General features: G+C 45.3%; 5 protein-coding genes across 7 annotated transcripts in view; 3 read left to right on the top strand and 2 right to left on the bottom strand.

Annotated features, from left to right (window-relative positions):
- LOC143007766 (vang-like protein 1) overlaps window positions 1–3,538 on the bottom strand; it is a 13,777-nt gene extending 10,239 nt beyond the window's left edge. The window contains exon 1 of one of the 3 annotated variants that reach the window (XM_076159218.1): window positions 3,246–3,538. The gene's annotated coding sequence lies outside the window, so the exon portion shown is untranslated. The other 2 variants (XM_076159219.1, XM_076159220.1) reach the window with 2 other exon arrangements.
- A 2,344-nt stretch (window positions 3,539–5,882) lies between these two features.
- LOC143007777 (helix-loop-helix protein 15-like) lies at window positions 5,883–6,257 on the bottom strand. Its single transcript, XM_076159235.1, has one exon. The coding sequence runs from the start codon at window positions 6,255–6,257 to the stop codon at window positions 5,883–5,885; it is 375 nt and encodes a 124-aa protein (XP_076015350.1).
- Window positions 6,258–11,903: 5,646 nt separating this feature from the next.
- Window positions 11,904–13,246, top strand: LOC143007741 (ribosyldihydronicotinamide dehydrogenase [quinone]-like). Its single transcript, XM_076159190.1, has 6 exons — window positions 11,904–11,965; window positions 12,038–12,205; window positions 12,289–12,419; window positions 12,530–12,643; window positions 12,712–12,813; window positions 12,903–13,246. The coding sequence occupies exons 1-6, from the start codon at window positions 11,962–11,964 to the stop codon at window positions 13,200–13,202; spliced, it is 819 nt and encodes a 272-aa protein (XP_076015305.1). The 5' UTR covers window positions 11,904–11,961; the 3' UTR covers window positions 13,203–13,246.
- A 10,841-nt stretch (window positions 13,247–24,087) lies between these two features.
- Window positions 24,088–29,186, top strand: ackr3a (atypical chemokine receptor 3a). Its single transcript, XM_076159229.1, has 2 exons — window positions 24,088–24,208; window positions 26,316–29,186. Exon 2 carries the CDS (start codon window positions 26,369–26,371, stop codon window positions 27,518–27,520), a length of 1,152 nt encoding a protein of 383 aa, XP_076015344.1. The 5' UTR covers window positions 24,088–24,208; window positions 26,316–26,368; the 3' UTR covers window positions 27,521–29,186.
- Window positions 29,187–47,445: 18,259 nt separating this feature from the next.
- Window positions 47,446–50,848, top strand: rpe (ribulose-5-phosphate-3-epimerase). Its single transcript, XM_076159223.1, has 6 exons — window positions 47,446–47,637; window positions 47,967–48,046; window positions 48,142–48,281; window positions 48,764–48,898; window positions 50,141–50,227; window positions 50,318–50,848. The coding sequence occupies exons 1-6, from the start codon at window positions 47,516–47,518 to the stop codon at window positions 50,438–50,440; spliced, it is 687 nt and encodes a 228-aa protein (XP_076015338.1). The 5' UTR covers window positions 47,446–47,515; the 3' UTR covers window positions 50,441–50,848.
- Window positions 50,849–60,000: the final 9,152 nt, after the last annotated feature.

Genomic DNA, 60,000 nt, shown 5'->3' with positions numbered 1-60,000 from the left:
ATACTACCTGTGTAACATCTCAGACATACCATGTAAACACACCGTGAGAAGACATTTTGTCCAGCACATCCATGTCCACTGAAGCAGCCATCCTTTCTATTTATAAGTAAACATGATGTTGAACACGCGGGGGATCTCAATAAGTAATGGCCATAGCATGAACACACCACTCACAGCATCAGAGCCCGTGTCACAGCATCAAAAATGGAACCATTAGCCAGATTTTAGATGGAGGAGCATCGTCTCTCTAACCCACATCTGGAGCGTCCACTGTTGCCTTGGCAACAACAGCGGCGGCGGAGGAGGCAGGAGGCCCTTACTCGTAGTGGTAATAATCAATCACCCCTACTGAGAGTAAATTTGTGTGATACTCTTAGGAGGGAGAGAGTGAGGGTGGGGGTGGCACGAGGAGAGAGAGAACACAAAGAGGAAAGAATGGCTTCTCATGGCACTGAGCACCCTTACGGTTAAATGTACGAGCCCGCGGTTTGAATAAAAGCTGTTAACCCCCTGAGTGCTGATCTGCGGACGCGTGGCGGTGCTATGTGGGCCAGGCCGACTCTTCAGAGAAGCCACTCATCCACGAGATGAGCAGGAAAGAGGCATAGCCAACCAGGCCATGTGGAAAATCGCAGCCACGGGGAAAGAAAAACTATCAGTTACAAACCGAGGGACGCGTATGAATAAGGCATGCAAGGAATAACAGCACGCGTCACAGAGCGGCTGCCTGAGTGAGGGGGGGTGTGTGTGTGTGTGTGTCCCAAAAACCCAGTCATTCCCTCTGAGTGACGATGCTGTGCATTGAATAAACTGGGCCCTGGTTGAAGAGCGAGTGCGTTTCTTCTGCGGACCGTTCCGCCTGGCTGCGCCTGGGAGACGAGCACGAGAGCAGAAAGTGACACTAATGTAAAACAAACACTCATTAATGTGTTTGTTTAGCTGACTGAAGCTGCAGGACAGTAGGGGGTAATTACACATGGTCAGGCACGGAGTCAGGAACATGCTGGCTGTTATAGATTGGTGTCAGGCTAAACATCATGTACTCACACATACATAGGTACTCATTAGTTACTCATATGAATCTGGGATCTGAGTGAAAACGAGCGTTTCTCCTGGTTGCAAAGACATTCGGCCCCACAGATGCGTAGAATTTGAGAGTTCGATTGCTCTTACAGTGCTGGCACCCTATGGCACAGATGAGCCTCATCCTTCATAAAGACGACAAGCTAAGGCCCTGGTTACCATGGTACCCGTGCCCTCCCTCACTCCCATTATCCGTCTTGGCTGTCTTTCTTTCTTTGCCCTGTCCGGGTGGCATTCTGCCATAATGTACCAGATGCAGCAGCTACGCTTCTGCTTTTAAGACAATTAAAGTCTGCAAAAAAGCAAGACATCCTGCTGGGTGAGACAGGAAATGAGTGAAATGTGAATGTAACTATTGCCTTTCAGCCCTCTGAGCTTAGTAATGGTGCTGTAAAATCTAATAAAGTGTGACAGATAAGAATCCCAGGTCTCTCTATGGATTTGGAATGGCCCTGAGGAACAGCTGCTGATTTCGCATAATATTACAAACACAGAGTCCATGATGCACACACATGGAAGTCTTAGCTCAGCAGACACGCAAGCAGACTTCTAATTAAGTGGAAGCACCACACAGGATACATTTGAGGCTCCGGGTCCTGTTTGTGTATGTGTATGTGTGTGTAAGACAGGATTTGAGTGGGTGCTCAGCGTTGTGACACCCCGGCATTACATTCTTCTACACAAAGATACCTGTGCGTTATTTGAACAAGAATGTGACCTTTGAGTGACTTGGATGGAGTCTCGGCCCCTCCCACTCCGCTGCTCTTTCACATAAGCACACACACACACACACACACACACACACACACACACACACACACACACACACACACAAACACACACATAGTAAAAAGAGGAAATTTAAGACCTGACACAGTTCTCTGGAATGCGAGCTTCGTCACTCCTGATCCTCTCATGTGGAACAGAATAAAAGGAAAGTAGAGGGAGAGAGAGCAAGGTGGAGCAGGTGGGAGGGGCGTGGGAGAGAGAGAGAGAGAGAGAGAGATACCTCAGGACATTCCTATCTGCACAACACGGCTCTTAACGCCGATAAATACACTACTTAAGCACTGCTGCATGTACAAAAAACATCCATCTTTATAAACACTTACGCCACCACAGCCACTTTAGCTCTGAGAACAACTGATGTTTTCCTGAGGATGACTCATGTTTATAAGGGTTCACATCAGTCACATCCTCCCTGAATGCTGAGGCCATTCATCAATATGTGGATGTGGATGCTGATAGAGGTGAAGCTTCACACACACACACACAGGCACACACACGCACTCACACACACACACACACACACACACACGCACACATTATATTTTCTGCTAAGCGTCTAAAGTGGAAATTCAAGATTTGATTCCAGAAAGTTGTGATTCTACCTATTTTTCAGGCCAAAAAAAGTTTGGGAAATAAAGTCTAGCCACAATTTTCTCATAAAGAATTGCAATGAAACGAAAAATTGCAAAAGAATCTTGACTCTAGAAGATTCAACCCCCAATTTTTAACATGGCAACTTCAATGAATAAGCAGGAATAGGCAGAAAGTGGCAGACATGGCAACATTTTCAAGTCCAGATTAGTCTAGTTAAGGCTTTTATATCGTGCAGATGAAACCGCAGCATGAGGGGGATGACAAAAATGTGCAAACTGACTTCAGTGTGCAGAGAATCCGCACCTGATCCAGCTGTGCGGCGGGACAGATGATGGTGATGATGGTGATGATGATGAAGCTTTATGGGCTCTATGGACTCACACATTAAACGCCATTTGGGGCTGTGAAGGCTCCGTCTGAGATCTAGAGATGTTACTTCTCCGTTACACACACACGCACACACACACAGCTGCAGTTTACGGTTACAATAGATCTGCTTACAGTCTCCCCCTGATCACCGTTAGCAACAAACCATCACCGCACACCACGCATTGATCCAGAGGCGACTATCCGCTGCGATCACCGAATCATAATCGAACAAAAAACGGTTCGCCACGCACAAGCAGCTCCATTTAAATAGGTCAGGAGGGCGAACAGGCTACATCTGTCTGAAGGAACCATTTTACCGCACGGCAGCGTTGAACTTGGCCGGTTTAATCGCTCCCGAGCCCCGGGCGCAAACACGGACACGCCGCCTGCGCCGCTAACCGTCCGCTTACCTTTATATTAGAAGTGCGTCATTCCTTCACCGGTGTGTGAACGAACTGCCGCCGCTGCCACCGAGGCTAAGGCTGGGTGACTACCGGAGGCTGCCCCTGCCCGAGAGCCATTATGGCTAAAAGAGCGCACACACACACTCACTCACACACACACTGAGCGAGAGAGAGAGAAGGGGAGAGGGAGGGAGAGAGAGAGAGAGAGAGAGAGAGAGAGAGAGAGAGAGAGAGAGAGAGAGAGAGAGAGAGAGAGAGAGAGAGAGAGAGAGAGAGAGAGACACCATAGAGTCCACTGAACGGAGGAGCAGTCTGTTCAGCCGAAGGCCGCAAGAGGGCGCTGCTGTTGCTTCAAAGCCGGTATGACAAGGCAGGACTTTGTACTCGTACGTAAGTGACATACGTAAGTTAATTAACCCCCTCAGTTCTTAGGTTTATATCTGTGTGTTTTCCTTTAATTCGCCACTTTAAAAAAAAGCCTAAATGTAAAAGGGACATTTTTTGGCGAAAATCTTTTGTTTACAAGTTTGTTTGTTGCTTATCATTAAATTTGGATCACATAGCAACCATATGGGGAGGAATTCATTAATGTGTACTGTAACATTTTGATTAGATCTTTGTAGTAGAATGATTATACATCAAGAATTAACCAGAATCATGGAGAAAACTCTACAGTGACCCACCTATTTTAGAATGATTTTTCTCATCAAATGTGGATCACATAGCAACCAAAAGTTGAGGTTTCTAAATTTAAGTGAATTATATTCTTGAATATTACAAAAATATATATATATAATTATATAAAATTATAATCATTCATATTATCATTAATTATCATATTATCATTATTATCATACATCACAATTATTATTATTATTATTATGCACATTTTCCTTCTAGAAAAAACTCTATAAACAAGAACTGACTTCTATTCCAACTCTATGTTTCATGCACTGAATCCCATCAATTGCCTATGTGCAGCCATCAGAGGGCAGCATTGCTCTTTCCCAACAGACACACTGACGTCTGAACCAATACTGTCAGTAAGTTTAGACAGGGAATGTGTGCAGAATATTTACTTTCCAAAACAGTCTACGTCGTCAAGACCAATCTGCTTAGACAGAATTATCCTGTCTCATTTTCAGACACTGTGACTCAGTTTGATGTAGTTTTAGTTTTTGACAATAATTGGTAAAAATCATAGAGAATACTGATAACGGTCTGGGCACTGCTTGGCATTTCTTTATCTGATTGTTGGGGTGCACCATTACCCATCTCTCTGGCCTAGTGTGTAGTTAAAGTGTGTATCGTGCAGTGTGTAGACAAAGGCCTGTCACTCTTGCTGGTGGAGTGGACATGAACAATACCCTGAGCCCCTTGGGCCACATTACACTGCAGCGGCGCACATAAAGGGACACCCAGGCGCAAACAGCCCCTGAGTCTAATGGAGAGGAAAAGTAATGGGACGTGCAGGGTTACAGCCAACACGCCACACACACGTTAGTCTGTTATTCCCTCTTTCTAACAACAACATTTGATGGGTTTGGAGGATTCTGCGTCAGTCTGATCTCACAGGACATTTGATATATATTTCGAAAAACAACAAATGCTGCTTTGTTGTCAGGAGCAGAACTGTGGACCACGTGAACTCATTCTGGGTGAAACCAAAACCAGTAGAGTCCAAACCATAAACCACAGAGACAAACTTTGCCTGAATCGGTATTTTTGTTTGTCAAAAACACAAATTGTGCATTTAAAAAAGGAGAATATAAGACATTTTACTGGAGGCAGCAGACAGTGATCTCATCATGCAGCAGATGGGCCTCATTTATCCCACTATGCTTCATACTGAGGATAACACTGCTGCTTATATTCACCATTGGTTTTGAGTGTTGTTTTGTTTAATGTTTTTTCAGTTTCACATTGCCTAGTTTTATCTGTGTGTGTGTGCTTGTGTGTGTGTGTCTAGACATGAAGCATAATGTGGTCATCTGTGCTCGTCTGGAGGAACACCTGCCCCGACAATGTCTGTCATTCATCTGCCAAACAAACAACAAGACCTCACCATGCTGCTTGGGCTTTATGAGAAACAGATGAAGAAGTGAAATTAGAGCAACAAAAATGCAGCTCAGTTTGCAAAAACAGTTTAAAAATCGTGTCTTTCATGAGAAGTATCTGTATCTGTTTTCTCCAAATCATCACATTTCCCTGCATATTGAACACATGTTGTAAAATCAATCAAGTATTGAAGCCCAGGATCAGATCATGTGGGATATGAACTGAAGAGGCGCTGAGATTTTCAGACTGCAGGTTTATTTTCAACATAACAATCTTTAACCATTTCCCACACTGGCAGTCAAAGCACAGAGGAACTGTATTGCTTCTCATCTGGCTGAATATTTCAGTACAGACAACACAAATTAAGTATCTACATGGTATTTCAGTTCGAAATTAGTCTGGGGCGGATAGAACCTTATAATAGCAGATAACAAGGCAATGGTCAGCTTTCAAAATGATAGAAAGCCTGTAGTCCTGCCTTCTGTTCCCCAGGAAGAAGTGACCAAACCCCAGGTCTGGTCACTGCTGTCATGATCCTGGTTGTAGTTGTGACATCATCCCGTCACCATAGCTACAGGTTGGTCCTCACACGTCGAGCACATGGTTGAGGTAGGAGATGTAGCAGATGGCCAGTTGCAGGATCTCTATCTTGGACAGCCTCTTGTCAGGGGGGAGCGTTGGAAGCAGCTTCCTCAGCTCAGTGAAGGCCACATTGAAGGCCACCACTCGGACCCTCTCCCTGGTGGCGTGTGCCGACCGGTACCTGGCCGTGGCTCGCCTCCTCCGCCTCCTCTCCTGCCTGCTGAGGGGGGTCGCGACCCCAGAGTGCGCCTCTCCCTGTACATCCACGGGTATGGCCGGCAAAGGTGCGCAACCTGCCTTGAGAGAGTCCAACAGGGCCTCGGAGTCCGTCTGTCCCCACTGCAGGTCCGGCTCAGGCTGGTCTGGACTGAGCATCATGTCCTACAAAACTCTGGAAAGTTTAGTTTTAGTTTCAGTTTAGGTAAATGATTATATTGTCTGAAGTTACTGAGCTCATAATAATCACAGCCATAATTTACAGCAGGTTCACCTCTTCACCACTAGTTGGCGCTCATGCACAGTCGATTTCGATTTCTGATCTCCTACAGCTATGTAAAACTTGACGTGTGGGACAAAGAAACGTTAAATGAGCGACCCGTGTGCGCCCCCAGGCGGCGCAGGCGCACATGACCGAAGGCGATAGGCGCTGTCCGTGGTGCTGAAACAACACAGGACTGAAAACAATGTATTCAACTTAATAATAGATTTAAAAAAAGAATTTATTTCTAAAAACATTTAAAACTGGGACCATACAGCTATTATAATGAGTAATACTTATTATTAGGAGAAGAAGAAGAGTGGAGGTGTTTCTTCATCTCTACCTACCTTCACATCCAAAGGAGATCCACTTGACTGATGAGTTTAAAATGAGCGATATCACATTTTCCTGTTGCATCTCATCTCCATAATGCAGTCAGAGGTGAAAGTCTCTTTTCTTCCCTTTGAGATCCATCACTTTCTTTGCCTTTACTTCAGCTGAGTCACTTTTAAACAGCCACCCGGGTCTTCCTCTCCTCTCCTCTCCTCTCTCACACTGACAGCTGCGGGTTGCATCCTTCAGTAAAAGTGGCAGCTCATTGATCTGTCAGTTCCCCTCCAGTCTCGCTTGATCGTGCGGCAGATAAGACGCCCCTCTCCCCATAAAGGATAGAGCCAAGTGACGACATGCGCGACACCATAAAGTGTGTGTGTGTGTGTGCGTGTGTGTGTGTGTTTGTTGTTAAAGCCTCTCCTCTCCTCGCACTTCTCATTCCCAGCACACTGAACACACACATCTGTACAGAAACTTTTGAGTAGAAGTTGGTGAAAAGCCAGTGAATTGATCTCAATCCTTTTGATCAATTGGATGAAGAATATTGCAAATCACGCAATCAGTCATGATCACTTGTGTTAAATAGAAAATAAATTATAATAAGATAATGAACATGATAATGAAGGAAAGGAATCTTCTGGAAACCATGAACTTAGAGAGATCACTTTTTAGATTGATATCAAACTGGAAAAGATGTACAAAAGTGTTTGTAAATCCGGACGTCATCTCTCCTCTCCTCCATGATTTAATCCCACAGGGCTTGTCTCTTTCCTAAGGTCAGACTGGATCATGTAGCTTGACACTGGACATTGTGTCTTTAAAGCCCAGTGGACCCGTAGATAACTGGGGATCTGTAAAACAAAAGACACGGCCGCCTCATAAGCTATAAAACGGCACCAGGGCTCCTGCTCTGCCAACCTCCATCACTTTAACAGGCCCAGAGCTGATAAAGGCGCCCGGTGTGGAGCTGGAGTGCGTGAGATGAGCGGGCTGCATGAGGAATGAGATCAGGTCTCTACAGTTAAACTGCTCCTTTATTCAAGCAAAGCAAATGGGTTGACACCGCGCTCAGGGAAGGTTACTGTATTCAGCGTCATGAAAGTGCGCTTTATTATAGTGGCGCTTGTCCTTGTGTATATGAGGCCATAAAAGAGCATCAAGTGTTTGTGTGGTTGGTGTGTGTCGGGGTATTTGTATTCATTGTTGTGTTTGAGTGAAATCACAGCTCTAACCTAACACCAAGGATGGAACATGATGCTTCAGCTGTTAGAGAATCTACTATAAACAATCAATGGAATTATGTTTGGTTATGATAAAAGCTTTAGGATGTGATGAGCATCATTAACACCTTTACTTATAATCATGAGGTGACAATTACTTTTGTTTCCTGTTAAATGTCGACAAGCGTCAAAATGTCAAAGCTGCCAGATATAGATTTGCACCAAGGGGCATAAAATCACAGAGAACGTCATTCACAATTATGCTCTTACTCTCTCTCTTACTAAAATACCTGGAAGCAGCATTTTTTGTTTCAGTCGTCAGAATTGTACTTTTATTTACTACAATGATATAATCTTTAATCCCAAACTACCACTGTGATTCCCAAAGAAAGATCGGTATAATGATTATTTTCGATGTGTTTGAGGTTCTCTGTGTGTGTGTGTGTGTGTGTCTCTCTCTCTCTCTCTCTCTCTCTCTCTCTCTCTCCCCCCCCCTTCTCCACCAAACTCTGGTGGGTGTTGCCCCTACGCCCGGTCACCATCTGTTCCATAATACAAATGAACCGAGCTGTGACTCTAACGATGTCCTCTCCTCTTCTTCATATGTAAACACTGTACATGTGTGTCAAGAAGTGGCTTGTGCCGACATCGAGCTTGTGTAGTACTGACAATACATTAGGTCTACATAAAATTACATATTTTACATCACAGCCAGGGCTACAGGATCATTTCAATGGAGAATAAGTTGCTATAGACCGTCTGCAAGTATTTCCTGTACATGTAAGGCTCTGATCTAGGCTTTATTTGTGACATCATCAATACTGAGGCTACACCAACATCAATACTGACAAATCACACATTATAGGTGCAGATGACTTGACATTGGTTTCAGATTCCCTCTTCCTTTCATTCCACTCCCTCTCTCTCTCTCTCCCTCTCTGCCTCTCTCTGTCCTCTCTCCTCCCTCTGTGTGCTCGCCATCTGCTGATTTGGAATCAGATGACATCTAATCGATCCATTTTGTAACCATGGCCACGGGTGTCTGGAGGGATTTGAGGAGGGAATGAGATGAGACATTACAGGAGTCTGGCAAGTCTTAGCCACATTTGGAAGAACATATTCAGTCGCAAATGTGGACTAGAGACTTTTATTCTCATTCTAACTGGAGAAAAATGATGATGACAGAACCTACATCACATAAAATCCAGAATTTCGTCTTTCATGATGATGTTATCGCTTCCACACAATTTGTAGATTCGCAGCAGCAAAATCTATCTTTATTGGATGTGTGACAGTATTATCTGTGAGTGATGTAAAGCTGAAATCGTCTAATTATGAAATTCTAGCACCTGAGCACCACTGGAAGGTCCCAGAATTACAAGGGCACAAAATCAATGTGTGTGGCCTCTAGGTGGCGTTAAGAAGGACATAAATCTCCTAATTGGTCGCTTGTTTTCGTTGTGAATTGCAGCTTTGACCAACCATTATGTAAGTTGATGCTGAAGAGGTGTAACGTCAGATATGCACGATTTCCCGGTAATATGGTAAAAGTATATAACACTCTGACATGAATGTAAAGTTTTCAGCAATCAAAATCTTATATTACATCCTTCAACTCCAAACTTTATGTGAATATCTGGTAATGATGCACCTGGTGCCACGTCAGATTCAAGAGAAATGATTAGAGGTGATTGGAATCCTGTTATCCCCCTCATGCAGATGGCACCATGTCTGCGCTATAATGCAAACTGGAGATGGAAGAAAGTCATAGCCATAGCCAGAGCTCATAATTTGGCTAGGGTTTAGTATAATTGTAGGGTTATTGCAGAAAAATAGGGTCTGTGTCAGGGTCATCAAAGTAAAACCGTAAATGGAACCATACAACAGAGTGTTCGATCTCTCAGCAGTGAACACAAGACAGCGACATCAACTTTTAATCATTGTACCTGCCAGACAGCCGGCTGTGATTGAGCCAAAGTGTCACAGTAAATCTGGCTGCAGTGTTTGCTTGTGGTCATCGCACTGATTAGATAGCGGCATTAATCTGTTAAAGGTTGCATGTGGCGTGTTGTACAGACGATCTCTCCTGCTAATATATACCCACAATTCATAGCTAAGCATCTGGATGGGCTGTTACTGTCTCTGGTCTTAACCTCCTCCACCTTGGCAGACTCTCACAAACTGTAATTAAATTATATACAGCGTCCAACAAGTCCACAAGCTATTTGTGATATTGTCGCCCTCTAGTGGAATATTGTAAACGTACATGTGTCATCAGGTTGTAACAACGAATATCGACTCTTTTTCAAGTCATTGGCAACATTCATTTTCCGATCATGTACATTTCTATAGAATTATTATAAAAATCAGACATCGTTCTATTTCACGTTTGTTAATTTATTAAATCGGCACTTTGCGTGTTTGTCAACTGACTTGACTTAAAAATAAAGGCCCATTTCAAATCGCTGTGTTCGGTATTATTAGGAATTAAGAAATAAATCAACAGAAGCAGAAAACATTGTTACATAGCTTAAGCTGTTGTCAGATCAGTTTGAAAGCTGTAGAAAGTTGAAATTACATCATCATTTTGAGTTTTGGAGGTAGGTTTACTCTTTGTTTACATTGGATCACACATTCTACCTTTAATTGCAGCATGTTTAGACGTGCAGCAACATTTCAGTGCAGCAAAACGGAATATACAGGCAGTGTTGTGATGTTTGTTTTACATACAGCAGAGATCATAATCCTGTAGTTCTTACATTGGCCACAAGATGGCAAAGTTGGCTACGTATTCACATCAGCATGCACCAACATATGAACTGAAACAAGAGGAGAACCCCTATGGTGTGTGTGCGTGTGAATGTGTGCGTGCGTGCGTGCGTGCGTGCGTGCCAAAGATGGCCTGCAGATGTTCCTTTTGTGCCGTATGTCAAAGTCTGGAGGCAACAATGAAACATGTGAAAACACCAAATACCTGCCACAGTGTGAAACCCACCTGCAAAAATCAACATGGGACACTCCAACAAATCATGTAGGTTGTAGCATGTCGGGATCATGTAGCTCAATACATCACACACCATGAAAACACACCTCGAAGCAAAACACATGTGATCCCCTCATGTCACAACAGAGAGGAAGTAGCCCAGGGGCTCGGAGTGGGGAAACCTATGGATGAGGCGATGGCGTACGTGACACTGGAGGTGGAGAGAGCCGCCCATATAGAATGACTTTAAAAAGAGAAGAATGGCTCAGCAATAGGAAGATAATAAGACACAAGGACACAGATATTATGAAGACAGATAGTTGACAAATCATACCCACATGTCTCAGTCATGTGGTGTGTCTGCATGCATGCGTGCTCATGTGCTAATATAGAGCAGTTGTTGATTAGCCCCCTGCCCCCCGGCCCCCCCGGGCCCCCTCCCCACAGTGGCAGGCTGGATGGGGACGTAGGAATGTTTTTCGTCCCAGATGTGTGCCAGCTCACGCTCGCCCTTTGATGCCGGTTTGCGTTTGGGAGGAGAGTCCGCTTGAGCAGGAACACGTCCGTGAGCGGGGCCCCGACCGCAGGCGACTGGAGGCTAACGTTAAAAAGGAAAACAGAGCTACAGCGCTGCGACGGTAGAACGATACAAGCGCACCACCGCAGCTGCTTCATGTGGTCGTTTAATGTCAGGAGTGGCACACAATTATTACAAATGTTGTAAGCAGACACACAGAGACGCGGACAGAAGACACGAAAACACTCTCTCTCTCTCTTAAACTACACACTTACCTCATTTTCCACACTGCATGGAAAACATACATTCCCCTCCCTTGACTGACTAACAGTTGCGTGAATTTGACGCACCAGAGACGAGCTCATGAGGCGAGAGAAAGCTGATTGACTGATGACCTTGATTGCTGATTGACTGCAGCTGTGGGAGAGGAACTCAATCAGGAAACCAGCTGTTTAAAAGCCGCCCAGGCCTTTACACAGAATGAGCTATTCCTCCATTGGGACACCAGGTAAAGGAGTAACTCATCAGCTGCGCTTGAAACAACTGTCAGAATGGGTAAGTTTCTGTTTTGTGAGTGTTTCTTGTCTTGTTTTATTTACTTGTTTAACTTTGTTGTCCTTGTTTCAGCTGGAACTAAAGTCTTGATCGTCTACGCTCACCAAAGCCCTGAATCCTTCAACGCTGCGGCCAAAAACGCTGCTGTGGATGTCCTGACTACCAGCGGCTGCACAGTGGAGGTGTCTGACCTGTACGTCCAGAAGTTCAAAGCCGCTGCTACTAGGGATGACATCGTCGGTATGTAAACAATCCCGCTCGCACGCAAACTCAATTTCGGTTGCTCTTCGGAAACTTGAGCCCTTTATTTTGTTTTTCTGCAGGAGAACTTAAGAACCCCAGCCGCTTCCAGTATGACCAGGAGACCAAAGTGGCCCTGGAGGAGGGACGACTGGTTGCTGACATCACTGAAGAGCAGCGCAAACTCAAGGAAGCGGACCTCATCATATTTCAGGTATAGCAAATGTGGGGTTATTGACTTCCTGTCTGGCACGAGTTGACCGAATGTGACTGTTGTAGCGCTTCCTGTCGGGATATCAAGTTCAACTTTGTTTCTCTCTTCAGTTCCCGATGTACTGGTTCAGTGTTCCTGCCATCATGAAGGGCTGGTTTGACCGAGTGCTCACACTGGGATATGCTTTCACACGGGAGAAGCGATACAACCAGGGATTGTTGAGTGTAAGGTTCATGGAAAGATGCACTTGTTGTGATTTGTATTGGTTTTTCTGACATAACTGTCTTTTCAGGGAAAGAAAGCCTTGCTGTCCTTCACAACCGGATCTCATGAGTCTGTCTTCAGTGTAACTGGCCTTAATGGAGACATGAATGTAACTCTGTGGCCCATTCAGGTAGTTTCCTGGACGAGTTCCTCAATCTAACATTCTAATGCTTGTTTGTGAAGATCCCCTTTTATAACGCTGCTCTTCCTCTTCTCCAGAACGGCGTCCTGCGTTATTGCGGTTTGGACGTTCTGGCCCCTCAGGTCTTCTGGGCTCCAACATGTGTTCCCCCTGAGGCCCGTGACACCATGCTGTCAGGCTGGCGAACACGGCTGCAGGGCATATTGGAGGAAACAACCCTCTCCTTTGCTCCGCTGGATAACTTTGACGGGGAGAAGGGCTACCAGCTGAAGACTGAGATCCATCAGAAACATGCCAACGAAGAATATGGCCTCACTGTGGGAACCCACCTGGGAAAACCACTCCCACCCAACAACCAGATGAGGGCTGGATGCTAAAAGATCAACCATGTGTCCTGAATGTGTCTCAGAAATAAACTTTGAAGAACATTAATATTTTTCTGCTTGGAATGATTTGATCGGTTCAAAACATTTAATCTTGGAAACTGGATTTAAATCAAAGCACTGTAGAAATTGGGATCTTAACATGAACACAGCTCCAGCCTGCTTTGGTTGTCTCTTTAGAGTTATGACTCTAATCAAATGTGCACGAAGGAGTCACACTTGAATGTCCAGCCAAGAGCAATCTGGCTTGGAACATCAAGAAGCTGTAAACAGCCCTGTTTTTAGTCAAAACAACATTGGAACAGTGTATTAAAGGGTGGACAACATCAACAGCAGCATTAAACACTACTCATCCCCTTTTCACTGTCGGGGCCAAAAGAGGTAATGTTTGCAGCTGTGGTATTTGGCAGATGTGCCAAGTCCTACACAAACTGATCAAAGGTGGCCTGAGGAGTTTGGTAAACACTTTTTTCCACATGACAAGGGTTCTCTCAAGTGAACAGTGTGAAATAGAGGTTTTGGTCTCAAAGCTGCAGCGCTCGTAGCCTTTGTTTTATATCTATTTTTGGTAAACTCTTGATAGATCAGCATTTTCTCCAATATCAATGTGCACTTCCATGTTCTGGCAGCTTGGATCATCTGGGCTCCATCTTTCATTCCCTGTCAGGCCGGCAGCACCACGCTGGAGGCCTGGTATTCAAGACTGTGAGGCCTCCTGGGAGAGAAACGCCCCTCTCCTCTTACTTCCTCAGACGGCTTTGATAGGTGGAAGTGTTTCCAGCCAAAGGACGGTCTGAAGGTGGGGGAGCCCCACTTGGGTCAAAATGCTTCATGGCTGTTAAGTTTTGGAGTGACATTCTTATTTTGAGTCAAACTCGCGTCGTTTGGTTTGATGCAGCTGAAATGTTTGTATAGCCACTTTACAGACATGCTGGCGACCTGAGAGTCTGCTGCTGCTGCGTTGGCTTCTACACACAATCACAAGTGGCCCAGCACTTTTCCCATGAAGCGGCTTTTGTTTGGGTATGGAGGAAATGAGGTGGAGGCGGGGGGCACACTTGAGGAAATGGCCTTCCACTCTGATCTCCAGACCGCAGCCTGTGACAGATAGAAACTCTGCTGAATGCCTGATTCACAGCTGGGGTTTCACAAGGTCACCATGTGTTTGTTTGAGTCCAGTCAGGTCTCGTTTCATAATCACCTGTCTCCCAAACGTGGCAAACTTACATCTAATGATCTGGGCTATCTAGCTGTTTGATAGACTTGAAGGGTTGAGATTGGCAGTGCAGCCTATCTGAGTTAATGTGTGTTAACTATTGGGAGTGGTAGATCCCAAAGTCCGGCCTGTGTGAACCAGAATGCACTGATTTGTATCAACCTTGTAATTATTATGAACAGATTTTGCTGAATGAACAGATCTACGCAGTAAGATGGACGATCGGGGGCTCAGTTTTCATTTTCCATTACGCTTTGGAACTTGTTTGTTTTATATGGATCATTGTCCAAGATAGTAATCCACAGTGCTGGAGACTGGAGCGCGGTGTGTTTATGTGCGTACGGAGATCACAGACTCTGATCCGCTGTCCGTCCGGCTCTCCCATTGTCTCATCTCGGGTTCTCCCAGACCGGCTGGTGAAAAAGCAATTTGCTACCAGTTCAATTGGAGGAAGTGGGCAACCAGGCACGGAAAACCCGGCTCCGCTTCACACAAAGCCCAGAGTCACACACTCATTCATTCACAAGAGTTTCAGCAGTTTGAATGTTTTTGCATAATCAAAGCGCAGTGATAGTGAATATTTAGAGAATTAACTAACCCGCCATGAAATTGCCTTAAAGTAATTCATGCTGTTTTCAAGATAATCTTCTTAAATTCTAAGAAAGCAATAGATCAAAGACTTGATTTCCCAAACGTGACATTAGATTTGGTGAAGTGTTCAGTCAAAGGAAGCTGAGGTGATTGATTATTCTCTGTTGACTCTCTGGTGTTTTGATCCGGCGGTAAATGGGTCTTTGTGTTTGCACCAGATGTGACAAGGTTAACAACAGGCCAGCCATTAAAAACCATGACCCACAACAGGGAAGAGGTGAAGAATGAGAGAGAGAGAAGAGAGAGAGCGAGAGAAGAGAGAGAGAGAGAGAGAGGGAGAAGGACATGGAGATTTGGCGAGAATGAGATTTATATCATCCATGTGTTATCCTTTCACTCTGTCAGGAGCTACATTAAAATCTAATCAGTTGGCCCCCTCGCAAGATGAAAACCATCTTTTCAAACTGTGCGCGCGTGTGTGATTGATTGTGTCCATGTGTGTGCGTGTGCGTGAGGAAAGTGAGACACGGCGACGGGTAGCTCTATTAAGTACGGCAGCAGGAAAGAACCACCGGTGTCTACCTGCTCCAATCCCTCTTGAGAAAAGGATCATGGTTTCCTGCCCTTTAATGAAGATCCAAATGCCCCCTCTGGCTTCCCCTTATAGTGCAGCCATTGTGTGTCCCCCCATCATTATGGAAGTGAGGAATTCAGTCTGACATCTGAGCACAATCCTCCAAACTAGACCAGTCACAGTAGGTTCACAGTTTGTCTTCAGGCTCACAGACAGCTCCCCACTGTCATCTTTAATGAGTTTAGTTTTGACCCCCATACTTAAAGAAGCGGACTTTTGGTCAAGATCCGGTCTGAAACAGGATTTAATCCGGACCGGAGATACTATTCCGTTCCGGCCGGTGGAAAAAGTTTCACCCCCACCCGACCCGGCCTGCGTACCAGCGACACATTGTTATCCTGTCCCTTTGTAATTGTGCTGTTTGGATTTTATTTTTGTATTTCCTGACACAACACAAACGTCTTATTGTGAAAGGGACGTGATCTGTGGTGGTTAACTGATTTTGATGGGAACAGAGAAAACCACAAGGCACCTACAGCTCTTTGTGGAAATCGTTTTAATCCGGTGTATGTATGTGTGTGTGTGTGTGTGTGTGTAATACTTCAGCTGCGGTCATTTTTTGAAGAAAACAAAAAGGATGTTGTGTGACTTTTAATCACAAATGACAAATAAAGGCCATCATCTTGATGAATGTGAGTATAATACGTATATGTCTGTGTTTCTTAATGATAGATCTGGTGTCCCTCAGGGTCACTGCCATTTCCACCACGCCGCATACACGAAAAAGTGAATACAGGAAGTTCTTTCAGGGCATTTTATGAGAGGTTACCATGGAAACTGCTGGGTCGCCATGGTAGAGCACATGGCAGCAGAATCATGTGAGTTCTTTGGAGGGAACATAAAAGAGAAAATGAGATATGGATTAAAAGGGGACGTCACACCTTTTTAATTAAAAAGTAAAAGTAATATAAACATGTTCTATTTTTTTACAAAAATGACATTATACCTTTTAATGCCTATATATGCATAATGTCATTTTAAAATATCCCTTTCCACCAAAAGAACCCCTTAAGTGCCAGAAAGGTGTTTTATTTTGAAAGGATGGTTTGAAGACTTTATTTGAAGGCGCCTTATTTTTCCCATGTAACTTTCAGTGGAAAATTAACTGAATTGCCAAAATATGCGATGAGTTTGCGTGTCTGCATGAAATCAACAGATCAGGTCCACCTCCCGGCTCAGGAGGATGGAGGCTCCTGCAGGCCCCAGACACACACACACAGGCACGCACACGCACACACACACACACACACACACACACACACACACACACACACGGACACAGTGTTTCCATTTTAGGCCACGCGAACTTATATGCTGGCTTGTTTATTCAGACTTTTCACTATTAATGTGTTTATTTTCTGGCACGCAGCCTCAACAGCTGCTTAGATAAATGATGAAAAGGTGGAGAACAACAGCTGTGTGGGAACACGACCACAAATAGAGCCTAAAGAGGGGTTTTTATTTTGCAAGGTCCAAAAGAAAGGAGGGAAAACACAGGCGAAAAAAATAATAACAAACACTGCCTTCCTTCCTTCCTCTTTTCCTGAACTTTTGCAGGATGTGTCTTTCATCCGTCACCCTCTCGTCCTCTTCTCCATCCTTCTTTTGTGTTTGTCCGCTGCGTTCTCAAGTGTGAACATAGAGGAAACCTTCAGGCTCTGACCTCAATACTTTCACACACCTTCATGCTCAGAGGAGATTTGATCGTTCACTCAAGTACTGTGCTTTAACCTGTATGTATGATTTACACACAGATACCTAACTTCAGTATTTCAATGTTTAAGAGGCATTCTACTTTTATTTTTACTACATTTCTTGAGTTAAGATCCTTTTTCACTTGCATCCTTTGCTTGAAAACCCCAAAAACTGGAGATATGAGGTTTCCATCCGACATCCACCATCTTCTTTCTTCATTATTAAGATTTAAACTTTTCTAAACAAGAAGTAACATACGTATTGTGTCATCAATAGTAAAAAATTGTGCAAAACGCTTCAACCGAATGGAGGACAAGACATCAGCCATCTTGTGTGTATTGTAAAGTATAAACCTGGCTTTAGAGCACTTCTCAGGCTCTGGTTCTGTTTACACACACACATGGATATGTTTTGCAGTATATCTGCTTGTCTCATGTGCCAGACCACATACAGCACTTACATCACATTGGACTTACAGGCCTCGTCTTCCTGACTCCACTCGCTCTCATTCATAAAGTTATTTGAATGGCTCCGCCCCCCCACCTTGGAACAGCATTGACAGCCCGTGCAGAAAACTTTGAGTGATTTTGGAAACGGGTGATCGTCCGTGGAGCTTGGATTGCATATCGGCCCACCAACTGAGATCCAATCCTAATGCGATGGCGCGAATGCAACTGCTGTCATCGTCCAAACATCATCTCCAGATACCCAGACTTCATTTCAGCACAATGGATCCATGTGTTTGCTTGTGCCACTGGCAAAAAGCAACCAGAGTCTCAGATTGCGTCCCTCACACACACACACACACACACACACACACACACACACACACACACACACACACACACTCCAGTCAGTAGGATTAGCTGTGATTCGTCCCAGGCGAACCTGCGCACTCTTCCGCTTTTGATGAATGGTCGGACATCAGACTACGCTTCCATTCTGGCTCTGATGAATACGGTGCCTGGCACGCCGAGGCCGATGGGAGGCGCCCGAAAGAAGAAGAAGAAGCTGTTTCGTATTTACGAGCAGAGGCAGAGAGTGTGACTGGGAGGCTCGGGGAAGGCTTTGGTGGTTTAGGGGCGTCAGAGCTGGCTTGAAGTGACGGGGTTAAGACTGCAGTCAGCCATTACGCTCCTCTGTAAATCCTTTCTATATTGTAATGAGAAGCAGATTTCTTCTATCTCCACCACAGCCTGTGATGGGAGGAACAGACACATGTGAGAGTGCAGCACATCCTGCCCCTCACTCTTGTTTGATCCTTTGCTCCGCTGTTGACTCCCTTCTCCCTCCCCTATCTCTGATTCAATCTCCTCCTCGCCTTTTGTTTTCCCCGCGTCTCCCTTGCCATTTTCCCCTCACCGTCAAGCCTCTGTATTTTAATGAGAGGCTACAAATGGCTCATATGTTTTTGTCTGTGAGTAATAGATGTAACCGGGGCCCGAGAATTATAGATGGGACCGTAGGGAAGAGCAGAGAGAATAGATAAATGAGAGAGCGAGTGTTAGTGCCCCTCACCAGGAGCTCCAGGCGCACACGGCTCAACTCCAGATGCTGCCTGGGTTGCCACATCCTGGCCGTAATCCCCCTTCAGTACTGTTTTCGCTGGTGTGTATGGGATCGGTGGGTAAGCCGTGAATAGAAACCACCTGGGACGGAGCGCAAATCGCTAGAGGTGATTTTCCATCACGTGTTGTGACTCAGATCAATCACGCCACAGTCATTTTAAAGGACCTTATATTTACAGTGCACAAACGTTTAGATCTTCCAGTCCATTTCTTTACCATGTTTTTCTGCGTTATTTATTCTACGGTGTTGTTTGAGCAGTGTGGAGTGTTTACAGCCAACAAAGACTGAGATGTTTAGTTTCCCCTCAGTGCTCCAGCTCTTAAACTGTGCATCTCTGTGTTTGTCATTGGAATGTCACTTTGTCTATGTTTATATCTGCTTGTTTACTGTGGATGCTACTTAGTAGTTTAAAACTGGAGGGGAAACCATGGCAACATTGAGCTTTTCACGCACGTATAACTCAAGAAACAAGCAAAATAATGTGATATATGTGTGCAAAAATAATAATTCATGGGTTAGAATGACCTGAAGGGTGGAGAGGTCAATCAATCAATAAATGGTCAATGGTTTGTTCTGTTGTCTCACAGCAGGAAGCTTCTCTCTCTGTGTGTCTGCATGTTCTCCTCCAGGTGCTCTTCCTCCCCACAGTCTGAAGTCAAGCACAAACTCTCAATTCCCCCGCAAGTGTGGATAAATTATTGCATCTGTGTGTGTGCATGTGCGTGCGTGTGTGCGTGTGTGCGTGTGTGCGTGTGTGCGTGTGTGCTTGTGTGTGTGTGTGTGTGTGTGTGTGTGTGTGTAAGCCCTGATACAGGTGGTACAAGCTCAAACCCCCAGTGATCCTGCACAGCATCATGAGCTATTGATGATGACATGATGATCTATAGCATAAAAACTATTGTAAAATTGTTTTTGTCATTTGGAAATGTATGGCTGATCCATGTCTGTTAATTCATTTTATTTCCGGCATTTTTCTTCCTTATTCCGTCAAAACAAGATTAAGTGGATTTTTTTGCATTTTTCCATTATAAAAAACCCATAAATTGACTTATTGGACTGAAAAGCCAACAAAGTGACTTCAAACTGCTCTTCAAACACACAAAGCTGCAGCCTGTCCTCATAATAGATGTTTTAGATGTCAGTCTATCAGCTATGAAGTTCCCTTTCCTGATTTGTTGCTCACCGTCCTTAGATGATAAATAGACTGGTAAGATAAAGCACCATAAGTTAAATTGGAACAAGCGTCACAATCTAGCGCACATGTTGTTTATTTCCCTCGGATGAGAAAAAACAGGTTTAAATCATCTGAAAACAAGATCCCCAGTCTGTCTTAGATTCGTCTTTTGGCAGGGCCCACAAACCGGAGAAACCTTTAGCTGCAGGCTTTCTCTAAATCCCGCTGAATTCCACAAGTGCTGATGGGCCATTTTTCATGATGTGTGACAGAACAATAGAGGTGAAAGTTAACCACCTTATCTATGGACTCAGCAAGGAAAAGCAGCGCATACAAACGCACACACCAGGATTGTCTGGATCAGATTACAGAACAGAGCTGGGAGCAGTGAGGTGGATGGAGGAGCCCCCTCACCCCACACATACACACACACACACACACTGCCCACCCCCTCCCTTTGAGAGATTCTGTCAGCATTCACTCACTTATCAATACTGGACACTCACTGTCCCCCCGAGCAAGGCAGTGATTACCCATCTTCTGCGTAAGCCTAATGGCCAGGCTCATGTTATTGAACATGGCGTATGTGTGTGTGTGTGTGTGAGTGGGTGTGTGGAGGGAGGGAGGGTGTAGCTGAGCAGAGAGCTTTGGGAGAAGGCAGAGCTCGCTTTTGTTCGAGTTCCTATGTGGCGATGATGGACAATGTCAATGGACTGTGTGAGCTACGACCGCTCAGTGACAGATTAGTGAGGTCAGAGCGAGAGAGAGAGAGAGAGAGAGAGAGAGAGAGAGAGAGAGAGAGAGAGGGAGAGAGAGAGAGAGAGAGAGAGAGAGAGAGAGAGAGAGAGAGAGAGAGAGAGAGAGAGAGAGAGAGGCGCATGAATTGATGTTTCCACAGCTACATACCTGTTCAGCACAAAGCCTGCACCCTGACTTCTCCTGCATGATTTAGACTGGAGCAGCTCTCACATTTCACCTGCATTCACGGGCCAGTGAGGGGCGTTCTCTGTTCAGCGTGAGGAATGCCGCGATGGCTTCATTTCTCCGCAGAGACACACTGTTTCTGCCAAAGTCAAGCACACCTGCACGAACACATCCCAGAGAGAGAGAGAGACACAAAGGATCGCCTCATCGGCAGCACGCAGAACATCGGCGGTAACACAACACTTTCTCTTAAAAATCCACCGTCCCAAGTCCACGAGGACAAACACGCTCGCACTCACTCCCTCCACCAGGCTCCCATGCACTCCTTTCAACTTCACTCTCCCTGAAAGACAATTGCAAATGAAATACAGATTACACAAGGGATGAGCGGGAAGAGGAGAGGGAACTGCAGGAGAGACCCTCAGAGCAGGAGAGAGGCCAAGTGTTTATGGTTACCATGTGGTCAGAGAGGGAGTCGGAGAGAGTGAATAGAGATTTGCACAAAAATAGAATGTATCTCTCAGACCCCCCACTGTGATGTACGTTACCATTAGGAAGAACTCATTCAATCTCTGTCTCTGCTTTCCCCGTCAGACTCCCCCACCTCCCCACCCCCAGACTCTTCGGTCGTCACCGCCGGCCCGGTTTCCCTGCAGCGGCCTCCAGCCCTTTTCCATCTCCTTATCTCCTGATCATTTTGTTTATTCAGTATGTGAAAACATCTGTGCCATGACCTTGGCCTGATATAAAAATGAGAGAGAGAGAGAGAGAGAGAAAGAGAGAGAGAGAGAGGGTGCTCCCCCTAAACATGACCACAGCAGCAAACATTATGGTCCTTAAATGGTCATTATCATCTCAGATAAAATGAAATCTATTTTCACTTATATAATTTTATTTTATTTTATTTTATTTTATTTTATTTTATTTTATTTTATTTTATTTTATTTTATTTTATTTTATTTTTTATTTTTTATTTTATCTTATTTCTTGGCACCATATGTGACATTTCTGTCTCATTGTTCTGTGGCCATTGATTCTGTTCTATTCATTTCTATTTTTATCAGACAATTTTTTGATAGAATGAACATGGGAGCTGGATGTGGTCTTTTCTCAGACAGCACTTCACACACTCTCTCTCACACACACACACACACACACACACAGAGACCCCTGCTGTTCTCAGAGGAACCTCTCTGTCCGGCCTCCCTGTGAATGAGACCTGCTGAACAGAGGTTGGCAGCAGTTTGCAGAGCGGCGGATGCTTATCAGAAAGGCTTACAAATCCCCCCTGATGCTCCTGATACGGAGGACAATGGCCGTGCGTGCGTAGCGGGAGCTCTCTTTAAAGCCTCATTGAAACTGACTTCACTTGTCTGCTCCTTAATGAGGTCAGAGATGTCTGCTCGCTGTGTTTCATCACTCCGTGCAGGTCCGTGCAATCATAATAAACCTCAGGCCCGTGACCTTTGACACTCTCCGATGTGTTTTCCCAAACCAAACGTCGTCGCTCTGCCGTATCTTTGTCAGTGCAAACACTACTTTTATTATTATCAGTCCCACAGTTTCTTCGTCTTCCTCTCCTCTCTGGACACGCCGTCCTCACAATGGACTCAGGGTTAATTGCCCCGGCGGGCGCAGCTGTGAGGCCACCAGAGTTGCAGGTGAGCTTTCAGTTAACGCATTAGCCTCCCACAATGCTTTGTGCCGCTTCCAAGAGGATGTGGCTGAAATGAGATGAATGCTGAGGCTCCATAATGAAAACAAAGCAACAAGGAGACTTCTCACAGCTGACAGCTCCTGTTTGCATTTTCCAAAACAAGCTGCGCATTATATTTAGTCATTTGGAAAAGAAATGAGATGTAACCCTTTTGCTGCTGGAACTGTGTGTGTGGATTATTAAAAAAATGCTTTAAATTGAGATTATTTGTTGGTTATTCCGTTGCGTGTGTGGGAGCAGATGTTAGGTTGAACCTGTTTGTTGGTGTTGGGCGGGAGAGAGGTAGCGTTGTTGTGGTTTACCTAATGTCTGCTCTGTAGTTTCATATTTATGTAACCCTGGGGCGAGGCGCAGGGTGCAGGAACTGATACACCCTGACTGTTGAGTGTGATAGTCTACTGTGGTTACTTTGCTCTTTACAGTACATTGTGTTAGAAAGGTTGGCTTTATCCACATTGTAACAGTGTTGTTTAAACTTTTGGAGCCATTTACCAACTAAAAGCGTCCACCTAAAGATATCACAGAAAACCCTTGTGTGTGTTGCACTGAACATGAGACGTTTACTGCATGATATTATTTATTATTATTGTAATTATTATATATTTTTATTTTTGTATATGCATGTTATTTTTACATTTTATATTTATAGTAGAATTTTTTAATTTTTCAAATGGATAGATTGAATACTTTAAAAGCTTGTTGGAGTAGTAAAACATTCTGCACCCTGCACCTGAAATGGGACAGACAGACACGAGCAGATTATCAATGAAGAATCTGATTCCTTAATAAAAAGCAACAATGATTTTACATATAAATCATTAAAGAAACACATTTTAGTTATGGAAAAATGACACAGTAACAGAATTTTACTGAGTTTACAGTTTTAATTGTTTCGATCCTCAGCAGACATTTCCAGAGTCACCTGCAGGGGGCGCTGTAGTGCCACTACTGGTACACTTAATGCTGTTTGAGAACCACTGACCTCTACCACTTAAGTCTTGACACTAAAAACGCATCAAGATGTTATATAGGTATTCTTATAATCACTTTGTATAGATTCTACACGATAAATAAATAAAGATAAAGGACATATAGAGTAATAGGAGCTCAATGGATCACTGTCTGCAATACACAATTGCATGAAACTTTCTAGAAACAGGGGTTGTGAATCCGGTCTAACTTGGGGTTGTCGTTGGTCGAAACCCGCCTGTGCGTGTGTGTGGGTGGGTGTGTGCATGTGTGTGTGGCTATAGTGATGCTACGTATGTTAATTATATGCACGGAGCTGCGGGGGCTCAACCTCGGAGGCGTAACTTCGCACAGGACCAGCAAGTGCAGCAGGAGAAGAAGAAGCAGAAGAGAAGAAGCGACGGAGGAGCGAGCAAGTCAAACCTTTGCTCCTTCATCGGCAACGCTGAGCGGAGTCTTCATCCCGCACAAAAAAGGACATTTATAACAGGAAGAAGGGAATAAAAAACAGGTAAGACGCACAAATCAACATTTAGAAAGAGGATACAGATGTAAGAATATTAATTAGAGATTTCGCGTGCTTATTCTTGCATATATCAGCGGTATAACTACACGGTTAAACCTAATTGTTAATATTCTGATGTAACAGAGTGTATTTGTCTCCTTTTTGGCTCAGCGCGTCGAGCTACTGTGTCCCGGGCTGATAAGAAAAGTTTGCTTCCAGCCTGATAGAAATCAACAGTGAAAACAATGTCATTGTATGTGTGTGTGTGTGTGTGAGTGTGCCTGTGTGTGTCTCTGTGTGAGCGCGTTTCCTCGGGTCTATCTGTGCGTAATGACGCCTTAACAGCAGATTCCAGTGCGCGTAACGAATCGCAGTGAAACCTGTAAAGAAGCTGCTTTTGTGCGGATCTTGTCGGTGCACCTGCAGCATTCCTGCCTGCGACATTAGCACATGAAAATGCCCTTCAACCGCTCATTATGCTCTGTGTATTGGGCCTAACAAAAGCTGTTTTATATGCATGTGCGGCTAATTTGTAACTGGATGCTGTCTGTTTGAAAGGGGGGAGAGAGAGAGGGAGAGAGAGAGAGAGGGGAGAGAGAGAGAGGGAGGGTGTGTGTATGGGGGGGTCTACCTTATCTGATGGTGTGAGCGTTAAAAGGTTAATTACTTTGAAGCCTGTTGAGTTACCTGGCACCTCCAGGTATTTTCCATATAATATAAGTGGGATTACACAGAGGAGTGTGAGGGATTAACACACACCTACACACAGAGAGAGAGAGAATCCCCACTAATGGCCAAAACTGAAATTAAATGCATTTCCTCATCTGGACTCTTATGTCACTAATGTGTCCGTCGCTTTCCTTCTGGGTTCTTATGTACAGAGAAATAGTGGAGGGTTTGTTTAGAGCCGACCTCTGCAGATACTGTGAAGATGCACAGAAACAGCAACACACACCCCCCTCCCTCTCTCTCTCCCCCACTCTCTCTCTGCTGCACACACACACACACACACACACACACAGATGTCTGAGCCGCTCACATTTCACCTCCACTCCGTCGTGCTGCGCGGCCCAGCGGCTCTGACCCCGGCGTCTCAGCCGCGTCGTCGTAGGCGTTAGGAAGCCTCCCGCCGATTTTGGCTCTGTGGGCGGACGTGTCAGGCAGGGGGCAACGCCGGGGTTAAACCCGCTCGTGTTCTGGTTTTGATCCCTCACCTTTGACCTCTGATCTCTTCACTCTGTTGGCTGAGTGAGACATCACAGCAAAAAAGCCGTCGCTGCTCATAAATGCAGGATCTGAGTGGAATCTTTGCTCCTCACGCCCTCAGATCTTGCAGCGACATCACTTTTCAATATGTTTACCCCTGCATGTGGAGTTGTGTGTGTGTGTATATGTGTGTGTGTATGTGTAAGCATGGCATGGGTTATTAGTTTCAGATGTTATAACATGACGTGTTTGAGGTTATGAGAAGGTTTGGTCTTTGATCCTCCGGGCGGTGACAGCACCTCTCTCACCCTCTGCTTGATTATTTCAAGAGAAGAAGGGAAACATGGGAATTCTTTCCCTTTTTTCTTTTTCTTCTTTTTTTAACTATAACAAGTATGTGATGGGAAAACATTCTTTAAAGTGGCATCGGGTTTCTCATGCTGACCATCGTTATATGATGGAATGCCTGGAGCGCTGAAGAAACGCAGTCTGTTTGTTCTTCTCCAATCCCATTTCCTCATGTCTAATCTGTAATTTGTGCCTTCTGAGCTAATGCAAACATTTATTATCCTGCACATCAAACATTAGAACTTGTGCATCCGTGACATGACAGCAGAGAACCTCTATTAACTCGTGAAAGCTGTGTTTTAACGAGCTAACCACATTAAGGCTTTTAAGGATCTGGTGGCCGACCACTAGCGGGTTCCTGCTTTATGAGCTCAGGCTGTTCTGCTCCTCCATGGATCTCTCTGATATATTAGAAAAAAGTTGCGGTTGCCGTCAGAGCAAATTGCTTCTCAAACATTATTCCGGAAGATTGAATGAGAAAGCGTAGTAGCACTTTGCAGATCGTTATCTAAATAAACCTACGTTGAGGAATGATGAGCTGATGTCTTTGTTTCCACAGGAGCCTGGGCCAGAGGAGGAGGTGTGTGTCTGTGTGTGTTATAACTGTTCGTCATGAGTCTGAGCACCAGTGAGCTAGAGGACCTGTTGGCGTCGCTCGGAGAGCTCAACATCTCCGATGCCTTCACCAACATATCCAGCGTGGATGCGACGGTGTGTGCCACCGCCTTCAACCGCAGCGCCCTGCTGTACTCCATGTGCGTCCTCTACATCTTCATCTTCGTGGTCGGCCTGGCCGCTAACGCCCTGGTGCTCTGGGTCAACGTCCGGGCGCAGAGAGACTCCACCCCCCGCCATGAAACGCACATGTACATCGCCCACCTGGCAGTGGCAGACCTGTGCGTGTGTGTCACTCTGCCCGTGTGGGTGAGCTCGCTGGCCCAGCACGGCCACTGGCCCTTCGGCGAGGTGGCGTGCAAGCTGACGCACCTGATGTTCTCCGTCAACCTCTTCAGCAGCATCTTCTTCCTGGCTTGTATGAGCGTGGATCGCTACCTGTGCGGGGGCGGCGAAGGAGGAGGAGCGCACAGGAAGCTGATCCGCCGCGCCACCTGTGTAGGGGTGTGGCTTCTGGCTCTGGTGGCGTCCTTGCCAGACACTTACTTCCTGCGCACCGTGAAGGCCTCGCACGGGGACACCATGCTGTGCAAGCCCATGTACCCGGCGGACAACCCCACCGAGTGGATGGTGGGAGTGCAGCTGAGCTTCATCCTGCTGGGCTTCGTCCTGCCCTTCCCCGTCATCGCCGTGTTCTACGCCCTGCTGGCCAGGCGCTTCACCCGCTCCTCTTCCTCTTCCTCCTCCTCCTCGTCCTCCTCTACATCCTCCTCCTCAGTCGAGCAGGAGCACCGCGTGAGCCACAGGGTGATCCTGGCCTACATTGTGGTGTTCCTGGGCTGCTGGGGCCCGTATCACGCCGTCCTCCTGGCCGACGCGCTGTCTGAGCTGGGCCTGCTGAGCCTGACGTGCACGGTGCAGAACCTGATCTACTTGGCCTTACACCTCACACAGTGTCTGTCCCTGCTGCATTGCTGCTTCAACCCCATCCTGTACAACTTCATCAACAGGAACTACCGCTATGACCTCATGAAGGCCTTCATCTTTAAGTACTCCACCAGGACGGGCCTGGCGCGGCTCATCGAGGCCTCCAACATGTCCGAGACCGAGTACACCGCCGTGGCTGTGGACACGCCGCCGCAGATCTGACACTCACTGAAGCCAAAGAACACTGTGTAGTCGCCCAAATGAGCAAAACACAACGTTAGATGACACTGAAGAGAGAAACAGAGAGAGAGAGAGACAAATCGTCCTCTTTGCAGAAATTGTTTGTGAGTAAAGTCGTAGAGGAGTTTGCGGACTCTTGAAGAAGCACTTAGCGAGTAGTGTTGTTGTCATGGCGATGAATATACTGCAGTCACACACTTGTAAAGCCAAAACTGACTGCAGATGTGTACAATCATTTCGTATATAGTGTAGATTTGTACTGTGTGTTTGTGTTTATCTGTGTGTGTGTGTGTGTGTGTGTGTGTGTGGTCAGCCAGTTTGTGTGTGTGTACTCTGACGGGCATTGAGTTTCATCCTCCTGTATGGACTTATATTTATATATTCTCTCACTGTTTCGGTCTTTCCCGTGTTGTAATCTGCTCAGTGCTCCACGTCCTCACAAACCTGCCTCAGTGTTTGAGTGGAGACGCCTGTGTGTTGTCTCAGTGTCCTCGTCCTGCTGTCTCATGATTCGTTTTGACCTCATAAACACGTCGGCTGGATCCTTCAAGGCAAAATTGTGCTTTCAGATTTCCTGCGTTCAAATCTGTCCTTTGAATTTAACTTAACTGATGAATGACGACTTAAGAGCTGCAACCCCTACGTTTACATGGCAGAGACTTAATAAGAAACACAAAGTAACTCTAAATCTGTTACATCGATGTATGCCGATATCAGGTCTAATTATAGTGAATACACGATTTAATCTGATTATAATCAAACCTGTAACAGCATGTAAACTTACTCTCCGTCTCTTCCCCAAAATTTTGCCTGACTGTGACAATTTCGGTTCATTTGCGAGCGCGTAAACAATCATCTGGCGATTCTGGTTGCTCGTCCTCTTGTCATACCTTTGACCACTTCTCTTACTTCCTCTTTGCCCTGCGTGTTTCTCTCTGTCACGCTCGCAATACGAACCCACCGGCCGCCGTGTGAGCAAATCTTCAGTCACACTCGGCGGTATCCGAACCGAAGCGAAGAATCCAGGCACGTGTCCCCAGCGTGGGACCACTGAGCAGATAGCTGTAGCTCCCGTTGCTCCTGTTGCTCCTGATAATGTACAGCACGAATTTTAACATCAGTGTGAGCGATACACACAACGTTCATATGGAATTAATCCTGCTGTGTCAGCACTCAGACTTTACGACTAAATAACCACGAGCAGCTTTCATGCTCTCCTGGAGGCAGCAGCTGTGGTGTGCAATGACCAAGTGTTTATTGGGACCAAATTACAAAAAACACAAGTGCACAACTGTATGCCTGCAATGTGTGTGTGTGTGTCTGTGAGTGTTTGTGTGTGGGGGGGGGTGTGTGTTTGTGTGCGTTTTGCCACAAGCTCAACACCAAAAGATGATGTTTCACGTGTCACAAACATTGAGTTATACAGTTCACTGACTGTCTGTGGTAGGAAAACATATTCTTTGGATATGCCGACACAGAGTACATTGTGTCATGTGATTGGTTACACATGGAGGCTTTTAGGCTGAAAAGATTTCACGTTGCGATTAAGAGAGACTGGAGACACAGAGTTGTGTCTGAGAACAGAGGAATTCCTTTTGGTATTGAAATGTGTAACATGTGTTTTGTTGTATATTAAATATAAAAAGTACTGTTTTGCCTCAGTGGATTCTTTGCTTCTTGTCAAAATCACATAACAACTTAATATCCTCCATATCTGCAGGACTTATCGAAGAGCCCTTAAATACTTGTTTTTGACCTGAGGGGCTCAACGTACTGCCGGAGAAGATTTGACTTCTTCTTTTCTTATAAACATTACAAAAACTCATCCATACCTGCTAAACAAATCAGCACTTTAACCCAGAAACTCTGCGACTTATGACTTCTGCACGGTGTCCCGGGAAGGTCAAGGTTCTGTTCCTGAGCCTCCACATACATTAAATGTCTTAGCGTGACAAGAGGAACTCGTTTTTTCCAATTAATGTCACGTTAAATTTGTGTCTGCTTTTTAACAAGGAAACAGCTTTTCACTCCTGCAGATTTATGGTGGTGCCAAGCTAAAGCAACAGTCTGACGTTTAGGAGAATATGCGTGTTTGCTGTCAAATACACACTCACACAGCACACAAGCTTTAAATGTCCTTTTTTGGTCCTTTTTGCAACTATAAAGTCAAGACTTCCATTACCGTTACCTTCAAATCAGATGTTCAAACCCATTCATCACATTCATTCATATAAATTCGGTAAATTTGTGTTCTTCTGGGTCACAAAATATGTCGCAACATTTCTAAACTGCAGCTTCAGCGTCATCTGTGCTGAGTTTGTTCATTTATCAAATCCGGCTATAGAGATATAAATCCAAATCTAATAAATTCTACCTTCATTTGTTCCACTTAGTTTTGGCTGATAACCTTTAAAAACCGTAGGCAGAATCAAAATTCAATATTTCCTCCATTCCTTGAGTCTTTAAACGCAGCCATCTGTGCAGGCCACGCCCCCTACCCCTTTCTCCCCCAAAATACGATTATATCTTCTCCTCCTCCCATTTTTGGTGAATTGTCAAATAATCTTACACGTTAAGTGTCTGGATGAAGCCGGATTAAAGTTTAATGTTTGTTTTTGTATATTTCTCACGGTTTGGGCTGCCAGAGGTGGGTGGGCGTGGCTTATTCTTCAAAAGGTGCTGCAGCTCATGAATGAATGGATCTACTGTAACTAAACTTGGTACAAACATACACACTCACTACTTGTGCAGGAAAAAGACACTTCAATCGATCTGATGGTGGCGCTGTAACAGCAACAGTTAGATAGTGCTCATAACTTTGGAATGGTTGAAAGATTAAATAGGTCTTCATCTTTGTTAAAGCAAAGGGAGGAAGGGAAATCCATCTGAGGTTTGAGCAAATAGGTCTCTCTCTCTCACACACACACACACACACACACACACACACACACACACACACACACACGCACACACACACACACACAATCACTCACCCTGCATACACAGTAGATGTTTGTACAGAAGTGAGCACACGCTTCAATTACATTTCCAGATGAAGTTATCTATACCATATTTCAGCCCATTTTCCACAGATCGATCCAAACTCTCCCACCCATAGTTGCTCTGGTGCTGCACGTCTGCATACTTCACATATACACACACACGCACACACACATACTGGAGCTGCTGTATGGCCTGTGTTTAACTTGGCATGCGTGCAAGCTGTGAAGTGTTTAGCTTCCTTTTACAGTTTGCCAGTTATCATTCACTTTTGATTCCCTCTGCTCTTATTACTTGATACTTTGTTTGTACAGGAAGAAGTCAAATACGCTGCTGGAGTATTCGTCCGCACACAGTCAGAGAGCGTGGAGGCAAATGCGGAGGCAGCTACTGACGAGGGGCCTTGTCACTAAGAGGAGCACGCGCGGGAACGGTAATTGTGTGTGAAAGTTGTGGCAACGCGCCTCCACTTCTGGGGAGCTCAGCGGCCTGTGAACAAGCGGCGAGGCTGGCAGAGACACTGAAACCGTCTGAGGTCTGAGGGCCTTTGATTTTTAAAGGGGAATTTCACCCATTTTACACCAGCTTGTTGGTCCTATGACATCATAGAGGTTACACGTTGGTGCTGGAGACGTGTAATGTGGTACAGATCCGTTTTGTTTCTTCTATAGTCAGACCTTCCTATAGAATAGACTTTCCTCACAGGGAGAATAAGGCTCAGCATGAACAATAACTCATACTTTATGTGTAAGATAAGTGGCTTCCTCCTTTAAGGCCGGTGTGTACATAGTCGCAGCTTTGTCTTGATTTAATAAGCAGGCGTAAGATGAGAGATGAAGCAGATAAGGAGGAACGTCTAAGAGTCTATATGTCATAAGGAGGAGTAAGGACATTTATAAATAATGAGTCAGGCTGGTGCGGAGGTGGAGAGAAGTAAATTAGCTGGATCTGAGCTATTCTTTACCCTTTCCAAATGAACTAGACTGAGCACACACATACACACACACACACACACACACACACACACACACACACACACACACTAGACATTTCACACATTTCAGCTCCTTTCCCAAGCATTTTACAACGCATTCAGTCCTCAATCAAGTCCGTGGCCGCTCCAGTGGATCTGGGAGTTCCACTCGAGAACTCTGGGGCGAATAAGAGCTCGTGAATTATTAATGAAGTAGTAAAGGAAAGCAGCAGCTGTCGGTGCTCACAGGGAGTTTTTTGGTTGGTGTGAATATAAAGAACGGTCAGAGGAATCGGCATAGTTTGGCACTCAACGACTCCTCTCTTGTCGGGCGAGGAGGACAAGTGTTGCGCACAGATGTTAGACAGATGTTTGGCTAAATTGACAAGAAAAATAGGGCCGGTACACCGTTCCAAGTTGAAGTCGGATCAAACGCTGCCAATCACAAATGCCAATTCAGAGAGCTGCAGCTTATTTAACCTTCCACACCGGCGTGATAGCAATCAGCTGAGGGCAGAATCTGTGCGTGCGCTGGAATACATCAGCAGCAGCAGCAGCTTAAGCCAGGAGGTTTGCTCATTTTATTTTGTTATGTTTAAGGGGTAATGGGTATACAACCGTGGGCTCTCAGTGCAAATGGCCCGTGCTTTGTGTATACGTTCTGCCTCAAACAGGCTCAGACAGGCTAAAGGGGGAGAGAGTGCTCCAGCTGTGAGCTCCAGCCTACAAGAGAGGATTTGTACATAACAGTAAAGCTGCAGAAAGCATTTTTATGTGTGTGTATAACTGTGATGCAAACAGTAAAGAAAGAACCTCAAGTGTGTGATGAAAATGGTTAAACATCAGCCAATCAGAATGCTGGGCTGAAATATCCATCAGATAACAGTTGGTTGCCCTGTGGCCTGCACACATGTTCTGATTTAGCTTGCAAACACAGATTTGACACAGTGTTTCAGAATAAGCTTCCCATCTACCCCGAATGATGCAATGTGCTGCTCTTTCCAGTTGTTGCAGCCCACCACAGAATGCTGGAAGGCCCCCCCCCCCCTCCCCTCCCCCTCATAAACCATCCCACCATCTAACCTCAGTGTGAAAATTATAATCATTTCCAGATCGGTAAATGTAACTGCAGGCAGGAGCCACATGGCCGCGGGTGTTGTGTAGCAGCACAGGCTTGATTTACGCCACACTTCGTGCCCAAACTATGGATCCGGTGTTTAGACGTCACTTCATTCATCCCACATCCCCCGCCTGCGTGAAGAGCGAAGCCTGATGCCCCACGCTTTAAGTTCACCCGACACTTTATCAGCTGTGATGTTGGTGTCAGAGCGATGATGGAACATCAGAAACGTGTCTGAGAAGAGAAAGCAGCTGCTTTACAGCTGATGGAGGCACAGAGATCCACTCAAACCATTCCACTGTATTCTATATACACATATAATGTACTTTCTGTAAGCACATGGTGTGTGTTTGGAGTCAGGGGGAGGTTAATGTCAAAATATCGACTTACTTAGATCAAACTGAGCTTTATTTAACCAATCTGTTGTCTTTTCCTTTCACGTTCACATGTTTTATTTCCTTGCTGCGGACAAAATGAGAATGGAAAGGATTAAGACTTAAAATCAAAGGAGATGTTTGACTCAGAAAGCTTTGGTTCGCTGCTCTCAAATCTCGCCTGAGCCCATAAATTGTCCTACAATCATCTTTTCGTCTTTGACGGGTAATGAACAACTTACCTGCAGCTCTCTGAGACGGAGCCTCTCATAATGACGCCTCATCTCAGCTGCCGGGGAGACAATAACTGAGCCCAGCTGACGGGGCTATTTTAACAGATGGCGACACCTCGAATCAGAGGAAGGATTTATGTGTTCTGTGAAGTTTACGTTCAGCTTAAATCCAGTCACGTGATGTTTTGTCTGCCGTGATGTTTGAGCAGAGAAGTGTCCTCCTCAGTTCCTGTCTGGGGTCAGACTGTTGGATTCCACAGAGAGGGGAAGAAAAAAAACAGTAAAGAAAAGACACGGCTGTTTGTTCAGACAAAACCAGAGCGTCCTGTGAAATGCTTTGAGTCTTGTCAACATGACATCACTGCCCCAAAAGCTCACTTTAATAAGCTTCATAAACCTGTAGTTGTGGTCTTTGCGAGAGTCCCTGAATAAAGCTGAATAACAGGACACCAGAAATACTTCCAATAGTTTTGACAGACAAACCTGTGTGTATAAAGCTACACAGAGAAGCTCAGGTGTGTATGAATGAGTGTAAAGGCAAGTATGGAAGGACGTATGGAAGCTATTGGCCACGGTGCATAATGAGGAGATCTGACCTGAACTGGTTTTGCTCAGTGATATGAAGCTAAACGAACTATAAACACATGCTGATGTAATAATGTCAAGATTTCTGAGGTCGGATTGGGTTCAGGTTCATAACACACACAAACGCTTCGCACCGGGATCAGGCCTGGATTCAAAATAGCTCCAATCGGACTCAGACCGGCTCTCTCAGGTTGCAGGTTTGTGTTTGGAGCTTGGACTTTTTGCGATCCTGTCGTTCTGTGTTGTGTTATTCTTGCTGCAATCGGATGAAATGTACCATGCGCGTGTTATGAACCCGGGCCAGTACCCTCCCATGCTCCACAGAACCCAGAAACATGGAGGAAGTGTTGCCAAAACATAATTCATCTCATTTTATTTCTGCCTGGAAATGATTTATGTGCATACTTACAATGCAGAGAAAGAACTGCAATTAGTGTGTATATACAGGAGATATAAGGGCATTTTCTTTACTTGCAGATCTGCTTACAGGGTCGTGGGAATTGAACCGACATCTCGCTGCCTGGCCTGTGTAGGGGACATTGGTTTTCAGGTGGTATGATAGAGGACAGGGACCGAGGACGCCCGTCTTTCCTGCACGCTCGGCCTTCCCGTGTTTAGATTGCATCCCTGCGGTTGTGATTACACTCAATTCCTCCATCCATCCCCGCCGGGGGTTCACACGCTTCGTCTCACACACACTCCATTGTATAAACTTATCCTCCACAGACGTTGTAGCTGATGATGTGTCTGTGTTTAGCTCCGTCTGTCACACACACACACACACAAAAAAGGATCTTTACATCTTTGTTTGTAAAGATTTTCCTTTTTTTTCCTCTTTAATTCTGGACAGGAGGATGTGGCAGAGAGGCGTGTCGCTTTACAGGGAATTTCACACACACACACACACACACACAAACGCCTCACACCCTGAGGTGGAAATAGACGTCTGTATCTCATTGGGCTAACACCTCTGAACGTCTTGGCTGGATGACGGGACACTCAGCATCTTCCTCAGGGCCCCTCCGCCCCTGTAGGAGTGATACCCACCCTCCCACCGCACACACACACACACCCACACACACACACACACACTCCCTCAGCTTCACGCTTCTATTATTGTTGCAGGCTCGCACTAGCTCAACCAGCCTGTGGTACGCTTCGTGCACCCCGCTGTGATAAGGAGGAAGGCACAAAAACACACAAAGATGAACAGGATTTGACCCGCTAACTATCTACACCAAGAAACTGAGAACTGATTACTAAACTGAAACTCCTGCATCAGAGGGGGGGGGGGGGGGCAAAGGTCGGCTGCGGTCAAACCTCAGACGATATGTTCCTCTGCGTCTGTCTGCATACATGAATAAGACTTTCCATGCTGCTTTTGTTCAGTGACAAATGAGTTTGTGAAATGACTCCTGAGAAATAAAACAAAATCCTACTGAGATGAATGAGGGAGGAAGTTGTAGTTTCCGTGTAAGGGGCGTGGTGCTTTCGGGCGGAGGGGGGGGAAGCTGAGAACCAACACACCCAGTGTGTGTGTGTGTGTGTGTGTGTGTGTGTGTGTGTATGTGTGTGTGACACCAAATCTCAGCGTTCACTCGCACAATTGACCAAATGAAAACACGTCAGGGATTGTATTCGCCCTCTGGCCTTTAGTTATGAATAGAAGTATTTCAGGAGCCAAACTGCGGGTTTGTCCTCTGCTGTCCCTTCGTCACCCCCGCAGTGGTTTTAAGTCACCGTGTGTATCAGTTACCAGCCTTAGATTAATGTTGTCACAGCTGCACTTATGAGTATTTCATTGTTCCAAAACACATTTAGATCTGCAGCAGGAAACAGAATCGTACAGTCGCATTACAGTCGCTCAGATTCACAATAACAAAGTCAGACTCCTGATCCGGATCCTCCTGGGTCGTGCCCACGCAAGATTTCCAACTTTCTCAGCATGACTTGAGGGTAAAGGTTACAGTCTGGGTTAGGGTTAAGATTTAAGTTAGGGTTACGGGGTCGGAATTCCATGTGTAGGGAGCTCTGCGGTCGCGGCTCCCACGGGAACAATAACAGGGAACCGGGAGTGCCGGTCAAGTCTGAGGGGTCTGCAAACTGGCAGAGTGGAACTGATGCTAAGTCTATGTTGCTGAACTGGAGAGTCCTGTTGGTCATTTGGGTTTTGGGCCCACGGGTGTGAAGTCTAGCGCCTCCTGCTGCCTTGCTAAAGCCTACAAGTGGATCAGGAGGTAAAACGGGTAAAATCAGCTTTTCATGCTTCATCCTTCATCTTGATCTTTTTTTTCCAGCATTTTCTTAATAAGGTAAGATGGAAGAATCAAAGAACCAGCAGGGCTTTGATTCTCAAAAATAGCCTGAGAGATGACGAGAATGAGAGATGGAAGGAATTTATTCTCTCATTTCTCAGGGGAACCCACAGAAGGAAAAAAGACACTTTGAATAAAAGTCTTTGCCTTCTTTTAATCTTGCCCCTCACACACACACACACACACACACACACACACACACGCTTCACAGGCACGTATGAACCCTCAACCTGAAGTTCACACTGATAATCTGACAGGGAAACCCACTTTGCACGGCACGTATTTGGTGATATATTAGGGGGTTTTACGGAGTTATCAAATATTCCAGTCAGCTTATAGATCAGGAAAATTCCAGACGAGGAGCAGCGCACGGGCCAGACGAGGAGGTATCAGTGACAGATCGACGCGGCCGTGAAGTCAGGATATATGTTACAGCGTTCACCTACGGGAAACAAAGACGCATTGTTTCTCTTTATCCCAAAACGTTCCTCAGAAAAAGAGGGAAAGTCAACTTCTCCCAGTTTTCCCGGCTCTGCTCTGTAAACTCACACCTGCCTGATGAATGAACGTTTTCATCGAGTGTGATTTGTCCCCGCCCGGCCTCATACGCCGTACCTGGAACCGGCCATGTTGCTGTAACCCTATAGGTTGGACAAACACGCGTTTTTTGGGGAGGAGGTGTGTGTGTGGGTGTGTGTGTAGGTGTGTGTTTCGCTGCCCTCTGCTGCAGTATTAAATAGCATTCCTTCACACGCCTGTCACCTTGTAATCAATAATGCTAGAATAACACCTAAAACACAACAGCCATCAGTAACCTGTCACTCACCCGCACACACACCCACCCACACACACACTCATAAGCTACCCTTCATCCATAACTGTCTGCTCACTGCGTTCAGGCTTACACCTATATGGACACACTGCAGCTCCAGACCTTCCAGGCCTCATCCATCACCTTGACCCACGAGCAGGGTGTGTGTGTGTGTGTGTGTGTGTGTGTGTGTGTGTGTGTGTGTGTGTGTCTGTCCATAGCTGGGACACACACATGCAGAGAACCTGATCCACACCAGGCCAACAGACAGGGACACACACAGTCTCTACCACCGGGGCTTGACAAATACAAACACACATAAAGCATACGTCCCCCTGCAGGCCTTTAAAAATACATCACACACACACACACACACACACACACACACACACACACACACACACACACACTTCATACACTTTAATGTACGTCCTTAATTAAATCGCAATTTATAATGTTTTCACAGTTTTTCATCACCTTGCTCCCCCTTCCTCCCGCGTCTCCAGCCGGGGCGTATATACACACACACACACATCCAGCAGCGTTGGTGGCCGAGCGATAGAAACACTGATCTGCAGATATCAAAGCTCTCAGCCCCTCCACCCCCTCTTTCCAATTACACACCCATTAATCAAGACTTGTGTTTCGCAGATGTGTTGCTAGAGCGTGTGTGTGTCCCTATAAATGTACGGCACCTATGCGTGCCTGTCTGGAAACGTGCTTGTGTGTGTGTGTATGGTGCCAGTGGGTGAGAATATATGGCAGTGCCGTTTATAGTTTCCCACTGAGTCTGAAAGAATGTGACGTCAGTGAACGTCTCACCGCATTGGAGTGCAGTTGCTTCATGAAGAGGCCGTGTAGTCATAGTGATATGATGATGTCATGCAGCAGGTATAGGTATAAAGGTGATGGAGACGTACAGGATGGACCATTAGCATCAGTCTTGTCTGGTCCAGTGTACATAAACGTGCATTTGCTGCCTCCTGGCTCTGCTCCCCTGAGCCGAGCTGGTTTTTGTCAATGCACGCTCTTATCTCACGGATGCCACGGCCTCCTTTACTCGTAATACCACGGAAAGAAAAAAAGAAAGAAGAAGAAAAGAAGCCTAATCTGTTAAAGTCAAATCTGGGGGTCTGTTTGCCCCCATTTATGTCAAACTAAGGATTAAGAATGTTACTTAAGTGCAGCCACATTCGCTCACAACCCTCCCTGAGCTGAGTGTGTGTGTGTGTGGGTGTGTGTGTGTGTCCCGTCTGCTCATCAGGGGTTAGGAGGAAACTTCTCTTGCATGTGTATGTGGCCTACAAACTCCTCAATGCAGTTTTGGCACGAAAGAATCAGAAATATAAAGGAATTAAGCAGGTGAACTATATAATATGATCATTAAATATAAAGGAAAATACAACTCAAGAAGATTTATGGAATGATATTTACTAGTGTATACAAAAGGGATTGCCACCTTGTGTTCAGGAATAGGACGCTGCCATGGTAACGGCGGTCTCTGATATTACCTCGTTCCTCTTAGTGTCAGCAGGGTGCCGGAAAACTGTTCAGAGCAGAGAAATGATCTCAAGCGCCACAATCACACAAATAAATCACGCCCGTGTCGCCAGACGTTTTTGTTCCGGTTCCATCCCGTCTCGTTTTTGATAACTGCAGCTGGATTTATGTTCTTTATTAAGGCTATGGATCAAAGTAGAGGCAGGGAGAGGTAATGGTTTCTGTATATGAGTGCTTTGTTACTTGTTAAATAGAGGTAAATGTGCTTGTTTGTAACCTAAATCAGGCTCGAGTGGAGGATACACAACAATCTGCTGCTACGCTTCCATCTGTGCACAATCTGCATCCAATGCTGTGAGGGCTGCAAAACTCCTTCACATAAAATCATTAGCGAGACAATTGTTCTGCTTAGATGAGTCCAGGTGCGTGTAAAGATAGGAACAAGCCTCTTAACTGCTTAACACGTGTCCTTAATTTTTCCCTGGCTGGTAAATAAAACCAAATCATGTGGCGAGTAAAAAATGTGCTGCAATCAAAACAAAGTAGAAACATCCAAATAAAACGTAATCCAATATTATAAACAGGCAGGGGAAGGACCAGCCTCAGCTTGTTAAACCTGCACCTCCCCTCACACATGAGGACCTCACTGAAGACTTGACGTACAATCTGACACCTACACCCCATCTTATGTCATCAATCAAACTGTTAATCTAATAGGAGTTTGATGGGGCAAAAAGACTAAACTAAAGGGCGACTCTGGCAAATTCTCACAGCCCATTTAGTTTATTGCTTTTGATCATTTCAGCATTCGAAAACAACTGCAGAAAGTTTACAACGTCGCTCCACCAAACATCAGTCTGTCATCACCTCGCTCACAGTTTGGCTTTTGGACTCGTGGAGACATAAGGCGTCCCGCCCAGCACACGTCTCCACTCCCCTGACTTTGGCTGAGTCCTTATGGAGGATTTACATCAACTTCATGGAATCTTACTTGATGCTGATTGTTGTCTGAGTTTCCTCCTGAATCATTCTGGAGACACAGCCTGAGCCAAAATTTCCAAACAAAGAACATGGACGTCACCCGCGGCAACAAGATGAATCTCTGCTTGTTGTTCTGCGATTGTTTGATGAGGTTATTCCATGTTTTTCTCTCCTTCGTCTCAACTCTGACTGGATGTAAAGCGATATTCCCACCGCTCACTCACACACAGACATAACCCTCATCATCATCACCATTATTATCATCATAATCATCATTCTAGCTTTAGCTGCGACGTCAGAAACTTTCCAAAATAAGCACTAAAAAGCGGGAAAGCTCATAAAGCAACTGTGAGTTACCGACGGGGAGGAAAGTGCCTCAGAAGACGCAGCGTGTGAAATATGTATGTGAAATATAGATACTCTTCAGATTCCTGATTCGCCGTGGTTGAACTCTTCCTCACCTCCACAAGGCAGGGCAGGGACACGGCAGAGAAAACACTATCGGGGCCGGGGGAAATTCCTGCCAGGGGATCTGTGAGTGTCTTCATACCGCAGGAATGCACGAGTCAAGCGTACGCGACACACACAACACACTCTGTCCCAAACACTCAGGTTGTTAATATCGGTTGTTTTTGTTAATCGAAAATGTACAAATCGTCTCTTATTCTTTGTGTGGAACATTAGAGTGTGTGTGGGCTGTCGACAATACACAATACCCACACACACACATACACGCACGCACACACACACACACACACACACACACGTTCAGCAGCAGTAAACCAACAGCACGTTTGTCTTTAATTAGGTCCAATATTTCATCAGTTTGAACAGCAGATATAAGTGTGTATTTGTTCCAGTCATCCCAGTTCCATTTATTAAATTAAATCATGTTATTAGTTCTGCTAATTTGTCTATATTGTCTGGAGTCCAGCCAGAGAATCCTTTGTGCATTGTTTTGCCATGATTGATAGTTCTCAGAGTACATTATGTTGAATCCCGTCCATTTTAAACATAGTAGTTGGGAAAGCGATTGTAATGACAACAAAACCTTTGCTTTGAAGTGAAACGGTCACTCTAACTAATGAGTACCCCACTGACCCGGGTCCCTCTCTCAGGGGACACACACACCCTAATGAACCACTAACAGCCTGGGCCATATCTGACACACACACCCCCAGAGGGAAACACCCGGGTCACATGCCACAAGAAAACACACATACACACAGACACACAGAACTTTTGATTTGTTCTAGTGGGTGGATCGGATCTCTCCTCCACAATCTGCCCCCGGTGGTTGTCGCCTCTCGGGAGGTTTCTCCGTATTTGCGCAGGCCGGCGGTGTGTGAGATGCTATGAAATGTCTTGGCGCGGCGCCTGCTAATCCTCTGTTGTGATTCGTGTTATATCTCCTCTCTCCGCTCTTCCTCTCGCCGTGCCAGAGGACGTTTCCCTGACACAGGGGATAAAACACTGATACCTTCCTACTGCTCCAGCTGCTCCCTGACGCACAACTCAGGCTGCAGGAATTCAGTCATCTAGGAAACTATTTATGTTGCAAAGTTCCCCCCCACCCCTGTGGAGAACATCGCCGCTCTACAATCCTTGCTTGTGTCTGGATCGTACACACACTCAATCCAAACCCCTGTGGCTCCTACCTGCACTCATACTTGTGCCTCTCTCAGCTAATGAACACCTCCGTCCATTATTAGCTACTGTGCTCACTTGGCCGTCTGCCCGGCTTCTTCAGAAAGCCACTACGAGTCGGCCCACAGCCCGAAGCGTTCCCATACATCAACACAAACACGTCAGTAAAGTCAATATTAGCCTTTATGCTGCCAACCAGCGGGATAAGAGAACAGGAATAAACCTCAAAGGAGATCTAAAGGCCAAATGAAAACACTGGGATGGTCGGAGCAAAGTGCTCTCTTAAGTCTGTGTGTCTCCTGAGTGCAGTAACCCATCACACTTCTGTCCATTCTCTGTGTGAGGTTAATTGGGCGGTGGGATGTGTCTTTGGAAGCCTTGGCCCAGGCCGTCCCTAATGGAACCTTCAAACACCCCTGATAAATGCTACGCTCCCGTTTGCCTGCCAACAAGAAGAAGAAGAGAGGAGATTACGGCGAAGAAGAAAGCCGTGCGGAGCTAAGCGTCGTAAATTTGCGACAATCAGTGCATTCCGAGAGTTATTTCATGAGGAGGTTTGCCGTTTATCTTGCGGTGTTAACCTGCGCCCCACGCACCTCTCGCTACACTCTGCAATTACCTGCATATCTAAGAATGAGAACCAAACGAATGGGATCTGACCCCTGAACTTTTGTGCTCACGATGAAAGCATCAGCACTTTTCCCAGCTGCCGTGCCCGGCAACCGATGACAAACACATCACATCCCGCTGAGGTCACTACCGATTGCGAAATTTGCCTCATTTCACCCTGTGAGGTTGTTGCGCAATATTTATTCGGCAATGAAACCATCAGCATCTGATTTGAAAGGGGCTCAACCCATTCAGCATCGATGATTTGTATTCCTGAACGGAATTCTGCATCATCAACTGCAGCCGCAACAACGTTAACGTCTTGCATCTGCAAACACACACTTGCTCTCTCTCTCTCTCGCTCACACCCTTGCCACAGCCCAGCAGATGGATAAGGTGTGTGAGAAGTGAAACTCTCTTCGGAGTGAAAACCAGAACCAGCTGCTCGTCAGCGAACGTCTCGCATCAAACCTGCTCGCGCTTTCAAGTCACGCACAGGAAAAAGTTTCACCTCAAGAGCCATAATGAATCAGAGGCCGTTGACTCCGGCGGTTTTGAAGCTTTATGAACAAACGTCGCCTTCGGTCACGTTCATCAACCCCGAGCGACGCCCCGGTATTCGTTTGATCTTGGCTATATTGTAACAAGGTGGGACGTTCGTATCGGAGCAGATGTTCGCTCGATCTGTATCGTGATTTAACGTCTCTTAACTGTTGGTCTCTGATAGTTTGTCTGTCACTGTTTTCCCCTGAGCGTTGTGCTGCTAAAGGCCCGTCAGGACACAGTTTGACCTCTGGGACAGGAAGAGAGAGTTAGTGTGTGTTTGTGTGTTGTGTTTGCGTGTTCATTCACGTGTACAGCAGCACATCCTCAAACTTTTGTCCCTGGGAGTGCATCTGTGTGCTTGTTTTTGAGACGATCTCCCTAAATGGCTCTTAACCCAGGGCCTTGGATCGCAGGGAATTTGTTGATATTGCTCTTCGCCGCACAGCGGGTCTCACAGCTGTTCCAAGCGGCAGATGGAGCCAAGGGGTCCCGTACGCCCACTTAGATCATGTGATAGTGATAATTTCTCTCACTTCTTTTCACAACAAATTTCTTCTCTGTAAAGCTGATGAACGCTTTGTGCCAAAGAGTTTCCTACACGACAGCTGAGTAACGTTCAGCATGGGGGCCCTGGCAGCGGAGGAGCTCGCTGTGATTACATGCCTGTCTAACAATAGTGTGTATTTGTGTGTGTGTGTGTGTGTTAATTCTGCATAGGAATTGCCAGATTTCGTTCCATGCAAATACACTATTACACCAGTTTGAAGCAAAACACAGTTAAAGTGAATAAATGCTGCTGTAATTTCTTCTTTGTCTCGATGTAAAAAGCCATACATCTCTCAGTTGCAGGCTGATCTATGAAAGCAATTTTACGAGAGTTGAATTTCCCCCTTTCATAAAGCCCTCTGTGATCTGAGAACACACGCTGCGAAGGAAAATATGAAAAATGTCGCCCTGCTGTGCTTTCCAATGTTCCCTGGCTGCCAAACGTCTTTAAATAAAGTTCAGGTGGTTTTGCTTTTTATGGAGTTCCATAAAGAATTGACCTGCTGTGCCGTCAGAAACAAGAGAAACAGGAGAAACGGGGAATAAAGTGGTATTACATCAAGACTATGAAACACTTTATTTATGTGTGTAAATAGTTGTCTTTGGACTCATCCTTCTCTTCATCACCAGCTCTTCTGCTCTCACACTTTTGGCCTTTTCTAATGATGGAATCTTCCTCATAAAGCAGTAAGTTATGGCCGGTGAAAGAGCCCAGAGGGAGTTCATCATCTTCAGCCTTCTGAAGTCTGCAGAGGTCATCAGGTCACGCTGTAGGATGATTCACCATGACACGACTTTGATTTTATCTAATGTAAGGGAACATCAAGGAACCAGAACACTTTGGCCTAATGATGACATACGGACTATTTTGACAATTTCCCACTTAATCTATCACTTACGTCATGGCGATGCGTATAAACTGTAGTGTTACACGCCACAGCTTCAGTGTTCCTGGTTTCCATCGCTCAGTTTCATCTGATAAACTGCTTCAGAGGCTTTTTGTAGGATTTGAAGGGATCGGCAAAATCCAGAGAGTCCTGACAAACGCTGACCTCAGTATTAAAAGGTTCCGTCAGGCATTTAGGTCACAAATGAGTTCAGCGCTTCATCTTGGGGGGCAGATAGAACCTTGTAGTACTATAAGGTAGAGAAATGTAATGATGTAGTCAAGTTGAGCGACACTTTGGAGTAGAAGTTTGGCGCCTTGCACAGGAAAGTTTCCTTCCAGCTCTTTGTCTCTCCTGCTGTACGTTTCATGTCTGTCTGATTAGATCCCGACACATCAAACCTATAACGTAGCTTGACAGGATACAGAGACAATCCCCTCTGCGTGCACGCTCCTAATCCTCCTCCCCGTCTGACACGGATATCCCGCCATCAAATACTAACATAGCTTATTTGCAATAAAAGTTGTTTCCCTTTTGAACATCCCAGCGAAAGCACAACACACTCCCTGATGAGCGCCCACACACTCAGGAAAACAACCATGATTGGGACCGTGGACCGTCCCATTCCATCCCATCCTATCCCACCCTTTCCTTTACACCAGTGGGCCCCGATCACGGTGACATAAAGCCCAGGAAGGGAGAGGCCGCGAGCACAAACGCTCCACACACTCCTTCCAGCCGTCAGCAGGAGCCCGGGTTTATCTCTGCCTGTTTGCTCAGGAGGCTAGAGTCAACTGCAGGCGGGAAGTTTAGGAGGAAGTTTCGACCGAGATAATACATGAAAAGTTTGGAGCTGCACCAAGTCCTTTAAAAATCAACCACAGCACAGCCACTGTTCCTGCCTTCTATTGTAGAGGTTAAGGGTCACAGGAACCCAATTTATCCAAGGCTGTGGCCCACATACTGCTGAATGCAAATGTACACATCTTGAGGAGCACTTAACACACACACACACACACACACACACACACACAGGACTTTGTTCCTATATGCAATCAACATGCTGCAGTTGGAGGTTGTTATGCAGTCGAGCCATTTCAGTTACTTCACCGACGCCGAGCTTGGAAATTGATTTGCCGAACGAATGGGATTATTAGTAACAGTAAATGACGCGTGTCGAAAGTTAAACGTGTTCAGACATGCACGCTATTGTCGAGCCATTCATTAGCCACCTGTAAAGGCAAAGTGTAATCCTCCAGGAGCCGAGCTGGGAGGGCAGAGGAAGTGCCAAACCCCTGAGAGAGGCTCGGAAACCTGTGGGAACGGCAAAATGTAAAAAAACAACTAATTTTCATTCAAAATTAATCAGGTACTTTAATTTGCAGCGCCGCCACATTCCTTTCGCCTTTTGTTGTAAAAATGACAAAGACTTTCAATTATATCAGCATCAGGGCGCCGTTTCCACAATCTGCTGCTGAAAAGACTTTTGTAAATGGACTCCACAGATGGCTGATACGCAGGAACGCATGTAATATAAAATCCTTAATTAAAAAGCTGATTACAGTATATTTACAAGCCGTGCAGCAGGAAAATAAGCACACACACACACACACACACTTTCAGGTCTCATTCATCACTATCAAATCTGTGAGTCTTACAGTTTAATTCTGAGGAGGGATTCGCCCAACGTCTCTGTCTCATAGTGTGGAGAGCAACTACAGACTGGTGCAATTAAAGGCTCAATCTATAATTAAGGGAAAAATACAGTTTTGCACAACCGCAGGACTTTAAAAACGTCATTGTGATTAACAATCGTGTAATATTACAAACATATTGTCTCCAATTTAAAAGCTTGTTAAGAGCATCGTGCACATTCAGGCTGAAGAAGAGTCTGTGAATGTGAGTTGTGTTCTTTGGCAGGATCACATCACATATTTTGTGTCAGAATAGATGTAAAATTTTGACAGTATCTTGGAAATAAGCACAAGCGATGCTAAACTTAACATTCCTGAGCTGAAAGCAGCCAAAGCAAAAAAAAAAGGTGTCTGTATGGAGACATAAAGGCAAAGAACAGTGTGCTTTGTGTTAGAACCATTAACTGTAAAGGTGAAGAATGTGTCTGATTCACAATAACAGGAACGATCCCTGATGTAATAGAAGATAAATGCTGCAAAATGTTGTTGCAGCTTTCTTATTCATAAAGATTCCTGTCAAACACATTTCAGCAGCTGCGATGATTCCCTCCTCGTTCACAACTCTCATCTATTAGCCCTGCTTTCAGGAATTAGACAGACTCTTTCTCCAGCGGGGTAACATCAAGGACCGATATGTGCATGCAGAGACCCATAAAACTCAGACCCTCTAACTTGCAGCTTTGGCGCAGGTCCATAAAATGACATTGGCATTTTTACTGCCTCTCCTCTGAGCGTACAGCTTACTCCAACACATACACACAGATAAAACGTGTTATCTTACTGTCTGCTAAGGCGCACAGCGTCGTCAATATTTCTATCATTGCTACAGTAATGCAAGGCGCAAGCGAAACTCATAAATGTCAGATTTTGTTTAGGCACAAGGGGTTGAATGAAAGCGGGCCTAAGTGGGTCGAGCCTGGGCAGAGTGCTGTTTCCATTTTTAAAGCATGAAACATTCTGCTTCTCATAATACAATATAACTTACACATGCATCTCAAACCATTGGAAAATGGATGGAGAGTGTCCAAGAGGATTAAGATGACAAGGAAAATAAACCAAACAAGAAAAGCTGTAACTCTATACTAAAATTGTGAGCTGTTTAAAGTTTGTATCTTTACGAGACCACACTGTGAGAGCTTCATGTTTCATCTCTCATTCCTCAGGACATTACGTTGTTTGTTGTGTAAAAGTATCTTCACTTGTGTAATCAAATGTCATCAAGCGACCATTTCCAGGTTATCCCATATTCTTGATATGACGGGATACAGGACATGTTTTGAATACTTTCCTTTGTCAGACTTATGAAAGTTTATGTCTTCTCTCCTTTTGCCAATGTGTTCACCAACCATCCAGCTTGAATACAACCAAATGTTCCACAGCCCGCACTTATCCTTAATTAGTGAATGGGTGTTGGCACCAACGGTTTGAAATCTGTAAACTTTGCATGTAATCACGCCGGCTTTGCACTGATTACAGCCTATAATTTAAGTGGTGGAAAGGTGGCAGACAGAACAGGATATAGAGACGACACATTAAAACACACTGGCTTCATTTAACGTAAGAAACCGCCATTAATTGTCAACTTAAGCCTTTTACACGACTCCAAGCATTACCTTAACCATTGCCTCACTAAGTGTCTATAACAGTTTTACCAAACAGAGCAATAAGGTCCTATACAGCTCTATTATCACTTTTCACAAAATACTACTTTTTTATATTATTAAATCCGTGTAGAATTGCAGTTTTATAGCTCAGATTTAATTTGAAGCAATTTTGTAAACGACTTTATTTACCTGTTTGTGCTCAACGCCATCTAGTGTCAAGTAGCTGCCATTGTCGTATTTGTTTTTAAAGCGGAAGTGTAAAGCCCCAACTGAGGCTTCATAAATAAATAAGCAGAGGAACGAAACATACGTACACGACACAGAAAACCACTTTATTTACCGAAAAGTTCTGAAAGCCTTTGCGGGTTCTGTGTCTGGCGAGCACACAGTGGAAGGTAGCAATCGTACGGCTGGGGCAAGAAATCGGGCATTTCGCAGCGCAACATTTCTTCCAAAACGATTTTATTTTGAAGGCTGTAACGGAAGTGTCATTCTACGGTGCATCGTAGGTGAGCTTGTGTCTGCACAGAGGCAGCAAACCGCCGCAGCAACATGTCGTACATGGCGAAAATCGGACCCTCCATCCTGAGCAGCGACCTGGCCTGCCTGGGTCGCGAGTGTGTCAGGATGATGGAGTGCGGGGCGGACTACCTGCACCTGGACGTCATGGACGGGTCAGTCTGCTACGACACGCCGAACCTGGGAGTCCGCTAAGCTAACAGGCTTAAGTCAAGAAGTTGGCCAGCAAAGTGACTGGAAGTTAAGCATCAGAGCTATCAGGCTAAGCTAATGTGCACGCGTGTGACTTGTAATCTTGTTTATCTTGTGTTAATGTGTAGAATTCAATTTATGCTTAGTTTTGGCTGAATATTTCTCCGCCCTCCTGCACACAACAACAATGCGTTAGATATTTTTTTTGACAACTTCCTCGTTGCTGTTGTGTAAGAGTTTCCCCACAATGTAAGCAGAGCGTTCAATGATTGTTTTTCTCCCATTTTTGAAGGCATTTTGTTCCTAACATCACATTTGGACATCCAATGGTGGAGTGTCTAAGGAAGTCAATCGGTCAAGATCCATTTTTCGGTGAGATAATAACACATATCACGGTTTTCAGTGTGTATGAGTGTGATGATGATGATGAGCTGCAGCGTCACGACTCTGATTGTTTATTAACGCAGACATGCACATGATGGTGTCTCGGCCGGAGCAGTGGGTGAAGCCCATGGCTGCAGCAGGAGCCAACCAGTACACGTTCCACATAGAGACCAGCACCAACCCTGGAAACCTCATCAAGGAGATCAGAGAGAGCGGCATGAAGGTGAGGAAGACTCTGGACACTTTGTTTACCTAGGGCTCCATTTGCGTCTGGTTTGAGGTCAAAGAAGGCCAAAAGATTAGGACGTACACATGCAGGGGAGTCATAGTTTGTATCCAGTATATTCACGAGTCCTTGATGCCTAATGCACGTGCAGAATGTGTACATCGATTTGTTTACTAATAGGTCATCTGCAGGCTTGAGTGTATTGACGTACCATTGCATAATCACAGTGTACATTGATTGATTGTTGTTGCATTTACGGGGCACTTAATTGTCAGGAGAGTTGACAGGAGAGAGGTGACCTGCTTGTGATAGTGCCTCTTTAATTACGGTGATAGTATTCCAATATTTTAATTGGGAAAATCTTGCTTTTGTTAGTATATCACTTAATCCAACTCTTACTTCACAACCACAGTAAACCAAAGACTGGTGTTGATCGTGCTGATTTAGGCTTAACACTGTGTGTGATGCTGTGTGTGTAGGTGGGTTTGGCCATAAAGCCTGGTACTACAGTTGAAGAGCTCGCACCCTGGGCCAACCAGATCGACATGGCTCTGGTCATGACTGTTGAGCCCGGATTTGGAGGACAGAAGTTTATGGAGGACATGATGCCCAAGGTGAGGAGTGTGTGTGTGTGTGGGGTCACAGGAACACAACATAAAGTAGAAGCACTGTACATTTGAATCAGATATGCGATTTCCTAGCATATCAATCGATAATCAATTAATCGTTCACACCACTAGGGGGCAGCAGTCACAATGATACATGAAAACACCATGACTCAGATTTGCAGTGATGCTGTGGACTTACATTTTCTAGCTTTATAAAAATATAAAGTTTCAACACAATACTCATAGTTTCTATAGCCAAACATAAACACACACATATTATCTTCCCTTGACTGGAAACTTTATTTCACTTGATTCATGAGCTACCTAGTGGTAAGTCTTACCTTCAATTAGAATAAAATATTTAACTTGTCCAGATCTCCTTACAGAGTTTTATTTAAGAATGTATGCACTAATGATGTTTACCAGATCAGATGGCACAAACATACTGGTTAAACAAAATAAAGTTTACAAAACACTACTGACTGTTCCAGCTAAGTATTCAGGCATTAGGGTCCAACAGAGCGCTGTGTGTGAGTGTGTGTGTGCGACTCTCTGTGAGGCTGAGCTGCCGTCCTTTGTTCCAATTAAAAACCCCAGAACAGAGCTGCTTCATGAAATGAAATAAATCCACATCCCATTTTCCAAGCAGATAAAGCCAGCCTCTATTATTTTGCTACTTTTTATTCATATTTTACTACAGAGATTACTAAATTAGCTCCGCAGGATAGCTTAATTATCTCAGCTCCATAACTGTAACCAGGTTTCAGAAGGCTGATATCTCTCAGGGGAGTCAGAGACTGACGCCGGGCCAAGTGTCAAAGCAGAGAGTCCGAAGAATAAATCCCCTACGGCAGAATCCAGGTTAGGGATCCAAGGCAAACATTGAGCCCACACATGTGTGAGCAGCAGAGCAACCAGTTCATCACAAAACACTGCAAACAGCCTAATACACACGAGGAAAGTAAGAAAACATTCCCTCTGCCTGATTGACATATTTACCTTAACCTATGGGAGACAAGATCACGGTGATCCCTGGTCATCACAATGAGCTGCCAACTCAGCAAGTTTGCTTAACCCCTCACACGCCCCCGTCTCTAAGCCCTGCAAGTGTGTGTGAGAACCAATTTTGACGTCATTGACAGACACTGAGACATTATACAAGAAGCAGCAGCAGATAAGCACAGAAGTGGAAAATAATGTGTGATCAGGTGTTGACCTGGGGATTGATTGGTTGTGGGTTTGATGCAGGTGAGCTGGCTGAGGAGCCAATTTCCCTCGTTGGACATTGAAGTAGATGGAGGCGTTGGCCCTGACACCATCCACAGGTGTGCTGAGGTAAGGTGCACAAACACACACATCAGCCTACAAAACGCCTCCATGATACACTGAGTTCAAGTGTGTTTGTGTGTATTTGGGTTTCTCCAGGCAGGGGCCAACATGATCGTGTCAGGCAGCGCTGTGATTGGCAGCGACGACCCTCGATCTGTCATCTCTCATCTACGCACCGTGGTGGCTGAAGCCATCCAGAAACGCTCCCTTGACCGCTGAGACGTCTTCCTAGGCGTGGCCCTCCCCATCTGCGTGTCCCCTCAAAACACCATAGCAACCAGCAGAACAGACTCTAGGGTACCTCTGGGGTAAAGGTCAAGGGGGCGCGGTGGGGCAGGGTCAGAGCGTCTGCTGAGGCCCGAGCTGGCAGCCACGTCACTTTGATATGAGTGAAGTGGTGCGGCGGCTCTACAGAGCTGCTGAACTTTACTCTCTGCTGCCACACTCTCTCCTCTGTGATACGCGACCTGACGTTGCCTCCCAGCCCGGGGGACTTCGGAAGACAGGAGCGGAGGTTTACGCTCACTTCATATCTGAAAACATTCCTGAACTTTGTTTCAACATAAACTGTACATTTTTAATGCTTGTGTGAACTGTAAAAGAAATAAAAATCTCCCTAAACGAGAACAGTGTCGACAAAATCCTTCTCCCTTAGCTCCAACCTGATTATGACATCATACTTGAGGCTCCCAAAGAGAAAGTACTGGACTTATTCATTTGATATAAATTATGCAGATTTAGAAGAGGAGTTTCTGAAGTGCTGTGCTTATATTTGCACTCTGACTGTAGTTCAATAGAACTCCCAGTGGTTACTCATTTATACAAACACATGCCAGAGCCTGGTTAATGATGAACACAGAGCAAGCTATTGACTTAAACCTATTGATCTATAAACTATTACTACTCTCATCTCTTACATTGAGTTTTGATCAGCCAAAATGTTACATGATGACAAATAAATAAACAGATTTTGAGATAACTGAAGAAGAAGTTGTTATCTTGTAGCTGTAGGCGTAAACATGTCGAGGGTGCTTGAGAACAGCAATATGTACAACTCTAAAAATGCTCAGTCACCAACCGAGCTGTAACGTCTACCCTTTCTGTACACTAGGGGGCGAATTTGGACAGTATACAGAATAACGTCACTGTAGCTTTCCCTCCCTACAATGAGATAAATCCATAAATTGTATCAAATGTCTAATGACATCAACATCCTGCTAGACCCTGCAAGAGATCAGAACAGATCAGTCCTCCAGTCTGCTGTGCTGCTGATTCAGACACACAGCTGTTTAAACATGCTGAGAGGGATTCTAACTACTTCAGCCAATATAATCAATAAAACCCATGATGTGTTGTCATCAAGTGTGCATCAATGTTGTCACGATCATTTAAGATGGAATAGATTATGCTTCTCTACGGGGAGAGCTGCAGGTTTATGAAGTGGTTTGTTTTGGGTGGATTAGTGTTTAATAAACGCTGAGAGTGGTTGAGGTATTTGCTTGGTCAGGCTTGGATGTGGACCCAGGACACACAGAGGACACTTCTTTCTTTAATCTCCCACGTCAATGAGAATCACCCGTGACATTCTTCAAACTGCAAGCAGCCCTCCCTCAATAATGCAATGCATGTCTGAAAGGCAAATTCGCAGACTGCTGAAATATTCATATCGGAAATCTGTATTTTCATCTGAATGTCACACACAATAGAGGGGGATCTCATGATGAGACCGAATCTGGATCCACTGCAGAGGATGTTTGCTCATTGGGCATGACGCTGCATGTGTGTAGCGTGTGCATTCCATAGATGTCTGTGTGACTCCTGTGACGGATCTCTGCTCCAATAGCTGATGACAGGCGTTTTGTAAACTAGTGTCACTATAAGGCAGAGTGAACACACACTCACTCTATAGCCGTCTGTGCTGTAGTACAGAAGCTGTTCCTCATCAGATGCTTTGAGATGTTTGTGTCTTCTTTGTTCAAATGTAATGCGGCCATCTCAATCAAACCATAGACTATCAAAGCAGTTTCAATAGTCTGGCGATCAGTCCAGGGTGTGTATCCTGCCCCTTACTGGCTCCAACCCCGAGGAGTGCTGAGCAGGTCTACGGAAAATTCAAACCAGAGCAATTTGGTCTGGATATGGGTAACGATCCCATGGACTACAGTACTATAAATTGCTTGGATGAGAGCCACATAAATGGAATTGCTATAGAGTGGCAATTATGTCCCGAAAACATGAAACAACCAGTAATGTTGTGGCTGAGATGAAGCTTTTTCTGAAGCATGCAAACAGCTTTAACACACAGTATCTTTAGTAGTTACAGAGAAAAGATCCAGCAACATGTTGTGTCCCTTGTCATCTTTTCTTTCTCTTTCTGACAGTTTATAGTTAAACTGAGACAAATTTAGTCTGGGCTTGTTTGGCCTTGGAGGGGGTAGAGTAATAAATTATAGGACATTTCTGAATGCAGGGAAAGACTGAGAGCAGTGAGCGAAATGCAGTTGAACTACTTCCCTGACATTATGCGTTTACTGCATATTCCCTGCACTTACATGAACGTGATTGCTCAGTGTGCATTATCAAAATTACAGCTCTGGTGCCATGACAACTGCATCCAAACATACGTACGGCGTTTGGTACTTACATGTGCAGCAATATCTGGAGCGATAGAAGAGTCATAAAAAAGTAAAATAATTACAGAGCCCTTCAGAGAGAGAGAGGGGGAGAGAGAGAGAGGGAGCTAGAGAGAGGGAGTGCAGGTATTGCGAGTCCAGCAGAGGGTTTGCATCAAACTCGAGTCAGGCCGGCCACCGCACAGAGCTTTTGAAGTTCAGAGCACCGCAGTGATGGCAGAACCACACGGTGTACAATTACATCCACATTGAGCAAATGGTAAGATCACGAAACAGCTCATCATCTGAGGCCCACTGGCACACACACACACACACACACAGAGAACGCAGAGCAGCAACACCTCCTCTCAGTACATTTGAGGTCCACACCTCCAACTTGTACTACAGGGTTTCTTCACAGGCTTCCTCTGATGTCGTTATCCTTCCGTATATTTCATGATCAGGAGAGATGATTCGCTGGGCGAGGATGAGGGAACCTCTGTGAAGATGGAAAAATATTCAACAGTCTCAAGCCAAAGCTGCTGTTTGAAGTCACAGTTCATCGCAGTCATTCGAGTTGTGGTTTCTATAATCTTTCTCTTCTCTGGCTCTTTTTAGTCTTTTAACTGCTTTTTATTTTGTTCCATTTATTCCCCTCTGCATTCCCTTTGCTTCCACCGTCCCTCTCTCTGGGTTCATTATGTGGTGAAGTTATGTCTCTGTGCTCTGCTCCCCCATCCGCGGCACTAAAAGCACATTACCAAAGTTGCCTCGCATGCTCCTGCTCATTAATAATTACTCTGCATCCCGTGGGAGAACACGCTGCACATCGCTGATTAGCTCGCTGTTGTTACCACCTTTACTTATGCATAAAGACCTCATCTGATTGAGCACGCATATTCCTATTAACAATTAAAGACAACTTGCTTAGAATAACATTATAAAAGACTTCTTTGCTTTGCCCTGAGGCGAGGTGGGTGCGGTGTATTTGCAGCGTCTTGATGCATAGATGGGGGCGCCGTGTCAGAAGGTGTCTTTCTAACCCGGTTGGTTATTGGTTCCTCTTAACTGTACTGTTGTGTTGAAACGCCTCAAGGCAAATCACTGTGCTGGTTATATTACAAGCTTCTCATGTCTTACATACTGTAATTATACATTTGCTCGTATCCAGCTCTGATTGTACGGGAGCGGCTCTCCTTGACAGGTCTCGTATGGATGAAGGGAAATCAAAGTCAGAACTCCTGCGCTTAGATGTAGAATATAGTAAAGCTGAATCGTTTAAAAGCGCCTCAGGAGATCTTTCTTTACTCGCTTTCCTCCCACTGAAGTTAAATCATTTTCTCTGGTAAACTCAGCACGTAAAGGTGAGAATAGCTACAAATGATGATGAGCAAATTGACTTTTGAATGATTAGCAGAAGTTGAATTTCACCTCTAACAACTCATTTAGTTCCACTCAGCACATTACAGAAGAAATGTATCAAAGAGAACAATTAGCACTGCAGCAAAGCGCTCAGAATAGAGAGGCGGAGTGCAGAGGTGAAGTCCCAGGGGAGCGTTGGAGAAGTAGAAACCTCACACACAACGCAGAAACAGTAGATGTACGCTCAATTATTTACAGTTTACGTCGAAAACAAACCAATGTGTCTCTCGGTGTTTATCTGTGTACATTTGTGCATATTTTTAATCCATAATGAATGAGATGGAACCGTCAGTGATTTGTTTAGATGCCAGTAAGCGTCTGTCTACTTTGTGCTCCATATGAATCATGTGAAGTGCATAATAATCACAAGGAAGCACAAACATTTCACCAACACGCAGCGTTAACTAACAGGCTCTTAATAGCGCCATTGATTTATTCTCTCTCTGTCTTTTTTCACACCATCCTTGTGATTATACCGACTGCTGCCGATGCACAGACGGCAAATTCCAGCAGTGACGCATATGCTGGTTCCCCCCCCCCCCCCTTCTGCCGAAACCCTGCCGTAACAGGAGAGACGTGAATGTTACATGCAGCCGGCCCGCCCGCCCGCCTGTCCTCACTGACTCACGATTGTCTCACCAGGTGAATCACAGTGTATGATACAAGATGTCACCACATAGAGAAACGGGAGACACAAGCTGTGCACTGGCCTCTGCTCTGCAGGCGGCGTACAAGCTGTTTTTACTCAGCCTTACATCGTCACTTCTAACAGAATGAATAACCTCTCTGTCCTCCTTATTACATTGTGGGCGCTGACTATTGTATTCTCCAGCGATAAATCAATGTTTTTGTGCTGGAGCAAATGCAGCCTGTTAGAAAAGTCACTCTTTTTATGCTGTTTATCTCAATATAATCTTTATGGATTTTTCTCTGGTTGGGTCCTGCGTGCCCTTGTCCGAGCCCACTGCAGTAAAAGCAAGAGAGATGTCCTGTCTCTGCCTTTGCATTCTCTTCTTCGCCTCCTCTCTCGCCAGCGATAAATCATCATCTATTTCCCTGACTGCTGCCCTGGCGCTGTGGATCGTTAAGTACTGTCTGCCCATGTGTGCCCTCTGGTGCCTGCATCCTAGATGGGGACTATGCATTAGCCAGCCTTGCTTAGCATTATGCAAAATAGCTCCTTTCCTCACAGCCTCTGTGCGAGGGAGATATTGGAGAGGAGTGGAAGTGGTACAAGGACGTGGCGCTCAAAGGGAGAGAATTCAGTGTTTCTGCATGCTGTGAAGATGTGACAGAGCCAACTGACAATTACATCAGCAACATCAGCGCCTGCAGTCAGTGGTTGCAGCATTCACAGATCTGTCAGTGTTGCGGACGCTCGATTTGGTCCAAGAGTCGACCCACAGCGCGCCGGGTGAACCTCATGCATATCAGAGCCCCGGAATTGATCCATGAACTCCACCAGCCAACACAGAAAAACTATTTTTCTTGGAGTAAATGTTGTTTTCCTTGGTGTCACGCTGAGTTATGGAAAGGATGGCAGCATTTGTTCTCCGACTCAGCGGTTATTATTTGTGCGTCATTGTGAGTTAATGTGACTTCATGGTAGAAGAAGTCAGAGTGTTATTTATGAATGTATGGCCTGGTGGAGGAGTGCAGTCACCCTGTGTAGCCACTGTGAGTTATGTGTGAGAAAGACAAAGGCAGAGTGAGGGAGTGAGTTATGCACGGTGAGATGTGATTTGCTGATGCTGTCCAAAAAGTGGCTGGTTAACTTGCGGGAGACCCTGTGGGCCTGATTTATCCACTGACATGCTGACCCACACCTTCCCCATCTTTTCCCTCTCACACTCTCTTTCCCCCCCACGCACACACACATGCAATGATCCAGCTGGACATGCAGTGTAAATACATCCTAACGTTGCTGAAGGGCTTAGAGGTCAAATCCGCACGCAGACTCCACAGCGCTCTGGTTCACGGGTGTTAACCTCTGGTTCACACATCTGAAGCGAGAAACATGTGGGTGGGAAGCCGGAGCGTAGAATCCTGACACGTCACTGATATATAAACACAGCGCTAATCTCCAAATACTGGGGAAGAAATGCAATGTTTGGAAATGAAAACAGGGCTTCTGCACCGAATGCATTTTATTGCAATAAACTGACAATAGCAAAGTGCCAATTTAATGGTCACAATGTTAACTATTTGATAGAATAACAAAAAGAGAAAAATGAAAACATGATCATATAAAAATACATCACTGAAAATAAAGCATCACTGGCTGAATTGAACACATCACCACAAACTATTTTACAGCTAAATCTGGAGCCAGCACACAGCCGATGCATGCAGCCGTCCAAACGCAGCTACAACACTGTGGGAACATCTGCAGGATGTCGGGGCGGCAGCTACGGATGAGATTATTACTACAAAACACACCATTCAGAGTACAACTGTACAGCTCCAAGGGTGGTGGCAGTGCTGCGACACGACACAACCACACCCTCCACTTCCTGGGTCCAGTCTAGAGAGATAAAAACTAGGCGAAGTTTCAGTTAATGTGGGTTCTTTGTCCTTTTTGGATTAAAGTTTGCGATTATCATACAGGTATTAGCGTGATGGAGATATAGCAGCTTTCTATAGGGGCGGTTTACCCCACAAGCATCACTAGGAATGTTTACGATTTTGAAAAAGCATCATATCCAACATACAAGTGCCTGGAGTTTACGAGGAATATGTAGCTGTAGTAGTTCATTCAGTCGGCCTCTTCAGCTCTGAGTCAGTGAGCAGTAAACTGGCATTTATCCTCTGGGAGTCATTCACACTTTAAGCCAGTGCGACTCCTCTCCGGTCACACGGGAGTCACGTGAGGGTCGCTGGGAGTCGCTCACACTGGATGTACTACACGGAGGGGAAAGATGGTTTGAACCAGCTGGGAAAGAGTCCATCCAGCAGTCCTGTGTGTGAGCACTTAGCACCTCCATTCATGTGACTCCGTTGAGACTCACCCTACCCCCGACTCACCTGACGCCAGGTGTCAAACGCTGGTTTACTGCGCACCAGTGAGTCAGAACTGAGGAGGTCCAGCTGCTTTGAACAACTGCTGCTAGGATGTGCATGAGTGAAATCAGCTCTATCAGCATTCCTTCATGTCGACAGAGTACGCAACCATAACTGTCAGATTGTGTACAGTGTGACCTTTTAAACAGATCGCTTACGTACTTAGGATGCCTGTTCAGTGCACAACAGCCTAACATTTTTGGCAGGTATGAATACAAGATTGCAGTCTGGTGTACAACAAACAAATGAACTCTGGTCTGTCAAGAATAGATCCGTTTGCAAGTGAACCCTGTTGCGGTTCACTGCAGGTGAGAACACGTTTTTACTATCATCTGGTCCAAAGACACCCGGAAGTGAGCTGTGGATTATGTGAATGTTGAACAGGAAATATACAGGAGTGTGAGCCACCGGTGCACTTTGAATGAGGAAGAAAAATGCGTGGATGACATTAAGGAACAACTTAGACGAAAGAATGAGTAAGACATGCCCTCTGTAGTTAGTCTCATATTAGAACATCTGTACAGACGTTCAATTGCTGCATCATCATCATCATCACCATCATCGGCTGATTGTGATGCCATAAAAGGAGCTATAACATCGCAACGCAACTCGGCGAGCTCGTCCGGTGAATTCTGGGAAATGAATGAGTGAAAAATGAATGTAGCGTCTGCAGTCCCTGACCAAGCAGAGGACGCCCACGCAACAGCTTGGTGTGCTGCACTTCATGCTTTGTGAAACCAAAAGCAAAGAGATGCTATGTAACAAAAGGTCAAACTCGGGTGTGGACTACAGGTGTGAAAGGTTACAGCAACGAGCTTCTGACGTAATGGATTCTTCTCGTCACACAGACCGGGTGGCAAACGTGAAGATGAAGAAAGAGGTGGAGAGGGAATGCTCAGCTACTGTATGTACATTTGGCCTTTTTGATGTAAATCAGTTTAATGAAGTGCTGCATAAAGGCAAAGCAATAGAAATAGACAAATATGAGTAATATCAAACACAATCACGACAATGCCCATCCTGAAAACTACACTGTATTCACAGATTCAAAGGGCATCTGGAGTTGGCAGTTAAATATTGTCTCCGATGAAGAACCAGGCTTTGTGTTGACACCTTTGCACAGGAAGTCATGGGTGGTGGTGGGGGGTGGGGTCGAGCGCCGGCGGGTGGGTGGGTGATTGGGAGGGGAGGGGGGGGGGACTTGGGCACTGCTCTGTCACACAAACACAATGCTCAAAAGAGTTCAAAGGTTACAAAACATCAAAATTCCTCCTGCAGTATTGTCATGCAATATACACGTTTGAGACAAGAGTGTCAAGAGTTATTCACGTTCAGTCTGGCAGTGAAGGGGTTACGCCCCCGTGGGTCGGATGGAGGTTTTCACGCTTCTCCTGGGTGTTGCATTCCAGGAAATGTGACACAGATTTCGTGACCCTTCTGCCTCGCGTCAAGGGGGGCGGGGGGGGGGGGGGGGGGGGGGGGACCGAGGAGCGACTCTACCTCGGCTAGAATCCAGGATTGGGAGATACAGTATTTAAACAGTTCATTTCATCCACTGCCTCGGATCAGACATTCTACCTACTGTAGGTGTTACAGCACATTTCAATAAATAAACACGACTCAAGCAAAAGCATTAAGTGGATCCATTTTTTTGTCTCGTCTGTTCAAATATTATACATGTGAAGCCACGATAATTTTCAATATAAGTAGATATACAGTGTTCTGACACTGACCAAACCTGACAATCTGGTATGAAATGCTACAGACTGCAATGCGCAGGACAAATCTAGCATTTCTACATCTACCACATTGCCAACACACAAGCTATTGACATAATCTGCTTGGTGCAGTTGCCTGGCAACACAAGCTGCACAGTTCTTAGAGAATTTTCAAAGCAAAGGAAAACGTTCAAAAGCTATGCAAAGTAGTATAAAATAATAAATAGAAAAATAAAACAAGAGTCAAACATTTGCCCAGTATGCAGATAACACGTTTTGGGGTGTCGGTTTAGTACATGATCACCATATGTACACATGATTCATCTTCAGTGTGGCTCTTAACTGCTCTGATTCTATCATCTGTAACAGACAGGACGGAATGGTCACATTGGGGAAGGTAAGAAATGTGCAAGAATTTAATTTCAGTCGATGACTCCCACTGTGTAATTTAAGAAACACAACTCAAGTGAATTAACATAGGCTTCAAAAATCGCCCTCGTTGCCTACAAGGCCCATAAACCCACAGCAGGATGTAAGCAGACATATTTACAGTCTGACTCAGAACCAATCGGCCGAGCCCCCCCCCCCCCCCCCCCCCCCCCATCTGTCTTTAAACTCCAAACATTAGCTGCAGTGAACAGCGAGGAATAAATCCCTTATGTCAAAGTACATCCTCAGCGGGTGAGGGCCGATCATTTATCCTCCATCATTTCCGACCTCCCTGCCTCTCCTCCTCTCGCCGTTGACTTGTGGGAGAGGAGGAGAGGAGGCGAGAGCGCAGCAGTCTCACTGAGGCCAATCGTGCCTGGCAGTGTTTAAGTAGCTCACCAGGGCCGGTCCACGTCTGCCAAGGCAAAAAGCATTGCTGAGGCAGGTGGACCAACACACTCGCACTCACTCACTCATTCACACACAAACACACACACATACACAGACACACACAGACACGCTCACACACTTCCTCACT

Source organism: Genypterus blacodes, unplaced genomic scaffold, assembly GCF_046128005.1.
Source record: "Genypterus blacodes isolate CSIRO-AG114 ecotype Tasmania unplaced genomic scaffold, CSIRO-AGI_Gbla_v1 ptg000093l_1, whole genome shotgun sequence".
Lineage (NCBI taxonomy): Eukaryota > Metazoa > Chordata > Actinopteri > Ophidiiformes > Ophidiidae > Genypterus > Genypterus blacodes.
Note: the sequence above shows the minus strand (reverse complement) of the source record. Positions and strands in the feature narration are given on the sequence as shown.

Excerpts from the sequence above, each read along its gene's own strand:
- rpe (XM_076159223.1), top strand. The coding sequence starts at position 47,516 with ATGTCGTACATGGCGAAAATCGGACCCTCCATCCTGAGCAGCGACCTG. Across the intron at positions 48,899-50,140 it reads TGGAGGACATGATGCCCAAG|GTGAGCTGGCTGAGGAGCCA; the intron begins GTGAGGAGTGTG and ends GGTTTGATGCAG. Across the intron at positions 50,228-50,317 it reads CCATCCACAGGTGTGCTGAG|GCAGGGGCCAACATGATCGT; the intron begins GTAAGGTGCACA and ends GGGTTTCTCCAG.
- LOC143007741 (XM_076159190.1), top strand. Across the intron at positions 12,420-12,529 it reads CGGACCTCATCATATTTCAG|TTCCCGATGTACTGGTTCAG; the intron begins GTATAGCAAATG and ends TTCTCTCTTCAG. Across the intron at positions 12,814-12,902 it reads TAACTCTGTGGCCCATTCAG|AACGGCGTCCTGCGTTATTG; the intron begins GTAGTTTCCTGG and ends CCTCTTCTCCAG.
- LOC143007777 (XM_076159235.1), bottom strand. The coding sequence starts at position 6,257 with ATGATGCTCAGTCCAGACCAGCCTGAGCCGGACCTGCAGTGGGGACAG.
- ackr3a (XM_076159229.1), top strand. The coding sequence starts at position 26,369 with ATGAGTCTGAGCACCAGTGAGCTAGAGGACCTGTTGGCGTCGCTCGGA.